Source organism: Schistocerca cancellata, chromosome 9, assembly GCF_023864275.1.
Source record: "Schistocerca cancellata isolate TAMUIC-IGC-003103 chromosome 9, iqSchCanc2.1, whole genome shotgun sequence".
Classification (NCBI taxonomy): domain Eukaryota; kingdom Metazoa; phylum Arthropoda; class Insecta; order Orthoptera; family Acrididae; genus Schistocerca; species Schistocerca cancellata.
The window spans coordinates 211,440,754-211,512,842 of NC_064634.1; positions in this window are offsets into that span (position 1 = coordinate 211,440,754).

Sequence of the window (72,089 nt, forward strand, 5' to 3'; positions counted from 1 at the left end):
AGAGCTGGAGATTTAATTACTTTCCTTCTCTTTTCAACGATTTGGCTACGCAATAAGTACGTTCAAAAGTTGTAGATATCCTCTATGGAACAAAGTTGTGACGTTTATGGACGATCGAGGCGGAGAAACGAGGTGTAAATTAGACCAGTTACCACTTTTAAAAATTGCACTGTAAATTTTTACGATTAGAAAACTTTTTTTGCTTACACACAATATGAAAAAATGTGAGCATGATACATACCAGGAAGTTCATTGTAGCCGAGGTTTAACACCTGCTAAGGTTCATTGCCTTTCGAGCGGAGAACCAGTCTTCTAGCAGTTCTGCCGGCTCTCAACAGATGGCACGACATGGCCTCCGAGAGTGCAGCAGGCTTCGTCAGCTCCCAACGATTCCGTGCCGTTCGCCTCACCTCTGGAAGAACTTGCTATAAGTGTTCAGCGTTACTGTACCGCTATGCACAGCTCGTACGTGTAATAATTAGAACACACTTTAAAGGACTCATTACACGCGTCTAAAATCACTTAAGACAAACTGGCACTACAATAACTGGATTGCATATTTATTATACTTTTTCACGACTATAAATATGAATATTTGAATGCAGAGTAATGGAGTTATATCACATCTTCATGAACTGTAATCAATTTCCTTTGTAGCACCACAATATCCTATCAACCAACCGCAGTCTCCCATTTGCCTTACCTACGAATTAGCAGGTATGTTCATTCTTCTGTTAGGCATCTCCTTCAACGTTACACTGAAGGATTCGTATGACTTGACCAATTCCAATTAAGGTAATACTTTTTTTTTGTTTTGTGAAGTGCAAAGTTCTACATGTTTATTTAAAACTTGTTTCCAAACACCACTTGCATATCTTATCGAGGTGTGACTATTTGTGCAATTTTCTTTCAGTAAGTATTTAAAAAAAGATAACTGCATGACTTGCGAATAGTCAGACTTAACTCAATGTACTGTCTGCAAGGACATTAATAAACAACTACCTGAACAACAATGATCGCAGCACACCTCCCTGGGGCACAAGTCAAGTTATTTCCTCTTCAATAGTATCACAAATTTCGCTTAATACTGCATAAGACAATAACTTTGTGAAGTGGCATACTATAGACACTTTTGTATCTGATTAATATATATATATAGAAGGAAGTTCGTTTGTTGATGTGAGCCGGCCGGTGTGGCCGTGCGGTTCTAGGCGCTTCAGTCTGGAACCGCGTGACCGCTACGGTCGCAGGTTCGAATCCTGCCTCGGGCATGGATGTATGTGATGTCCGTAGGTTAGTTAGGTTTAAGTAGTTCTAAGTTCTAGGGGACTGATGACCACAGATGTTAAGTCCCATAGTGCTCAGAGCCATTTGAACCATTTGTTGATGTGATATAGAGAGTAATAGTGGACGTCAGACGCCAGAGAATGTCAGCGTAGTGCTCACATTTCTGCTAGGTCATTTACATTCAGGCAATGCGCTCTCAAAAATGCATGTGTGTCGTCGTAATTTCTTGTTGTTTGATTTTGACGACAGGACTTCGCAGATTTTAGTCCTTGATTTACATCGTCTTCCGTTGATTGTTATCGAGTATGAAGTTCTCTTTAGTCTTGCAATGCTAACAGAAAAGTTACAATGAAACCAAAACATACCGTGAGGAAATATAGGGAGAGAGTAACCTTCTTCGAATGCATGAAAAATAGGTGATTTTCGTTACTTATTTTTCAGGTAAAATAAGAAGTCATGTTAAATGTTACACTTACACCTGTAATGTCTTTGCGAAGTTATTGTTGTGTCTACTTCGGACATTCCCTATAACCGCTGCACCAGGTGGAAGAACCGGTTGCAGAAGGGCATTTCCCAAGCCCTTCTATTGGACCTGTAACAAATTAATTTTGTATAAGTCATTTGTTGAAACAAATGTCTTTTCCGCATAAAGCATCGAGACAAATGCATCCCCCAAAATACGCTTTTGAGGGTACTGCAGATGAGTTACGGACATTGATAGAGAATCCATTTTAAAATGTCGCCATAAAATTCCGATCAAGTTATGCTTCCTGTCAATTTGACAAATAGTTTTCAAGGAAAACGCTTTTAAAGTCTTCAATTACATTTTCCATATTTAAGTTAAACATACCCCTAGTCAGCTGTCGTCACTGATCCAAAAGGAGGTCCTCCTCCATCTTCTTCGTGCCCGTGGTGTTACTGCGGGCCTCTTTGACAGTTTGCGTCATTCGCTGCCGTGCTTGCTGGATACGCTTTCCGTCCGCTTTTTGTGCAGAAGTTGTAACAGGCTAGTCCAATCTCAGGTTTTAGGACGTTCGTCATGTCCATAATGCCTGTTAGGACGGCGATGAAATTACGTGCTGCCCCGTGGCCGCGATATCGACTATTTTTTCCCCGCCGTGAATGGTTGTCGGAGACACTTTTCACAAATCGTCATGTAACTCTACAACGGAGATTCTGGTGAAATCTGGATGAATACTACAATAAATCAGACATCGCAGATTACCTTTTAAGCAAACAAGATCGATTGTCTGAAATTTTCAAAGACAACTATCCCGTATCTCGTAAAATTAAACTCAAATTATGGTCGATGTTGATGATAATCAGAACAGCAATAGCAATTTTATTGCAATATAGCAGGGAATAGTGGAAGGTTGATCTTTGTACAGGTCTTGATGCCAGAAAAATATGTCTAGATTCATCGATTATAAAAAAAATATTAATCGTTTGTTTCATAATCTATAACCCTCAAGCATAATCAAAATTGACAACAAGCATTGGATGATAGTTATTAATATGAAACTTTGAATATTCGGAGCTCAAGTTTGTAAAGAAAACGTGGACACTTGTAGAGCCTAGAGGATTCAGAGCTGTTATACCAGTATTAGATATACTGAACCGAGCGAAGAGATTCAGAGTAGTGCGTTCGCCAAAGCTGTAACCTCAATTAGACGGGAAAGATGACGACGAACTGCTGCAGTAATACATGCCACAGGGAACGTTTGCGCGCCTACAGCGTATGCAGCCTAATTTACGTGTCACATATACGGGTTGCCCACATTGAGGCGAAGACACAGTTTCATTATACTTTTTTATGTGTCACTGGCCAAAACAATACGTAGCTGTAGGTAAAAGTGATACCGTCCTGTGTCCGTAACGTACTAACACACAAGTACAACTTGCAAACGTGTCAATGAGTTGAGAACTCACACATATTCCATAATTTATGCAAATTACGCGGTGTCACTTTATGTGAAGAGAAAATAACTATGCTTCTCGAACTTTTGATGGTGTCAGGCACTAGTAATTTCATTCGTATGCTATATATTCTATACGTTTTGGTTGCTTCGTCATCTGAACGTTCGTGATTTACACTAATTAATTATCAGTTTTATTCTTTCAGTGGACACCACATCAGGCATAAAATGATATTTGTAAATGGCTTATGCTACAGGTCTGCGTATAGTGCAATACCATATAACACTCCCTAAACTGTAGGCCTAATCAATTATTAAGCTAAAACTGCTTTCGGTTTCCACTAAGTAAGAAAGCCTACAGTGCTTGGAATCACAAAATGCAGTATATTTACATTAATTTTGAAACTCACTTATCAATGACACAATTTTGAGCTATTTATACTTAATTTTTAGAGAAGAAGTCTCAAAAAGGGTCAGGTATATTTTCATAAATTATAATGACACGTACACTGCCATTAGGACAAAACTTTTGTGGTCTGGCGTCTTTAAAAGACCACAAATAATTCACAAGCACGAAAATAACGGCAATCTTTCAGAATCACTGGAACACGGAGAAATAGCCCTGGTGTCTTACTCATTCGGGTTAAATGCATAATTGATTTATTTGATAGGAAATTCATGCCTTCTTCAGAGTTAGTTTAATGCTAGCACGTAAATCTGTATAGAGAGCGTACGATTCTGTTGTCATAATTACTAAACTAATTACGTCGTCACTGATACTAAATTCTTTTACGTTTACTGAAAGAACATCGAACTGGAAACTACCGCCACTTTACAAAAATTCGCAAGAAAGGTACTAAAAATTACTTTTAGCCTCAGAACGATCTTCACATTCTGTAGTGGAGTGTGCATTGGTATAAACTTCCTGGCAGATTAAAAATGTGTGCCGGACCGAGGCTTGAACTCTAGACCTTTGCCTTTCCTGGAGAAATACTCTACCAGAGCACTTTCCCGCGAAAGGTAAAGGTCACGAGTTCGACTCTCAGTCCGGCACACAATTTCAGTCTATCAGGAAGTGTCATAATTTTAGCAATCTTTGTGTGAAACGTAATAAATCTGATAAATGCAAAAGGTTACCTAGTTGTTCCTTCATTACAGAGAATGTTTAGTGTACAGCTTTCGTCTTACTTCGGTAGCGCTACGCATGCCATAACGCGCGGAAAAACAGAAACACACACATAAGGAAAGCAAAAGTAGTAACGTTTAAAACTATAGTAATCATGAGAAACAACCAGCGGCTTTCACGTTCAAACTGAAGTTATCAAGTTGATGGTTAATGAAAGCCTCCGCTGCTGTTCTGTTATGCATTTTTCGTGTTATGACCGGTTTCATTTCGTTCAACATAATCAAGTTGTGAAGTTGTGTCTGAAGATGTTCAAAGAAACTAATCACAAACGTAACATAATACAGTGGTGATTTTCATTAATAATTAATGTCTGCTGTGCACTTGACCAGATGTTGTCAGGGATGAGATACCTGGAGTAGGTACTGACCAAGGCAATAGACGCACAGTATCCGTATCGCAGTAGATCAGAACAGCATAGCCAACACGAGTTCTTGCTTTATCTTGTTGAAAGACTCGCTTATATCTCGAAGATACGGCACAGACACCGCACTTAAAAGATCAGAAATGTAACGTCTGCTGTCGAAATTGACGGCTATGCGAACCAGAGGTTATCGCGTTTAGTGGACAATAGCATCCCATAACATCAAGCCAGATGCTGCGCCCCCGTGATGAAAGTAATCTCAATGTCGATGGAGAAGACGAGGATAATATTAGTCTCAGGCATCATGCATAATTGAATGTACTAGGGAGCCTTAATAGATAGAATTGCTTTTAGTCTTTGTCATTCCTTACGGAGGATCGTGCCTACTAGCTAGGTTGGTAGTTGAAGAAAGTGATATACTTTTCGTGTTCCCACAAGTGGTCACTTCAAGACAAAAAGCTTTATGGAGCAGACGTGTAGTATTACGGTCTTCGAATAATTTGAGCCTCTGCTTGCGACTTGGGGACCACGTGGCACTGATGTCTCTGTCGTGGCTGCAAAACAGTGTGACAATGCTCGGGATAACTCTCTGTGTGTATCAAATCCCTGGTTCAATTCCTCCTATGATTTCTCCAAAATCCAAACGAATTCTCTTACTTCTAATCATTACAGATTGTGAATTAATGTTCATTAAGAATATGTATCTTTTTTACGTGACTTCCTCCTTTCAAAATTTTTGCATTAGCGGCCCAAGCATCAGGCTTTAAATTCTAGTCCCCATACGTCATCAAGCTACGGAATCGTTCGACGGTCACAATATTCCTGTCCAACATCGCAAGCAAGAACCGACGCCTTTTGACCCAGAGCATTATTTTGACCACAGTTTCGATAGACGTGGGTGGTTACTAGTTCGGAAGATCGTTGAGTGTCCGTGTGTTACGCATTCATTTCAGCTTATCAATTAATAAGGCCTGGTTTATTAATAAATCTCAGGTAGAATCAACGGCGGAGTTGGGGGGGGGGGGGGGTTAGGGAGGGCGGACGCATTAATGGTTTCTACTTAGATGCACACGATGTATATGGAACAGAACCAAAGCAAGTAGTAGTAGGCCCTTTGCTTTCTTTGATCTCTGATAGGTTCGTATAATAGGGAAAGCATGTTTAAGCCCATGTTTAAGACCTTTAAGATGCAGAAAATCACACTTTCGTTGAAAAATTGATATTTTCTACACGTCTGCATTATATATTTTTGTTGATGTGGTAAGCTAGCTTTGACCCAGGGCATATTATAAAATCCTTAATAATGCCAAATCGTCTACGTTGTTGGACCGCATCATGTCTCTCCTACAAGACAGACATTTCGACTCACCTGCTGCGATATTCTTTAGCAATATCCTGAAGAATCTCGGCAGAATTGTCGAAACCTCGATCGTGTAGAGGAAACATGTCGCTGCCCAACAACATAGACGATTTTCATCAGGTTACCTTCCATTCATGAAAGCTGTTGCACTCAGCGACTGTTACATTAACTTTTAAAATATAGATTGCAGCGATCAATAATCCTTTTTAAATTTTACTGTGCAGATCTAGATTTCGGCTAGAAGCTAGCCATTCTTAATGCTAAGAATACAAGAAGTACATAGTTAGATGATGTCATGAAAAGTTACAAGTAATGGCTTAACTCATATGGTTTGTATATTACATACCACTATTATTTTCGCTCCATGCATGTAATGCCTGTTGGTCGGGCTTTGTCTACAGCTCACTGAATACTACAGTTTGCAGAAGGCAGGATCTACCTCTTAAAACCTATTTTCCTTGTAAATGCAAAACAACCAATATACTGAATTGCTGTTAATAAGATTGTTTATGCATCTGAACTAACATATCATGGAATAAGTTCTGCTGGTTCACAATTATGATCATCGTACTGATATAGGATGACGCAAATGGCTGCTACATATTGGCAAAGCAGTCCTCCAACTATCAACAACAGGCCCATCAGCCTTTTGCACACCATGGCGAAGGTCCTGGAGTCTCCAACATGTCGACGGCAGCGGTCTTCTTGGGTGTGCAGAATGCTTATCATAAGATTTGGCAGGACAACCTGGTGTATAAGACGCTGACGCAAACGCCAATCCCTGACATCTACGTTAAGATCGTGGATGATTTCCTTCACCAGAGGACCTTCCTCGTTGTTCAGTGGGGCAAGCGCTCCAGTGTACGCCACATGTCAATGGGTACCCCTCAGGGCTCTGTGCTGTGCCCTCTTCTTTTTAATATCTACGTCAATGACAAGCCTGGCCTCTGTCACTGCCATTTGGCTCAATACGCCAATGACACGGCACTTTATACAAACAGCCGCAATCCTGATCAACTCATTGCTCGACTCCAAAGGCAAGTGGACGCAAAGGTCATCTGGTGTCGCTCCAATAAAATGGCCCTCAATGCCGCCAAAACAGTGGCTGTGTGTATTTCACTAAACGGCGCCCTATACTCCACAACAACATCTCAATCGGTGGCGTCCGGGTCCCGTGGGCCCAAGCCACCAAGTATCTCGTGGTCTGGTTGGATAAGAAACGTTTCTTCCACCGCCACGCAAAATACGTCACCCATAAAGGGTTAAAGTTGACAAAGGCCTTGTACCCGCTCTTTTCCAGTCGAGAACTGTAGACACCAAGCTCCGGCTGCATCACTCCGTTGTCCTACCCTCACTAACGTATGGTTCCTCTGCGTGGGCCACGATTAGTAAGTCCCGGATGCTGAAGCTCCAGAGACTACAGAATAAAGTTCTCAGGTGGAGTTCTCACGCCCCTCTGCTCACCAGGATTGTCACACTGCATGAAGGAGAGAAATACAGGCCTTCTTAAGACGACCATCCGCCGTAAGGCTGGCCAACTGTGCAGGAAAGTGGACGCCCTCCGTGACACGGTCGCAGGACTCCAAACCACCGGCACCACAGTTCCACGGCGCTGGCACCAACACCCCGTTCCTCTCACCATCCTGGAGGACTCGGATTCGGGCTATGACTGACGATAGGCCCAATACGACCACGTCTTTCTGTCCGTTTTCGTACAGTCACTAGCAGTTGCCTGTTTTCGTCCAGCCACTTCTTTTTATTTTTTTATTTTTATTTATTTATTTATTTATTTTTGACCATAGAGTTGGCCCATTACTGCACCCCTCCTCTGTACTTCCACCGTCAGAGGGTGGCACGGAACTTAAAGTTCCACCGCCACACCTTCAACGTGCTATGCTCGGCTGTTATTGAGCTGTTGCTTTGAGTCCCCTGTCACTTGTACACCGAGAAAGTGGGACCGGATCTGAACAGGTGACGCTGTGTATTAGCAAACAGCCACAATAAAGAAAAAATACAACTATCACTTTTCCAGTGTAATGCAAAGCTTCCCCTGAGTAATACCGATGGTTTACACAAAAGCATTGTACAATTTTAAATCGGAAACTCTTGAACAGCCATCACTACAGCAAAACTGCAGCCACAAAATGACTCACTTCGCTATCAGATGACTCGAAACTGCTAAGAACACTTGACTCCCTGAAACTGCCTGTTACGCTCAGTGAAGATTCACAAAACTTTACCAAGCTGTAGCGAGCTACGAGCAACTCCAGAAATTTTGTTAAACATTGAATCCTTCTAGCCAGGCAGGCAAAGACTGCAGAAATATTGACTTCCTCCTCTTCCACCGATAATTAACTGTTCGATGCTGCTACTTACGCAGGAGTAGCACTCGTAGTAATTTCGCCCACTAACAACTAGAAAAGTTTCAGCGACATTGGAAGAAATCCTTTGAATAGTGTCCGAAGTGAGGTATTTAATTGTATAGGCGGAATTTGGAACAAGAAATTACGTATTACACAAGGAATATATTCGAAAGGAGTATTCCAGAACCTTCATGAATTTACTAAGAAACTTACTCAACTGTATTACAAAAATGCTCTCCTGAAGACCGGATAAGTACGAAGGGAGTCTGCACCTTGACTAATTAAAGACCTTAACAGCTCAGCGAAGTTGCACATCGAGGATAAAAACTGCTCCTTACACCTAAAAAGCATATTGATTGCAAGCAGAAGCGGAACAGAGGCAGTCAAGCTGTGAAAAACGTAAAACTCAGATACACTCACACATTAACCGACAAAAGACATAGACCAGCTAACCTATGGAGAAACCTTGGTCTTAGTGCTGGAAAAGTAAAAGCTGTAACGGATCCCATTGTCTCACTTCCTGTAACTATAACTGGACCACAAATGTAACAGACTTATTGATTACTTAAAGGGGTAAACAACTGAAGGCACCAACAATTCAGTCTAAGGCCTGTTACTTTACCATAAAAAAGCTATCTGACGGACACAGTGCCATCACAGTCAAAATAATGAGGCTTCGTATTGAACGATTACTCTCCACCAAACAGATGTCTTCAATCATTCCTTAACCGCAAATGTTTACCTGAGGCGTGGAAGCAGTGACTAGTTAAGGCACTACCGAGAAACGTCGTTGCCACAGCATCCGCTGTTTGTCGATCTATTTGCATTCTTCGTGAACTGTCCACGGCCCTAGAATATATAGTACACTACCTAACTACAAATAGCCTGTTAGACCAATACCAAACAAGTTTCCGTAAACATCGCAGCACAACATCTGCCTTAATAAATGTCACAGACGAAGCCTGTCGCAGACAGACAAGAGGTGACAGCCACGTCCATCTTAGACTTAATCAAAGCCTTTTCCATAGTGGACTTTGACATTTTAGTTGCCAAACTTAGTAGCCTAAATATCTTGCCAAGTGCAGTGCAATGGTTTCGCTCACACCAGACGTCCCGCGAGGAGCGCGTCATCCCCGGCACCAAGAGGTCAAAGTGGAGGGAGGGTATAAGGCCCTCTACTCCTTTCTTTGTGTGGCAATGGTGTGCCATCGGTTTTATCGTACCGGAAATACTATATGTTCGCTGAAGACCTCTAGTTGTACCTAAATGAAAAGCCAATAAATCTGAAGATAGCTATCGAGAATCTCAATACCGACCTATGTGCACTGTCAAAATGGGCAAAAGGTATACGGTTAAAGAACAACCAATCCTAACTCAAGCGGTACCAGTTGGTCATTCTAAGCTCATTAGAGTGAGATATCCGAAATCCACACCATTCTTAACCCTAAATGAGACAAATATCAATTTCTCTTCCTCGGAAATGAACTTGGGAGTAAAAACAGATGAAAATGTAGGTTGGACTAGGCACATAACTCTAGTGAGCAATAAGGCGTCATCATCTCTCCATACCGTACACAAAAATAAAAACCCTCCATTTTGACCAGAAAAAGTAACTTGCACAAATAATTACACTTCCAGTTATTGATTACAGCGATGTTATCCTGCAAGGTATTTCTCAGATAGCTCATAGCGCCTGAAACTGGTTACGAGTGCGTGTGTTGGCTATACCCGCTCCAGTAAATCTAATGCGACCGTCGCCCATGTTCGACGTCAATGTGCAATACCACTCACAGACGGCAGATGGCAGCACTAACAGTGAAGAGTAAATAAAGCATGCCAGGAGGTAGCAGTCGTTGTCGTAATCTGGTAACGGAGCTTTTTATGTAATGCCCAAAAGGGCAAGATCATTAGCTTTAGAACAAAGGCTGGAAGATTTTCCTAACGGCTAAGTTTGTGAACTATTCGTATGTTCGGGTGCCACCGAGGTTAAAGTACCCATCGCAAACTTACGCTAACGATAACTGACTCCGAGGCAACTGTGGTGTACCACGTATCATAGATGACGCGGGTGAAGGACGCCTGCGGGGATGCATACGGGACAATAAATGTACAACTGTTGAACAACTGATCGCCCAGATGAACGAAGGGGCTATCAGCAATGTCTCCTCAACGAGTGTTCATCTAGAGTTGCTGCGTACGGGCCTCTGCGACTCGTACCTGTCTCATGCACCCAAGCTGATAGCTGTTTATCGGTGAGGAGGGCTGGAATTTGCTCTCCTATACCGCAACTGGACGAGTGATGATAAGTGGTATTTTCAGAAGAATCACATTTCTGCTGCATTGAAAAGATTACCGTCGGTGTGTACGGCGTGAAACGTTTGAAAGCTAACACCCTGCAACCAATGTCCATCCCTACACGCAATTTACTTTTTCCCGGCACGATCGCATCTACCAGTAGGCCGCCGGCAGTGTGCGTATGTGGTTCGAGAAGCACCAAGTTGAGCTTACTGTATTCCTCTGGCTACCGAGCTCCTCGGATTTAAAATCAATAGAGAATCTGAAGGGCCACCTCGATCGCGCAGCTCGCGCAGTGGCTCCTCAACCGAAAAACCTAGCAGGCCACGGCACATCCCCCTCGTCACCTTCCAGGGCTCCAGTGACTCTCTCACTGCACTCCTCGCACTGTGGATGGTGGTTATCGAGACTTTTGACAGATGCTCACGTTAATGTGGTTGGAGAGCGTATCTGGGATGTTTGAATCTTTGATAGTGTTTTACCATCATATGCACAGGTATCCTGCCTGCGTGAAGTGAAGAGCTGACATTTGCGTATTGTCTCCTCTACTGCCTCATAAACGTACACTGTCCATCATATTTCTCCTCGATCTTAACACTCTGATTAAACAAACTCGCATCCATCAGAGCTTTTCCTTTTCTCGCACTCCATCGGACAAGTACTTTCTCGACGTCCTGCTCAGCAGCAGCTACACGACTCTGAAATAGTCTCTGTGTTGTATTAGAGAACCGGATACGTCTCCAGCACCAGGAGGCATCTAATGACTCATCTATTAAACCAACAATAATTACTACCATTGTCTCTGTACGCATTCGTTACCTTAGCTCATCCTTCTTTACAACCAGATCTTCCACATTTCCCAGTATTTTTAGCTGGTGTCGCCCAGAACTCGCTATATCAGAAAAGTCTATCTTGTACTTTGTAATGGTACTTGAATTACGTAACCATTACGGCACCTCACCTCAACCTCTCGATACCAGCAATATTCTACTGTGTTTCTGTAAAATAGCTAAAATATTTCTGTAACAACATTCAGGTTTGATTTCATTAATGTAGAGGTACTTCGATACATCGATATGTTTATATTGCAATGATATTATTCTTATGTGTATACTTTCTTTTGTCACTATGATCTTTGACGTACTTGTAACTCTGATTTTTGGGCGTATGTGGTTATTAGAGAGTCAAGTCTTGGTCGTCATGTTGAAAAGACGCAAATTGTAGTCAGTTTATGAAATGTGAACTTTAACAGTGAGGAAGATATTTTCAAGTATGTTTTATATTGTGAAGTGGTGGTGCAACAAAAGTAATAAAAAAGAAATGTAACTTAAATTAGGAGTGCTGATTACTTTTTTACATCACCATTGTCTTCACTTGCAAAAGTTTAATCTTCAAGAATGGTTTATGAATATCGCAGATTAACACCTAGGCCTCTTTGTATCCGAGCTTGGAATCATCACTACCTAGATTTTCGACGATTGAGCCATAAGTTCACAACGAGACACGCGTGGGAAACACGAAAAGATGAGTGCCTAGTTTATCCATTATTTCAAGAAATGACTTTAATAACTGTGCTCTAATGACACCTGCCACATAATATAATTTTGTTGTTGCCCGAAAATGCAATATTTAGCAGCGTGAGCAACACTACAATCGTAATTAATTTTTGACCTTTGTTGTGGTAGGGTTGTTAGAACCTCTATCAGTTCTTTTAAATCTGTGGCTATCATTATTATTATTATTATTTTCATTACTGTTGACATTATTATTACCATTGTTATTATTACTGTTGTCACTATTAGTGGCAGCGACAACAGTAGTAGAAATATTGTCAGTGTTCGCTTTATTAGTTCGTAGTCAGTATCATTTACTCACAGTGTCAGACACTCAGATTATTTTACACTACTTCTTATATTAAAATGCTATTTCCTGGGCAAGTATGACGTAAAAAAATTACTGTAAGTGTGACAACCTGGTCCAACGGCTGCTGTGGACGAGCGGTTTAGGCGCTTCAGTCCGGAACCGCGCTGCTGCTACGGTCGCAGGTTCGAATCCTGCCTCGGGAATGGATGTGTGTGTTGTCCTTAGGTTAGTTAGGTTCAAGTAGTTCTAATTCTAGGAGACTGATAACCTCAGATGTTAATTCCCATAGTGTTTAGAGCCATTTGAACCATTTTTTGAAAACCTGGTTCGAGAGGGCTTTTTTCGTACCCTTCAGTCTCAGGAACTTCAGCAGATGTACTGGCGCAAATTCACCGTTCTTGTAAAAGATATTTGCCAGTAGCACGCGATCCTCCATTCACATAGCCATGCCGAGCGTCTCAGACGTAAACTGAGGAACAGCCGTTTACCTCATGTCTTTTGTTCTACCTCTTACAGCACTATCTAGTGGTAACATTTGCATAAAGTTTCCTCAATATGGTTCAAATGCCTCTGAGCACTATGCAACTTAAATTCTGAGGTCATCAGTCCCCTAGAACTTATACCTACTTAAACCTAACTAACCTAAGGACATCACACACATCCATGCCCGAGGCAGGATTCGAACCTGCTACCGTAGCGGTCGCGCGGTTCCAGACTGTAGCGCCTAGAACCTATCGGCCACTCAGGCCGGCAAAGTTTCCTCCTTCTTACATAGTACATCATCTAAATCTGACGTCATTCTGAGAACTGCTTCTTCTTTTACAGCGTTTTCAACTGTAACTTTAAATAAAAATCACCAATTATGTCGAAATAACTACCAAATGATTTTATTAATAAACTCGGGCACGAATAGTTACCGTCAAATAATTTACCGTGTTGGTAACTGAAAGCGAAGATGAGGCAATGCGCTTCAAACGTACATTTGATTTATGGTGATGTCGGTGAGGTCGCGAGTGACAGTTGAAAGAGCAAAAACGTCACCCGACCTCGGTGGGGAAGCTTCACAATGGTTCGCAGCACTTGATGGACGACACGGCCGGAGCCCGAGTCTGGCTGTGGCCGCAGAACCAATAGCACGACCCAAGGCTGGCACCTCCCTAGATGGAGCGCTCATCTGAGAACGGAACGAGCGAACGTCCGTCACTCGTCTTTCACAAAGAAGTACAAAGACCGGTCACCTCCAGTCATCTTCAAAGGAGTGCAGTCGCTCTTAAGCTGGCGTAACGCTATACGACAGCTATGAATGAAGATATCTGACGGCTGTCTGCTTTTCGATAACTAAAGCCGGTACAATTTATTATGGCCGGCCGCTGTGGCCGATCGGTTCTAGATGCTTCAGTTTGGAACCGCGCTGCTGCTGCTGCGGTCGCACGTTTGAATCCCGCCTCGGGCATGGATGGGTGTGATGACCTTGGGTTAGTTAGGTTCAAGTAGTTCTAAGTATAGGGGACTGATGACATCAGATGTAAAGTCCCATAGTTCTTATATCCATTTGAACCATTTGTTATGTATTATTTTTAATAAACTGTATTCAATAGCGCCAGAAAACGTAACCCTAATGAAATAGAAATGCCATCATCACTTTTAGGTAAGCTACCTGATGCATCACAGTTTCTTGTTTCACTCTTAAGAATAGCCATTTCAGGACGTTTCTGTTGGAAACAAATTGACAGAAGTTGCACAAAAGATCGATATTTAGCGTAACAAGTTAATTGTCAGCAGACACGTTATGGCTCGTTAAAGTTAATCCATGTGCAGAATAACGAAAGCTAGTTTTTCTTCAACAATGGAGTAATGTCGTTCGACGGTTACCTCAAGAAGAGTTGTCAACGGATCATCCATAGGTCGTCGAAACCATGGAAAGATATACTGGCTATGTCCCTAACATTCAGTCCTCTGTCCATTAATTTTGTTGATGTATGTAACTAACATTTAATTCGTACCTCATTCTTGTAACTATTTTTATCGTTATATGCTTACAGCACGCTGTTGTGTTTGTGCACACGCTCCAAAAATATTGCTGCAGCTGTACCATGCGTGAATAACGACGTTTGTTCAGTATCACGGGAAACACAAAATTGGGTTTCGAGCTAACCAGTAAAAAGTCATCAGCCATCCTCACATCATACCGAAAAGCAATCAGCGAGTACTTTGATGACACAGTTCCTCTTATTGTCATTGATGATGTCCAATTATTTTATCAAATAATACTATTTGATAACGAAATAATCTCGGGTGAGCATGTAAATTGGTAGGAAAGATTTTTACATCAAGTAGGATATCGCTCTGTTGCTTACAAGTGAATCTAAAATTTTCAAAAATTAAAGAAGCAGTTACTCAGGATCTAGTCCTCCTAAATTACTTCTACTACTATAATGAAAACTTTAGACGACTGAAGCTAGCTATGAATGCTGTAAGTCTTCAACATGCTCTGTTGAGATGGATGCAACGGTATAGGCTACGATCAAATGATCTAATATTGTCATTGTGAAACGTCCCCCTAGAAAAATTATAGAAGACTGTGCTTAAACTGACACACAATATTTTTAGCGCAACGCAATCTGACTTTCAGAAATCCCTACAAAATAATGGCCCTGACTAACGTTAACCTTTACGTTTCCAAAATCACTTACCTCACAAAAATCTTGGTTACTCGATCTACTGCAATACAGCGAGCGCCACTACTGCCAGCTAAATAAAAGATTCAAACCACGGAAGGCACTAACTACTGATAGGCATAGTTAGCAAATGAAAGATTTTAATAGAGAACAAACAATGTATTTACCTTAGTAATCATAATATATACAGCAGTTCATGCCATCCAGTATTACAAATTTCAAAACTCCGCCATCTCTCTCCCCACATCCACCACTGCTGGCGGCTCACCTCCAACTGCGCAACGCTACGCGCTGTTAACATCCAGCTGCCCAACATTACAATGGCAGACAACAATGCAAACTAGCCACAGACTGCACACAGCACAGCCAGTGATTTTCATACAGAGCGTTACGTAACGTTGCCAATAAGAAAACATAAACAGCCTACTGACATAGCCCCCATGCTCCCCACAAAAAAATTTTACAAATTGTTTTGGACAGTGGCCAATACAGATTTGAAAAAATTTTTCATAATTGCAGTAAGAAAGATATGAAATGCACACACTTATTAATACAATGTTGGTCAAAAGCTAAAATTTTCTCACAGTCCATAAAGACAGTCCTGATCATTCATCACAGTAAAACTGCCGTTTCTTTTCTCAAAGTCTGAGCAGTAAAAGACAATGCACAAGGATGTAGTGGATTCCCATGCAGTCTTGAAGAAGTAGTGTTGTCCTTCCAACAGAAAGACAATGCTGACTCTTGACATGCAGATAGGTAATGGGTCACAACAGAGCAAACCCACAGCAGAGTCATTCGAAGTTTTGAACAATGGTAGATCATCACAGAGCAGACCCACTGTAGTCCTGGTAGAGAGTATGGTATTGGTGGGCCATCAAAGATGCAGACCCACTGTAGTCCTTGTACAAATAATGATATTGGTGAGTCATCAAAGATGCAGACCCACTGTAGTCCTTGTAGAGATGGCCAGCAGCCATCTGTTGGGACTGTGCAGTTGCACATTCACCATCGAAGAGTCTTGCGGAGAATATAGCAAGTCCATAAACCACCACTCGTCCACAAAAAAAAAAAAAATTGTTTGAAATGTCCTTAGAACCAGCAATGCTGTTATCCAGTCCCTTGCTGAATTATTAACACACGTGCAAACACTATGAGTCCCTACTTCTCACATATTGTCCATATACTATGACCAACAGAAACGTGTGCAGTGAAATGGAACTTACAAGTTAATAATATGATGAACTGGTGTCAATTACAATTTTATAACAAAAGAATACAATTACAAAGGTACAAAATACATCATTAAAGAACATAACAATACAGATAACATTTGTGGTTATACAGGCTTTACAAAAGAATAGAAAGAAACATATACATCAATGTTACAGGAATTATGACATGAGTACATACATAAAAGATCAGAATAACTTTCAAAACATCAACTTCACACATGAGCATTAAAGCAAAACAGAATAAATAATGTCTAAACATCTTCACAAAGAAAATAACATATTATCAGAAAAATTCTACTACATAGCTCACATCAGCTAAACACATAAAGACAGGAAAAAGACAAATAAACAAGGGTACATAAACACATAGTGGGATAACACAAGGAAAGGACAGGTTTTGTTTTATTGCAGTATTTTGCTAACAAAACTTTCTTTGCTTCTTGGAGATCTCCCTTCCTTCATCATTATTCCCAAAAAGTCCTATCTATACCTCCTTCCTGTACTTTTTTCGTATAACTTCTCAATGCATTTCTTCCAATTCATCGCAACTCATTCTCTTATATAGTCTACCCCCTGTTAAGCTAACTTAAATCTACCGAGCTCAGATGCTAAACTAAGGGACGAGGCAATGCAGCAGCACAAAACAATTTACGCAAACAGCAATGAAAAAAAAAATGCAGATTTGTGAAGCAAGCAGCATTATAGAAATTAGCAAAGCAATTTCAATATTACAACTAATATAAGCCAATGTGCAGCAACAAGAAAAATAAATCAGTAGTAAAACTAGCTTAACAGAGTAATACAAAGTGAAATTTAGTAGCACTATGCCTGGTAAAGAGCCGCAGCAAATGCAATAACTTATATCTAAACTGAGAAAGCACAAGCAGAAAAAAAACATTATACTAAAGACAATAATGCAGACAATGGAAATGTATATTCACATCTTAACGTCTATGTAATTAAAGTGGTGCACCACAAATTATTCTACAAAAAAATTACCAAGTAGTTGAAAAGAATATTCCGTATGCAATTCCTGTGAAGGGAAATGTCTTTGTGCTCCCCCATTTTTGGGAAATGTATTACAAAATTAGTATTTACTGGATCTGTAGACAGAAAATATTTATATTAGTACATCTATAAAATTCTATTTTAACCAATGCTGCAGTGCAGCTAGAAACTAGATATTTAAAAAAATGAAAATATGTACAAAGGAAGGCATGAAACATCATTCATTAGCCATATGGCATTTCATAAGGTAGTAAAAAATATCTCAACTATAAAGACAGTAGTCATAATCAGGTGTATAGACATAAAATATTTCTCATCATTTCATTAGGCATTTCAGTAAATCATAAATTAAGAGCTCCACAGTGTAATCACATGTTTTCAAGTTTGAGCGTGTCGTATTTGGGATGCTTTCTACAAAGGAATGTCAATAGCGAGGATAAGGACCTCCCTTTTTTTTCTACCTGTGCCTCTGAAAATGCACACACTAATGGCTTTTTCTCCAGGCGTCTGACGCAGCTGGGTGCCCACGATGCATTACGTGCAGGTGGTCATTTAACTTTCTTACGGAAATATTTACGACAGCAGTTTCCGCTACAGTGACAGTCTCATATACAAAATTTCACGGGTCGAGAATTTGCGTTGCAAATGTGTAGAAACAAAATCTTATGAATATAACAGTGTCCAAAAAATTTTCGCCGGCATTGTGATACATTCACGCATTTACACACATTTCATAAATCTTAAAGTACGATTCTTGGTTTCCAACATCCTTTTTCACAAGTCAGAGTCCCTAACCACTATTCATTACTCCTTACCTTATTACACATATATATATATTCGTCGACACGTCAGTCTTGCGACGACACTTCAATATTTCATCATAATAAATACATAGCATAATCAAATTCCTCATATAGCATCAGCTTATTGATCATAAACATACCATAACAGCATAATACACACAGCCATCGTAATAATAACATCATAACACCTCAGTCAACTCTCAAAATCGTCGTAGCTTCCTCCAATAATTTCAAAACCTAAAAAACTTCTCTGGTCATGTCAAAAGTGTCATCTGCCTCAAACGTACTTTAAAAATCGTGATCCCATACCAAATATATCATTCAAAGCTCTCATAATATCACAATGGGTCCAAAAAAATATGAACAGTTCACAAAGTACTGACAAAATACAATTTTGTAAGTGTGAAGTTATCCAATGGTGTAATTGCGTAAACATCTGTCACTGACATAGTAAAAAAATGTTTATCTCTCAGTTAAATGATCAGATAGCTGTGTAATTTGTGTGTTAGAGAAATATGGTACCGATGTGTAAAGTTGTATAAGCAAATACCATATTAGCTAGGGCTCCTTGTGCTTGCCAAACACATGGTACACAAAGTAAGCTTGCACCCCCCTGAGGATTAATGTAATTATACCCTCAGGTGTTACAGATTACAGCAATGGAATGAAATGTATCACGGAAAACTTTCTTTGTAATTCAAAAATCTTGAAAAATAAATGGTTTAAGTACAAAATTAAGCACTCAAATGCGTGTCCTGTAGCGGTAAATGTGCGTCTTGCTGTAAGATAATTCTGTGGAAGGGTCGTAGTTATTTTCCTCCAAAAGCTAAGTTCTGCAGAAGGCAACACACTTACCGCATGATAAACAAAAGCGAAATGCTTTGCGTATAGATATCTTAGTTATTATGCTTATTGGCGTGATGAAGAAAGTACTGTACTGTAACGTATTGTTGTGCTACGGAAAAGGCTGTCTCATTGTAGCTATACCACAAAAGTTACTACTAAAACATGTTTTACTTTCCAGAATAACACAGAAAACTGTGCAGATATAAAACAGAAACACCGCAAAAGCAACATTGTAAATTGTCACTCATTAGTAGTGTCGTGATAAAATCGTGTAGCTGTCACATAAACTAACCACTGTGTCATCTGGTATCTCACAGAAAGTACTTTAAATCCAGAATGTATTTTCAAGTAAACCAAAATGTTGCATTAAAATCTCATTAGCAGTAGTGGTAAATGTTCTAAGTATGTGAGCCTTATAGTCGTTACGTAATCGTGCAACTAACAAGCAAGAATGCACACACACAATAACACTGTGTCGTCTGTTCACAATAACAATACATTCGTAATTACTTGTCTAAGTTCCATAGGTTCTTGACTGGATAGTTATCTTCAAAACATAGTTGCATGTTAACAGTTTCTCAGTGTGACAAATTGTACTAGTAGCGTGAAGTGAAAAATTTTATAGCAAAGACTAAGTTAAAAAGCAGATTATCTCTCAATAAACGGCTTTGCATATGAAATGTGGTGCAGATTATCATCTACCTTCGTAGATAAATTATTTAGCTGATCCGAAAGTTCAACTACTTTCTCTGATAATGAACTAATTTCCTCCATGTGTCTTTCTGAACCAATTTTCAGAGTATCTACTGTGTCCTTTAAGTTTTCTTGAGTTTTTGCAAGTTGCATAACCGAATCGGTAGATGCAACTGAGTCAATTTTAGCTTGCAGGGTCTCATGATTTTGATGAAAAATAGTTTGCAGTTCTTTTATGGCTGCTTCGTGGTTCTGTAATGCATTTTCATGCCGCGAAAAAATAGGTTGAAAATGCTCACAAATTTGTGTTTTTACGTCATTACAGACTTTTTGACATTTCGATTCAATGTTATGTAACTCAGCAGTTAAATCTTCACGTGTTTGTTCGAGAGTTTGTTCCAATGAGTCTAACTTTTGAAGCTTTTGCTATGTTTGTCTCTGATCTTGTTCCATTGTGTGTAACTGTTGCTGTGTTTGTCTCTGGTGTTGTTCCATTGTGTGTAACTGTTGCTGTGTTTGTCTCTGGTGTTGTTCCATTGTGTCTAACTTTTGAAGATTTTGTTCCATTGTGTCTAACGTTTGAAGCTTTTGCTGTGTTTGTCTCTGATTTTGTTCCATTGTGTCTAACTTTTGAAGCTTTTGTCCCATTTGTTGCATTAATTGTAATAACAATGCACTGGTGTCAGAAACATGTTCCTCAGTGCTATTCGGCAATGCATTTGAACCGGCAATATTCGCAGTTTGAAAAGCAGAAAATGTGTCTTGACTTATTTGAGAAAAGGGTGAGGACGCAAAACCTGAATCTACAGTTTTTGCAAGATTGTGTCCTGTCATTTCGGATTCCTGAGGCAAGCTGTTGCCGACCGATCGATCGATAATGCTTCCCTGTTCACTAATTGTTTCACTGTCTACACCATTGTTTGCTGCCCACTCCATTTCCCTATGTACAATTACCAAATTACTACTTTGAATATTTGTTAATTCATTACAAAGTGGTGCTGATAAGCTACGCTCGTCGTCACTATTATTTCTCAGTTTACTTTGGAGCCTAGTGTTACGTTTTTCACACGCCATTATTGTCATAAAATTTCACACGATAACACAGAAAAGCGCAATTTGAAGTGCAAAAATAAGAGAACACATTAACATAGCACTGAAAATAATATCTAGTTAATTGCAAGCGTAGCTGCGAAATACTTGGTGCAAATCTACATGCATCCCACAACAACAATGAAAGACTGCAACTACAAAGGAGATTCTCTCTACAATTACGCGCTAGCAATAATCAAAATCTACACTAATTACACAAACTACAAGAAAAAATCAGAAGATTCCAGTGACGTATCCTCGGCTAAGGGTCGACATATGAAACGTCCCCTTAGAAAAATTATACAAGACTGTGCTTAAACTGACACACAATATTTTTAGCGCAACGCAATCTGACTTTCAGAAATCCCTACAAAATAATGGCCCTGACTAACATTAACCTATACGTTTCCAAAATCACTTACCTCACAAAAATCTTGGTTACTCGATCTACTGCAATACAGCGAGCGCCACTACTGCCAGCTAAATAAAAGATTCAAACCACGGAAGGCACTAACTACTGATAGGCATAGTTAGCAAATGAAAGATTTTAATAGAGAACAAACAATGTATTTACCTTAGTAATCATAATATATATAGCAGTTCATGCCATCTAGTATTACAAATTTCAAAACTCCGCCATCTCTCTTCCCACATCCACCACTGCTGGCGGCTCACCTCCAACTGCGCAACGCTACGCGCTGTTAACATCCAGCTGCCCAACACTACAATGGCAGACAACAATGCAAACTAGCCACAGACTGCACACAGCACAGCCAGTGATTTTCATACAGAGCGTTACGTAACGTTGCCAATAAGAAAACATAAACAGCCTACTGACAATTGGTTTCTTAGTGACTGATGTCCTCAGCTATTCTCACATTCCAGATATCTACAGTATAATTAAAACCAGAACTGCAACACCAGATGGGATACGTCTAATCTATTGATTGTAACTTTGCATAACGCTAAATCCTTCTCCATCTCCTCCTTCAATTGAGTCGTACGACTCTGGAACAAACTACCCTGATTTTTATCGGAAACCACCGTACATTCAAGAAAAAATCAAAGGTTTATCTTTCGTCATCTGCTCAATTTCTAGACTAAAGTGATGAGGTGTAGCAGAAATTAGATTAACGAGAAGCTTAACATCAAAAGGGGAAACCGCGAAGCAGTAGACGTACAGCAATTCCGCTGCGTTGGAAGAAACATAAGAGTTTACGGTCAAAGCAAGTAGGTCATAAAAAGTAGGCTACACAAATAGTCAAGGCCAACTTAAGTTTACTAGTATCAAATATCTGTCTTGATTTCGGGAAGGAATTCTTGGAATATACGTGTGTGACACAGCGCTGTACAGAAGCGAACGACAAATTCACGGGAAAATGGAAAATAAGAACAGCGGATTGTCTTAGATGTGATGCTATAGAATGATATTGCAAAAGGTGGACTAGTGAGCTAAGGGTTAAGCTGGAATGGTTGTAGAGGTTCTCCACAGAATCTCCGACAAAAGGAATACACGAAAAACAATGTCAAGTAAAAGGTTCAGGATTATTGGACATGTGTTACAACGAAAGGGAATAACTTCCTAGGTAGTAGAGGGAGCTGTAGAAGATAAAAATCGTAGGGCAAGAAAGAGATTGGAATGCATCCAACCAAACATAGAGATGGAATGAGATGAGCACAGGAGAGGAAAGCGTGGCGGGCATGAAACCATTCGCAAGACCGGTGCCTAATAAATAAGTAAATAAATAAATAAGAATAAAAAGGTCATATAAACTCTCGGCGCATCCCAGCTGTTGCCCTTCTGTCCAAATCGGGACCAGTCGCATTGTTTTTCTCATTACTTTCTATTTCTGTTTTCTTATCGTCACCTCATCTGCTGAAATTGCCCTATTAATTGTCGCTCTGCCTCTGACCAGCCAACTGCTTCTCTTAATTGATTCCTTCTGTGCTGTTGTCACACTTTTTTGAAGTATAAGTTGGGGAAAGATTCAACTTCGAGGATAATAATGTACCTACGAACGCACGAGGTCTGTTGGCCGGTAGTTCAGTCTTGTGACTCATTTTATAATCGCATGATGGAACGCGCACTAGAAACCGCCTTAAAGTAGGTTCCATTTTCTGCAGTTCTTGTTGTTGACAATTACGATGTTGTGTTTCACACACCATTTGTAAATATTTCGCGTTTATTCGTTTATGTGCTGTATAATACACCGGTGCGCAAAATTTAAATTTTAGATTGGAAAAGTACCATAAAATTTTATCTACTCGGTGAAACCGAATAAATGTGCGAGAGCGTGTTGCGAGAGGTCTTCAGTCGTGCACAGAATGGTGACGTCAAACGGCGTGAGGTCACCGTGACAACAGCAGCAAATACGGTGGCCTCCTAAAACGGGACAGTTGATGGAACGGGATAAAGTGTGTGCGTCAACCAGTAAACAGTTACTGTACATTGTGGTGATGTTCTTCATTAGGATATGGTCCAGGGATAGCATCTGGATGACTTTAGACGGGTTAGAATCATCGGGAAACAGGAACAAGCATGAAGTGTGGCGTGGGTAGTATCACACACAGAACTGTTTCAAGTGCGTGGAGAACGTTCCGAACCACCAGCATTGCTGCCCGCAGGAGAGGAGATGGTCGACCGTGGACAGTTACCGCAGCAGATGACAGCTGCATAGCGCAACAGGCAAGAAGGGAGAAACGTCAAACATCAGGTCTCATTGCAAACACAAGAAAAAGGGCAGTGAGGTACGTGACCTCACACTTCACAGTGGCTTGGCGAGTGCCTGAGAATGGTGTCCCTGCACCACCAACCAGTACGTTGTGTTCCGTTGATTCACTCGCATCGGCGAAATTTTTGGGGATGGTATCAAGAGTACGGGAACTGCACCAACGAAGAATAGGGTCGCGCACTCTTCTTGGATGAGAACAGATTCATATTTATGGACGTACCCTCACATGGCGATATGTGGGAACCCGTAATGCACCAAGGAACATTGTCGAATATTATATTTTTGGTGGTCCGTATGCTATTGCGTGGCGGGTCATAAGTTGCATGGTCGCACTGACTTTGAAATTCTTGAACAAGGTATACTTAACAGTGAAAGGTTTTGTGGAAGTGTACACCTTTCCCATGTGCGACTTTCCCAGGGTGTGTTCTTTCATGACTTCATATTTGTGGATGACTTTGTCCGACTACTTCGAAGTTCACTGGCGGTGGGGAGGAGCTCTTTGAACCAGAGGATACCCGCCAACTGGCCTGGCCTGTGTCCTTTCACGACTTAGACGTCACCGGGCAAGTGTGGGACTCGTTGAGCAGAAGCATTGAAGCACGTCCATATCTACCAATGAACATCCAACATCTGTGAAACGCATTGTTGGAGGAAAGGAAAGCCCTACCTCAAGAAAAACGGCGTATTGTAATATCCAGTGGACTATCATCGCAAATCGTGGTTACTTCATTGTGATTATTGTCTTCGAATAAAAGAGTCATATACATTTCTCACTGTGTATTTCTTTCATTTATCTTATGTACGATGGTGCAGTAGTTGTTTCTACGTGTCGTCTACCTATGTTACTTGGCAGTGGTACATAACGCGAATGTTACTTTCGTTCTTAAGTTTTGGATTAGAGCTATTTGCGATAAATTGTTAATGCTTAAGGCACAGAATTTTTTGATGAGTAAAATGTTATTATTTGTAGACCTATTACGTAACATGGGGAGAATTAAGCCACACTTCGTCTACCATGCACCATCTTGTACCCTGAAACACAAGAAAGTTTTTTACCGTCGAACTTGTGATCCTTGCACATAAATTTATTTAATACCTTAACAGTTTTACGTGCTTTGAAAATGGAAGTTGATTTAATTTCCTACAACTTCACTTCCAAAATTTATTTAACTTGCTACTGTTCTTTTGACAGTTCTTCTGCTTAAACTGATTTCACTTTCTGATCACTATTGTGGAGCTCAGTAATAATATAACAGACAGACCATTAAGAACAATAATGAGGCGGTTTTCTCGATTGCAACGCTTTTAAATTCCAATAGAATACTTGTTCCTGGGTACGTGATCATGTCTTACCTTGGAATATGTTTTCACGTTTGAAAAAACGTTAATTATCTCAGGTAATTTTTGTAATCAAAGAAGAATACAGCAACATACAAAAAAAAACGAATGCCATCATTTAAAAATGAAGGAAGAAAAGATACAATGAAGCGCAAAATAAACTGGTATAGGCATGGGTATTCAAATACAGAGATATGTAACAGGCGGAATACAGTGATGCGGTCTGCAATGCCTTTATAAGACAACTAGTGTCTGGAGTAATTGTTAGATCGATTAATGCTGATACAATGGCAGGTTATCAAGATTTAAGTGAGTTTGAAGTGTAGTCGGCGCACGAGCGATGGGGCACGGCATCTCCGAGGTAGTGATGAAATGGGGATTTTCCCGAATGATCATTTCAATAGTGTACCGTGAATATCAGGAATCGGGCAAAACAGCAAATCTCCGAAATCTCTGCGGCCAAGAAAAGATCCTCCAAGAACAGTACCGACGAAGACAAAAGAGAATCGTTCTCCGTGACAGACGGGCAACGCTTCCGCAAATTGCTGAGGATTTCAGTGTTAGCTTGCGAACCATTCAACGAAACATCATCAATATGGGCTTTCGGAGTCGATGGCCCACTCTTGTACCCTTGATGACCGCAGATACAAAGCTTTTACGCCTCACCTGGGCCCGTCAACACCGACATTGGACTGTTGATCACTGGAAACATGTTGCCTGGTCTGACGAATCTTGCTTCAAATTATATTGAGCGGATGGACGTGTACGGGTATAGAGACAGCTTCATGAATCCAAGGACCCTGCATGTCAGCAGGCCACTGTTTAAGCTGGTGGAGGCTCAGTAACGGTGTGGGGCGTGTGCAGTTGGAGTGGTATGGGACCCTTGATACGGCCTAGAGAAGACTCTGACGGACGACACATACGTAAGTATCCTGTCTGTCCATTGTGCATTCCGATGGTCTTGATGAATTCCAGCAGGACAACGCGACACAACTACGTCCACAATTGCTACAGAGTGGCTCCAGGACCACTCTCTCGAGTTTATACTCTTCCGCTGGCCACCAGACTCCCCAGAAATTAACATTATTGAGCATATCTGGGATGCCTTGCAACGTGCTACTCAGAAGAGATCTCCACGGTCTCGTACTCTTACGGATTTATGGACAGCCCTGCAGGATTTCTGGTGTCAGTTCCCACCAGCAATACTTCAGACATTAGTCGATTCCATGCCACGTCGTGTTGTGGCACTTCTGCGTGTTCTCGGAGGCCCTACACGATATTAGGCAGGTATACCAGTTTATTTCGCTCTTCAGTGTATGTTAATTTTCTATTACTGTGCTGGAGGTAGAAGCCTGAAACGTATACCAAGGTACAACGTAATGAGAAACTTGGTTACTGTTAATAAGACTGACGTTTCTTAAATTACACATTTTCATTACAATGTGTTGTAGTGGTCTTCAGTCTAGAAACTGGTTTGATGCTGCTCTTCATGCTACTGTGTCCTGAGCAGGCATCTTCGAGTAACTAATGCAAACCTACATCCTGTTGAATCTGCTTACTGTATTCATCTCTTGGTCTCCCTCTACGACTTTTACCCTCCACGCTTTCCGCCAATATTAAATTGGTGATCTCTTGATGCCTTTCTTCTTTAAGTCAAGTTGTGCTACAAATTCCTCTTACCCCCAATCCTATTCAGTACCTACCACCTTCAGTGATCTACCCATCGAATCTTCAGTATTCTACGGTTGCACCACATTTCGAAAGTTCTCTTCTTCTCTACACTGTTTATCGCCTATGTTTCACTTCCATACTTGGCTACACTCCATACAAATACTTTCAGTAAAGACTTCCTGATACTTAAATATATGCTCGATATCAACAAATTTCTCTTCTTCAGAACTGCTTTTCTTGTCACAGGTGGTTTACATTTTGTATCCTCTCTATTTCGATCAGCATCTGTTATGTTGTTCCCCAAATAGCAAAACTGATTTACTATGTAAGTGTCTCATTTCTTAAAGTAATTCCCTCATTCATGACTATGCATTATTAATATTATGCGACAACAGTCGCACAGTGCCGTGCTGACTCCATGACATTCCAGACCGCATCCACCTGGCACCGTGTGGCCATTGTTATCATTATATACTACTTGTGTTCTCTACACATGGTGTTTCAGGAGGCTGTACCGATAAGATTTATGCAAGCTGCGGAGCGTTGAAACGCCAAGTGCGAGATCTTCATATTCTCTCGCTCGCTACGCGCAAACTGTTAGTACAGCAGCAAAAATGAACAGGGCCTTTCTGCAGGAAATTTAGTGTAGTTAAGTTTTCTACTGGAATACGTTTTCGCTGGAGGCAACGGTTTTCGAATTACAAAAAAAAAAAAAAAAAAAAGCGTCAAGGTCACTTTCTGACTTTCTGTAGGTTTTTCTTCAATCCTCATCTACATCTACTTGATTACTCTGCTATTTACAATAAAGTGCCTGGCAGCGGGTACAATGAACCACCTTCAAGGTGTCTTTTTACCATTCCACTCTCGAACGGTGCGCGGGAAAAACGAGCACTTACATTTTTATGTGCTAGCTCTGACTTCTCCTATTTTATCGTGATGATCCTTTCTCCCTATGTAGGTGGATGTGAAGAGAATGTTTTCGCAATCGGAGGAGAAAACTGGTGAAGGAAATTTCGTGAAAAGATTCCGTCGCAACGATAAACGCTTTTGTTTTAATGATTGCCACTCCAATTCACGTATCATGTTTGTAGCACTATCTTCCCGGCTGGGTCTGGGATTTTCTCCGGTCAGGGACTGGGTGTGTTCTTCATCATCATTTCATCCCCATTCGGCGCGCAGGTCGTCCAGTGTGGCGTCGAATGTAATAAAACCTACACCAAGGCGGCCTGACCTGCCCCGTTAGGGGCTTCCCTGCCAATGACGCCAAATGCTCATTTCCATTTTTCCATACTAAACGATTCCCCCTTCTTTTCAACAATTCGAAAACTACGGTCTAACGAAAACGTATCCCTGTACAAAATTTATCTACATAAAATTTCTTCCCTAAAGGTCATGTTCATTTTTTTAGGGCTGATAATTTGCGCGTAGTGAGCAAGAGTTCACGAAAATCTTGCACGTGGTATTTGAAGGCATTGCTGGTTGCTTAAAACCCATGGGTAGGGACAGCTCGATCAGCCTTTGTACTGTCTCATGAGCGAACTGACGATGTCAATATTTGACGCCAAGACTAGGCAATCGCGATCCGCGTTGTTATAAGAAATGAACAGTCTCGATATTTCTTTTATTAATTCCCGACAGAACGTCTTCAGCAAGGTGTAGTCTGTCAACAGTTGACAGACACTATCTTGAATCGCTGACTGACGATGATCTGCTAGGCAGATCGAAACCTGTAGATATTTGCAAGGAAAATTGTAATTCAGACGGTGTTTATTCATGTATTATGATTATTTAGGTATAAGAGGTAGCTTGAAGGCCGTAATGTGTGAAAGAAATGCACAATTAAATAGATGACAAGGTCTCGTACCCTGACCCTCTACAGTAGGTGTTCGTTTTCCAGGGAGCCACATGGTGTCGACAGAACCTCGGTACAGTGGAAGAACTTTGAGCCCCACACGTGAGGAAGAACCCGTAACATATCGCGACGGCAAAGACGGTGCGAAGGAACACGTGTCGCCAGTCATTTGCAACGACGCGGTCAAAAGCAGGTGATTACGGGTTGGAGGGAGCGTCGTGTCGCAACGTGGATGGCTGCCGTCTTGCATCACAGCCCCACATGTGCCGGCTGGTACGCACATCCGTTACATCAAACTGCCCACGGCTGTTCTATCCCGGTGCGCGCGGGCAGTCAGGTGCGGCTCGGGTTCTCGGCTTCGCTCCCCGCCTGCAGAAGAGGCGCCGTCATCGTGACCTCGCTCACATTCTCGGATGCGGCCGCTCTTCACTTCTGTCGTGTTACAAACTCGTCCCGAGCGTGGGAAAGGCGACGATTGCAACATACGCTGCAGTACATCACGACTGCGAGCTGAACGGCCAGAAGAAAGAAGCCTTTCCTAGCGTAAATATGTCTCATCGATGCTGGCTGCCGACTTCCGCCACTAATTCACCCACAGAGTCACGGCAAAATGTCGGTTTCTACTTTACTGGAACGTGTATACGCTCTTCTACCGAAGTTCTCTTGAGACGTGGCAGTGCACTTCTTTCCGATGTCCGATGCCCACGCTCATGTGGGAACATAATATTATGCAATACCTTGAGGGAAGTTTAAAATTTGCAATTAATTATGCAGTTTGAGCATATATTAAACTTGGGAGGTTATCAGTCTCTTGACTGGTTTTATGCAGCCTGCCACGAATTTCTCTCATGTGCTAGGCTCTTCATCTCTGAGTACCACTTGCACGCTACGTTCTCAATTATCAGTTCGATGTACTCAAATAGCTGTCTTCCCCTAGAGATTTACTTTCAACAGCTCCCTCTCGAGCAGTGGAAATTATTACCTCATATTTTAACGCACGTCCTTTCATTCTATCCAATCTTCTCGTCATAGGTAGGTACATACTAGACTAACGAACGACATCGAACCGTTTCGCTGGTCGAAATTTGCTGTGTGCGTACGGGCGGCAAATCGGGCTCAACGAAGTGGTTGCACGTGGCTACAGTTCGGACTGCGGGCGTGTATTGGGATCCACTTCCGAGTGTGAACGCCGAGACGAATGTTCGTGGGCTGAGTAGCGATTTGCTGTGTCTGTTGAACAGTTTTACATTTATTGGTCTGACAATATTGACGTGTCGAGTGGAATATCGAGACAGCATTAAAGCTGATAGTTTTACCGTGAATATTCAAGGGGCCCTACGAACTGCGACTGTAAAGCTAATTGAAAAAATTAGGCACTTGGAGGGAAATAGGTGAACTGTTAGAAAATAATGTGCAAAGTGTGAAAAACAACATAGAACCTTTATGGATCTCTTTTTACTGCAAGTACAGCTTCCTTATAAGAGGTGTAACCTTTGGAAATTTTATGGCTTACACAATTCAATAACAGTTCTAAATCTGTAGCTTTCTTTCGTAAAAACTATGAAATAGCTCACTCCTTTAAATCAGCTATAAGGTCATACGTTTATTCTGTAGAGGTGGCTCCCGTTTTGTCATTGTTATAAAGTAGCGCTTTTAGTAACAGTTTCACCGGCCTATATTATGAGGGAAGAAGAGGATTGAGGCAGAAAGTAAACAGAAGAACCAACGACACTGCGGATGACCTATCATAAAAAGTAGGGATCAGTATTATCAGAGCTAAATGCGGCCCAACATGGCTTAATCCCTTGGTCTCAATCCCCTTGGTTTGGCGAGTAGAAACGGTCGAACGTCAATGCGTTTGCGTCGAACGTTCGGTCAGATCTGTTCGCTGTCACAGATAATTTTAAGTAGTATATCTACGTTTACGGTATATTGATAATTTTTACTTATGGACCGTCTGACAGCAACTGAATATAACACAATTTTAGTGCCATACGCGTTTCGCCTTTATTTTCTGCAAGGCATCATCAGTGGCCTGGAATATGTACATACGTTAGCTATTTAATTTACAAATTTGTCACTGTGCCTATAGGTTATAAACAGTTCTGGTGGTTGGTATTTCCTATTAAGTAGTAATGTTTTGAATTGTACTTACGAAACCTGTCAGTACAATTCAAAACATTACTACTTAATAGGAAATACCAACCACCAGAACTGTTTATAACCTATAGGCACAGTGACAAAAATGTAAATCAAATAGCTAACGTGTGTACATATTCCGGGCCACTGATGATGCCTTGCAGAAAATAAAGGCGAAACGCGTATGGCACAAAAATTGTGTTTTATTCAGTTGCTGTCAGACGGTCCATAAGTAAAAATTATCAATATACCGTAATATTACATGCAACTGAGGAAGACAGGACTACAAAAAGTTGAAGTATATCTACGTTGTTGAGGAGATCTGAAATGGAATGTTGGTTACCACGAAAAAGGAGATGTAAGCGCGGACTTCGAGCTGCTCACGTCGAGATGATCTTTAAAGTGAACTTCGAAGCTCCTACATGTTTGCCCAATGTACTTCAGTTTTATTTTCATAGTTTCAACACCTAAAAAAACTCTTCACTGTATGAAGTGTCAAGCAGTCATGATAACCACTGGCTGTCGTTCGATTGCCGTCGTTGGGCTACTGTGTACGCGACTATACGTTCCTTTTCTTGCCGATTCTGAGCATAGCCTTCTCATTCCTTAACAAAACCCTCATTTCCAACATCCTCCTATAGCGTCACGTGTCAAACATTTCGATTCTCTTGTTTTCCTGTTTTTCCACAATCTATGGTTCAGTACCATACAACGCTGTGCTCCAAACACGCGTTCTCAAAAATTTCTTTCTCAAATTAAGGCTGATTAGGACACTTCTTTTTGCCAGGAATGGCCTTCTTGCCAGTGCTAGTCTGCTTTTCATGCTGGCATTGCTCCGTCCGTCAGGTGTTGTTTTGATTCCTGCTTACTGACCCCCAGTTTTGATATTACGTTTGTCGCGGTTGCACTATGTACTACGGATGAGATGGTTCCAAGATGTGCCTCACACGTCAAGTAAATTTAAAATGTGCACCAGCTGGTAAACGGTGACAGTGACGTGAAAGTGAAAAGTCATTACACAGAACTTGACAATGAAGAAGAAGACAGAAAAAGAAACCTTGCGGATGACAAATTGTAAAGAAAAAAAGACAGTGTGAAAACGTAATATAGCAGGAAAACCACACCGTGTAGTAAGAAGCCATAATAATAAAAAACACACAGATGATGCTGCAACTGCAGTGAAACATGTCTGGGACGACAAACAAAATTTTGTTTTGCTAAAGGCGGACCCCACCCAAAAACATATGTTGTCATTGTTTATTAAGCTTCTTGGACTTTGCAATTTTAATTACCATCAGAGTATTTCCAGTGATGCTACACTGGAGATACGAAATGTAGGTCTTCCTCTGGAGCGCTACAACATGACAGCGGTAAACTAAATGCCCAGAGACCGATTTTCAGCGATTCTCAGCGTATGGACACAATTCAAATTCGACAATCTGTTTGAGATAAACAGGGGTAAGTTATAGGGAAAGACTGCGCCATACAACATATACGAGAACCAAGAGGGAACAACAATAGTGGAAGACCAAGAAAGAAGAGCTCGGTTTAAAAACGATGTAAGACAGGGGTATAGTCGTTCGCCCCTACTGTTCAGACTAAACATCGAGGAAGCAATGACGAAAATAAAAGTAACGTTCAAGAGTGGGATTAGAATTCAAAGTGAAAAGATATAAAATACACTGGCGAAACAGCTATCCTCAGCAAAATGTAATAATTACAGGTTTTATTAATAGGAATGAACAATGTAGTGAGTACAGAATATGGCCTGAGATTAAATCGAAGAAAGACGAAAGTAATGAGAAGTAGGAGAAATAAGAATAATGAGAAACTTAACATCAGAACTGGGGATCACGAAGCAACAAAGGGATTCTGGTACCTTGAAGGGCAAAATAACCTATCATGGAAGGAGAAAAGACGACATAAAAAGCACACTAGCACTGCAAAAAGGACATTACAGGCCAAGAGAAGTCTAGTAGAATCAAACGGCGGTCTTAATTTGAGAAAGAAGTTTCCATGAATGCACGTTTAGAGCACAGCATTTGATGGTAGTGAATCATGGATAGTGGGAAAAACGGAACAGAGTAGAATCGAAGCATCTGAGATGTCTTGCTACAGACGAAAATTAGGTGACATAATAAGGTAAGAAATGAGGAGGTTTCCCTCAAAATAAGTGAGGAAAGGAAAATGTGGGAACTATGAAAATAAAAAGGGACAGGATGCGAGGACACTTGTTCAGACATTAGGGAATATCTTCCATAGTACTAGAGACAGCTGAAGAAGGTAAAAACTGTAGAAGACAGAGACTCAAATACATGCAGCAAATAATTGAGGAGGTAGATTGAAAAGTGCTACTCTGAGAAGAAAAGAATGTCATAGGAGAAGAATTCGAGGTGGCCTGCATCAAACGAATCCGAAGACTGGTAACTCAAAGAAAAACTGTCATACACTAATAGGTAATTAGAAACAATTTCATACTCGTGCGAAGAGTCTCACTTTCTTGTGTAGAGCTAATACGTAAAATTCATGAAGAACTGTGTTACCTCCACGAATATCACAAAGTGCCTGCCTACACTACGCTTGCGCTTCATCATTTCGAGTATTGCTTACCACATAGGATTGACAGAGGACATCGAAGAAGTTGAAAGAAAGGCAGTTCCTTTTTTATTAGGGTCACGGATAAGATACACGAATCGGGGTGACCACCATTAAGACGACGGCGAGATCTTTTCACGAAATTGCAACCATCAGCTTTCTCCAACGAATGGAAAACATTTTGGTCAGTCTTACCTACATACAATCGTCGTAATAAAATAAATCGGAACTCGCAGGGTCTGTTAAACACTTGAGAGTGAACTGCAGAATAAATATGTAGATGCGGGGTCCAGTAGGGTGAGTTTTCATAGCGTTTCTAGAAACAGTCACAGATTTCACAACAACCATGCGTGCTGAAGTGAGCTATCTCTTTTCTCAAATGAGATAGATATATGGAGTTCATGTGAAGGTCATAGTCCGCCACATCTGAAAATCATTGAATTAAGTTCTGAAATTAATTACATTGGTGGATAAGTTGGTAGTGTTTTTTTTTCTAGTTGCTATTCTGGCTGCCATGGGTTTCTTTATCGAATATCATTTTTTATTTATAGTTAAATGTTGCTATTTGAGTTTATACCTTGTCATTTTGTCATTTGGAGATAGTGAATATAGCTCTGGACGCTAGAAAATAGAGTGCCAAGTGGATAAATCGGAACATTTTCAATATATTTTTCTCTTCGAGTTCGATAAAGGGGTGAGAGCAGCGGATGCAGACAGATACATTTGCACCTTGTACGAGGACAATGCCATTATACACAGCACGGCAAGAAAACGGTTTTCTCGTTTTAAGGGAGATCATTTCGACATTAGCAACTCTCCACTTTCGGGAAGATATGCGGGATCTAACGAAGGTCTTTTAAATGCATGAATACACAGTGATCAATGTCAGTGTACTCGACAACTGACAAATGTGATGAACTGTGCTAAAAATGGTTCAAATGGCTCTGAGCACTATGGGACCTAACATCTGTGGTCATCAGTTCCCTGGAACTTAGATCTACTTAAACCTAACTAACCTATGGACACCACACACATCTACGCCCGAGGCAGGATTCGAACCTGCGACCGTAGCGGTCACGTGGTTCCAGACTGAAGCGCCTAGAGCCTCACGGCGACACCGGCCGGCACTGAACTGTGCTCATTCCACCATCGTTCGAAATTTACATGCACTGGGGAGGGTTCAAAAATCTGCTGTATGGGTGCAGCACGCTCTAAGCCGAAGTTACATAAATCAGCGGTTGGCCATATGTGCACTCTGCTTGCTCGTCATCAACTGGCTTGTGAAGGACAGCGATCATTCCTGTCGTTTATCGTTACTGGTGACGGGAAGTGACGCTGAGCACCAACTCCCCCTACAAAGACTTGCACGCATCCACAAAAGACAGTATTATGCATCTGGTGGAACAGCGACGGTGTGTTGTTCTACGAATTGCTACCCCGAGGTGTAACCATTACTGCTCGCGTATGTTTTCAACAACTGCGACTTTGCAGACACAGTCGGCTGCGTCGGCTGATGATACTCCGCGAAAACGTCCGCCCGATTTCTGCTAGAGCGACAAAAAATTGGGGACATATTGCGCACCCACTTGTATCCACATGATCTTGCATCCTCAGATTTTCACTTTTTCCGATCTCTATCGAACAACTTTCAAGAAACTTTCTTTCCGGATGAAAATGCACTCCGAACATGGTTCGACGAGTTCTTCACCTCATAACCACGTGATTTCTACAGTCGCGGAATCGAAAAGTTATCCCAGCGCTGGCACACTGTTTCAATAAGTGAAGGAGGATACATCATTAATGACTTATATCTAGCTTATATGTATCTGTTGTGTTTATGAAACTTATGGGAAAATGCTATGAACTTAAGGACCACCAAACGATTTGGTAAGGAGAGAATAGGTTTATGACATATACGATCATATTTAGTGTGGTATCGCGGAGGTTCCTCTTTTGACCTGCAGGTGTTGCGGTAACTTACCGTGGGAGGAAATTGTACAATTGGAGCAGAGACCCGTGGGGAATAATTGTAGTGACGATATGACCCGCAAATCTGGAACTCCACCGAATAATGAACACTCCTTTTGTCACTACTTTATTCGGTCGCTATTAACAACGGTTCTACTTCTTGTCAAAATTATTTATATCCTTTCTTGTTTCATTTGTAGTCGATAATCAGAAGATCAAATAAAACTGATAAATGAGCAACAAAACTGAAACTGAACTCATTTGGCAGAATGCTTGTACACGGTCCAGTCACACTAATGTGACGACCGCCTTAGTTCGACTTTCATGTGCAATAACCACTGACAGATTGCAGATGGCAGCACTAGTTTTGGAGGGTACCTGAATGGTATCGGGAGGGAGGGGGGAGGATGTGGATAACAATTCATTCGTTGTCTTAATGTGGAAACAGAACAATTTACCGGACTTTCAAAACGGCATGATCATTGGAATTCGGGGCAAGGGTGGGGAAACGTGTATGGGCGAATAGACGTGGTACTGTTGAGCAGCTGACCGCCCAAATGAACCAAGTGGCTAGCAACAGTGTCTCCTCAGCGACCGTTGAGCAAACGTTGCAGTTTATGGGCGTTCGGAGCAGGCGACTGTTGACGCACCCGTGCTCACTGTTGTCCGTCGGCGACGAAGACTGGAATTTGCACACCAGTAAAGCATTTGGACGTCCACTGACTGGCGATAGGTGCCCTTTCAGATGTATCACGTTTAAAACTCCCTCGGACAGATGGCCGTTGGCGTGCACGGCCCTGCAACAATCGTCACAAGGGTCCAAACCAGAGAATAGAACATTATAGTGTGTGGGGTATGTCTCTGTGAGATTCTCTGGGTGGTCTCGTCTTCTGGGAGGCACAGCGAGTCAACACATTGAAGCATCTGTCCTTGGGGACTGTGTCAATTCCTACATGAAGTTTGATAAGAATGAGATTTACACTCCGCAGCGGTGCGTGCGCTGATATGAAACTTCCTGGCAGATTAAAACTGTGTGCCGGACCGAGACTCGAACTCGGGACCTTTGCCTTTCGCGGGCAAGTGCTCTAGCATCTGATCTACACAAGCACGACTCACGACCATTCCTCACAGCTTCAGTTCTGCCATTACCTCGTCTCCAACGTTGCCCGCGAAAGGCAAAGGTCCCGAGTTCAAGTGTCGGTCCGGCACACAGTTATAATCTGCCAGGAAGTTTCATATCAGCGCACACTCCACTGCAGAGTGAAAATCACATTCTGGAAACATCCCCCAGACTGTGGTTAAGCCATGTCTCTGCAATATTCTTTCTTCCACGAGTGGTAGTTCTGCAAAATTCGCAGAAGAGTTTCTGTGAAGTTTGGAAGGTAGGAGACGAGGTACTGGAACTGAAGCTGTGGGGACGGGTCGTGAATCGTGCTTGGGTGGCTCAGATGGTAGAGCACTTGCCAGTGAAAGGTAAAGGTCTCGAGTTCGGATCTCGGTCTGCGACACAGTTTCAATCTGCCAGGAAGTTTCATGAAGTTTGATTTTCCTCAGCCTGATGCCATCTACCAGTAGCACCATGGAACGAGTCACACAGCTCACACTGAGTAGACCGTACTCCCCTGGCCACCATAACTCCCCGGATTTAAGCCCAATCGAGAATCTGCGGGATCACCTCGATCGAGCCGTTCGCTCCGTGTATTCTCAGCTGAGAAACCAGGCGCACCTCGCCACGCCATTGGACCAGGCGCGGCTTCACATCCCCGTCTGTACCTTCCAGAGCCGCACTGTCTCTTCCCGTACGTATCGCAGCGATCCGCACTGGAAGATCTGTTTACTCAGCCTTTTCACAGATGGTCGCATTTATGTAACTGGGCAGTGTATTGTGGTCTTTCACACACTATTCTAATGGTATTTAGCAGTTTCCTTCCTGACCCGAGCTCTCTTGTTTAGAACCCTGTTTAAGTTGGCTTTTACTGATGAATTTTATCTGTCTTGTATTGATTCTTCTTTTTGAACTTCCATTTTTTTTATTTTAGGCAAAATGCATAAATATGTCACGTCAATTAATTTTGAAGCATTACATATAGTGATAGTTAATCACTGTTACTGTTATTATAGCCGCGCGGGATTAACCGAGCGTTCTAAGGCGCTACAGTCATAGACTGTACGGCTGGTCCCAGCGGAGGTTCGAGTCCCCCCTCGGGCATGGGTGTTTGTGTTTGTCCTTAGGATAAAATAGGTTAAGTAGTGTGTAAGCTTAGGGACTGATGAGCCTAGCAGTTAAGTCCCATAAGATTTCACACACATTTCCACATTTTTGAACTGTTATTATAACTTTTATTAAAACACAAATATTTAATTAATTACTACAATGATAAAACGTTGAGAAGAAATGTATTAATCATGGGCTATTGCGTAAATAAAAATAGATCGGAAGGTAGCAGCAAATAAAAATACTTCCTCCGACGGACAAATATCGTGAATAACGTTTTTTGTCCACCACAAGGTTTACTTAACTGTAACATAGTGGTGTTGTCAACCCTAGCAACGGTTGCGTGCGCTAACAGAAATAATGTTTCCAGAATGAGATTTTCACTCTGCAGCGGAGTGTGCGCTGATATGAAACTTCCTGGCAGGTTAAAACTGTGTGCCCGACCGAGACTCGAACTCGGGACCTTTGCAAACTGTGTGCCCGACCGAGACTCGACCTCGGGACCTTTGCAAAGGTCCCGAGTTCGAGTCTCGGTCCGGCACACAGTTTTAATCTGCCAGGAAGTTTCATATCAGCGCACACTCCGCTGCAGAGTGAAAATCTCATTCTGGAAACATCCCCTAGGCTGTGGCTAAGCCACGTCTCCGCAATATCCTTTCTTTCAGGAGTGCTAGTTCTGCAAGTTTCGCAGGAGAGCTTCTGTAAAGTTTGGAAGGTAGGAGACGAGGTACTGGCAGAAGTAAAGCTGTGAGTACCGGGCGTGAGTCGTGCTTCGGTAGCTCGGTTGGTAGAGCACTTGCCCGCGAAAGGCAAAGGTCCCGAGTTCGAGTCTCGGTCGGGCACACAGTTTTAATCTGCCAGGAAGTTTCAGAAATAATGTTGCATTAATGCACCTGTAACGCTCGCCTTCTAAACTGAGCGGTCTAACGGGGCGTAGTGAAGGACGTTCCTCCTAGTTAAGAGATGAGTTTTTCTGGAGCTGGAATTTTCCACGCGTATGCGCCGAACCCTCAGAGGCCGTCATTAGCGCCTTCTTCTCAAGGCTGCTGACCCCACAACGGGGCAGCTTCCAGAGACAGTCGAGCGCGTCACTCGCTCGATCGCCCGCAAGACTCGTTTAGCAGCCAATGGCGCGATCTCGCGTGTCGCCGCCGCAGTTCGCCCGCCTCTTGTGGTCTCTGGGGCAGCGGCGAAGGCCGCCGTGGCAAGGTCTAGGGAAAGCGGCCGGCCTTGTCACAGCGAAGCGCAGTGCGATGCCGCCTCCGTGCTCCTCTTCGATAACGTGACGGGCACTGTAAATTACGTGGTCAGCTGAAAGGGAGGAAGGCGCAGTTACAACGAAAGGACTGTTGCAATTTTGATAAATACACTACTGGCCATTAAAATTGCTGCACCACGAAGAAGACGTGCTACAGACGCGAAATTTAAACGAAAGGAAGAAGATGCTGTGATATGCTAATGATTAGCTTTTAAGAGCATTCACACAAGGTTGGCGCCGGTGGCGACACCGGCAACGTGCTGAAACGAGGAAAGATTCCAACCGATTTCTCATACACAAACAGCAGTTGGCCGGCGTTGCCTGGTGAAACGTTGTTGTGATGCCTCGTATAAGGAGGAGAAATGCGTATTATGACGTTTCCGACTTTCAGAAAGGTCGGATTGTAGCCTATCGCGATTGCGGTTTATCGTATCGCGACATTGTTGCTCGCGTTGGTCGAGATCCAATGACTGTTAGCAGAATATGGAATCGGTGGGTTCAGGAGGGTAATCGGAACGCCGTGCTGGATCCCACCGGCCTCGTATCACTAGCACTCGAGATGACAGGCATCTTATCCGCATGGCTGTAACGGATCGTGCAGCCACGTCTCGATCATTGAGTCAACAGATGGGGACGTTTGCAAGACAACCATCTGCACGAATAGTTTGACGACGTTTGCAGCAGCATGGACCATCAGCTCGGAAACCATGGCTGCGGTTACCCTTGACGTTGCATCACAGACAGGAGCGCCTGCGATGGTGTACTCAACGACGAACCTGGGCGCACGAAAGGAAAAACGTCATTTTTTCGGATGAATCCAGGTTCTGTTTACAGCATCGTGATGGTCGCATCAATGTTTGTTGTATTCGTCACCGCCATACTGGCGTATCACCCGGCGTGGTCGTATGGGGTGCCATTTACACGTCTCGGTCATCTCTTGTTCGCAATGATGACACTTTGAACAGTGGACGTTACATTTCAGATGTGTTACGACCCGTGGCTCTACCCTTCATTCAATCCCTGCGAAGCCCTACATTTCAGCAGGATAATGCACGACCGAATGTTGCAGGTCCTGTACGGGCCTTTCTGGATACAGAAAATGTTCGACTACTGCCCTGGCCAGCATATTCTCCAGATCTCTCACCAACTGAAAATGTCTGGTCAATGGTGGCCGATCAACTGGCTCGTCACAGTACGCCAGTCACTACTCTTGATGTACTGTGGTATCGTGTTGAAGCTGCATGGACAGCCGTACCTGTACACGCCATCCAAGCTCTGTTTGACTCAATGCCCAGGCGCATCAAGGCCGTTATTACGGACAGAGGTGGTTGTTCTGGGTACTGATTTCTCAGGATCTATGCACCCAAGTTGCGTGAAAATGTAATCACATGTCAGTTCTAGTATAATATATTTGTCCAATGAACACCCGTTTATCATCTACATTCCTTCTTACTGTAGCAACTTCAATGGCCAGTAATGTACTTCATGCCCACGAAAACCAGAAAGAGATGACGGGGCATTATCAATTAGAGGAACGTGTGCTGGTTTTAGATATACCGGATAAAAGCTGTGTGCCTGACCGGGTCATGAACTCGGAACCTTTCCTTTCGCAGACAAATAGGCTAAAGACTGAGCTGTCGACGGAGAGCTGAAACTCCGCTGCAGAACGAAAATTCTGCGTGGAAATAGTCCTATATTAGGTTGTTGTGTCTACGCAAATTCCTGCAACACTCGCCAAGTCAGCAAGGCATGCGGGAGAACAACTATGAAGATAGGAATGCAGCGGAAAGGGATTGGAGGAAGTAAAGCTGTAAGAGCACATCGTGACTCACGCCTGGATGGCTCCGTAGGGAGAGCATTTGTTCACAAGTGGCAACATTTCAAGGGTCAAACGCCTGTCTAGTTGACAAATATCATGGTAATATTCCATGACACAATTAAAACGTAATTCAGAGTATTTTTTCAGTTTGCTATTGAACTTAATACAACTAGAAGAAAAAAATTAGTGATAAAATGGCTTGCTATGTAACAATAACGATTTCGACAATCATAATACTAATAATGATAGTAATAAAAATAGTAACAACTATAAGTATTATTACTGTAACAGTAAACACAGCAAATAATTTCACTACGCTGAATTTCGTATTTTAACATTAGCCAGACACAGGCCAAGTGCCTAGGAGGACGATGTATCGCCTGATAACCCGAGGAGATCTCAGTAAAGCGGCTTTTTGTAGCTGGAAGATGATTTCTAGATGCCCACTGAGGCCATTAGGCACTGCCCCCAGTTTGCAGAGAAGCACTGGGACCGCTTCCATGGATTTACGTCAGCGTTACAGTAGTTCGAGTTCCAAATGCTCGTATGGGCCACGATTTTCTAGGTGTTTCCAGTCGATTCCTCTTCTACTTGGGATGGCCATGTAAGTGATCCCCACTTTCTGTTTTGTGATGTCTAGTTCATTGTTTTACATCATTCGGAAATGCATATCAGTTTTCGACAACGCCTTCTTTTTCTTCGTCTTGTTCTTCTTCTTCTTATTATTATTATTTTTACTAGAAACTAAGGCCCCCAATCTAATCTATCCTGTGAGAATGGATTACCTGCGTAGTTTGTAAACTGTGTAAATACATTTCTGGTTACACATACAGCTACCCTGAAAACTTTCGATTTTGTCATAAGTCATCTGACTGGTTTGATGCGGCCCATCACAATTCCTTTCCTGTGCCAACCTCTTCATCGCAGAGTAGCAGCTGCAACCTATGGCCTCAATCATTTGCTGCATATATTGCGAAACCTATCTTTCTCTACAGTATTTAGCCTCTATACCTGAAGCTAGTATCATAGAAGTTATTTCCTTATATATTAACGATGTCCTACCACACTGTCGCTTCTTCTTGTTAGTTTTCTGTGTGTTTCCTTCATCGTCGACTCTGCGGAGAACCTTCTCATTCCTTAAGCCGCCGGCACACGGACCGTGCTGTCGAACGTTAACGTTGAGCGTGCCAAGTACAACGTGCTGCTGAGCGCTCAGGAACGGTGCGACTTGTGCACACGGTACGTGGGTCTCATCGTGATATACGCAAACGCAACGCACTCCAGCGGCAGTTGAGGGATGTTTCTATTTCGTAAATCACACTGTTTACTCAACGGGCGCGCGCAAAATTCCCTCGTTAGCTCTATTAAAACGCACATTTCCTCCGTCGTCCACGAAAAGGAAACTACCATGTCCAATCAATAAGGACACAGGCTTATAAAAGTTCCAAAACAAACAGTGCGGTACAAATTTGGAATACTTCTCCGCATAAACATTATTTCATCATTTCCACATTTTAGTAAAATCCGAAGGCCAGTCTTACTTGATCACTGTTCCTACCCAGTAGCAGAATCTTTGCAACATGTGAATTACGAACCGTAAAAGAAAAAGGAGCAAAATATTTTTATACAAGTAGCGAAAGCTGTTCTGTAGATTAAGCCAAACGAACAAAGTCACACCTCAAAAAAAGGGTAACTTATATTTACACAACATCAAATATTATAGTATATGCTTATATTAAACTAATAATAAAGTATCAGAACCTAATAAAAACGCGAATGTTAGGAAAAAATATTTGGGGATGTCAAGACGCGAACCACCGCCCCAATAAACGATTTTACAGTGCCACTACTCATTACGCTAAACTAACGAGACGCTCCTTCTAACTAATCTGATTATGTTAGCCCCTGCTGAAAACCTTAATCGTAGATATGTCACTAATTGAAATTTAATTAAAACTAATTGTACCAAGAACATTGCGTTTTGGGTGGATCTTCAGTATGTCGCTGCCTTCAAATAGCCTACTCTCATAATATGCAAGTTACAATAATTCTTTTGCCACAAATATGATGTTTCTCATTATTTTATTGGAACGAATCACACAGTTAACAACGGGTTTTCCAGTGATTCTCAGTTTGCTGGTTCTCAGAAACGGCATATAAACATATAGGCTTGAAATGAATGCCAATATGGCGCCTCACAACACTGTACTGAAGGGAGACGGCGTGCGTGTGACGTAGGTGGCATTATGCCATGTCATTGGTCAACGCTCAGACGCACGCTCAGAATATCTGACATGTCAGATATTGCTCTGCACGTTCGGAAAGACTCACGAACGTGCTATTCCATGCTATGATGTCAGAAACTAGGCACGCTCAACGCTCAACGTTCGCATGCACGGTCCGTGTGCCGACGGCTTTACTGTGTCAGTCCACCTATATTTCCACATCTTCTGTAGCACTACATCTCCAATGCTTCGATTGTCTTCTGTTCCGGCTTCCCCACACTCCTTGATTCACTGCCATGCAAGGCTGTGCTCCAAATGTACATTCTCAGAAGCACTTACCTCAGATTAAGGCCTATGTTTGGTGCTAATAATACTTGTCTTTGCCAAAAATGCCCTTTTTTCCAATGCTAGTCGGCTTTTTATATCCCCATTGCTCCGTTCATGATGAGTTATTTTGCTGTCTATCTAGCAAAATTCCTTTATCTACTTTCTTGATCACCAGTCCTGATCACTTTCTCCTTGTTTTCATTTATCCTACTTCTCACTGCTTTCGTCTTTCTTCTCTTTACTCCCAATCCATTCTCTGTACTCATTAGTCTGTTCATTCCATTCAGCAGATACTGTAATCTTCTTCACTTTCACTGAGGATAGCAACGTCACCAGCGAACCTTACCATTCATATCCTTTCACGAGGAATTTTAAATCTACTCTTGAAACAAATTTCCGTCACTGGCTCTTCAACGTACAGATTGAACAATAGGGACAAGAGAGTACATATCTTTCTTACACAGGTTTTTACCCGAACACTTCGTTCTTGATTGTCCACTGTTATTATTCCCTCTTGGCTCTTGTACATATTGTACATTACCCGTCTATCCCTAAGGCTTACCCCTATTTTTATGAGAACTTCGAATATTTTGCTCCATTTGACAATGTCGAACTGTTCGTCAGGTCGACAAATCCTATAAACGTGTCTTCTTTTTTATTTAATATTGCTACCATTATCAATCGGAACGTCAGAATTGCCTGTCTCGTGCCTTCACCTTTCCTAAAGCCAAACTGATCGCCACCTAACACATCCTGAATTTTCTTTTCCATTCTTCTTGGATTCATGAGCTGTTAAGCTGATTGTGCGATAATTCTCGCACTTGTCAGCTCTTTGGAATTGTGTGGATGATATTTTTGCGAATGTCAGATGGTATGTCGCCACCCTCCTAAATTGTACACACAAGCGTGAATAATTGTTTTGTTGCCACTTCCCTCACTTATTTTACAAATTCCGATGCAATGTTTTCTATCGCTACAGCCTTATTCGACTTTAAATCTTCCAATACTCCTTAAATTTCTGATTTTAGTACTAGATCTCGTACCTTTTAGGTATAGACTTTTGTTTACTCTTCCATCACTTCATCATAAAGTCTGCCCCATAATTTTTTTTTGTCATCAGTCTACTGACTGGTTTGATGCGGCCCGCCACGAATTCCTTTCCTGTGCTAACCTCTTCATCTTGAGTAGCACTTGCAACCTACGTCCTCAATTATTTGCTTGACGTATACCAATCTCTCTCTTCTTCTACAATTTTTGCCCTCTACCGCTCCCTCTAGTACCATGGAAGTCATTCCCTATTGTCTTACCAGATGTCCTATCATCTTGTCCCTTATCGTTATGTGTTTTCCACATATTCCTTTCCTCTCCGATTCTGCGTAGAACCTCCTCATTCCTTACCTTATCAGTCCACCTAATTTTCAACATTCGTCTATAGCACCACATCTCAAATGCTTCGATTCTCTTCTGTTCCGGGTTTCCCACAGTCCATGTTTCACTACCATACAATGATGTACTCCAGACGTACATCCTCAGAAATTTCTTCCTCAAATTAAGGCCGGTATTTGATATTAGTAGACTTCTCTTGGCCAGAAATGCCTTTTTTGCCATATCGAGTCTGCTTTTGATGTCCTCCTTGCTCCGTCCGTCATTGGTTATTTTACTGCCTACGTAGCAGAATTTCTTAACTTCATTGACTTCGTGACCATCAATCCTGATGTTAAGTTTCTCGCTGTTCTCATTTCTACTACTTCTCATTACCTTCGTCTTTCTCCGATTTACTCTCAAACCATACTGTGTACTCATTAGACTATTCATTCCGTTCAGCAGATCATTTAATTCTTCTTGACTTTCACTCAGGATAGCAATGTCATCAGCCAATCGTACCATTGATATCCTTTCACCTTGTATTTTAATTCCACTCCTGAACCTTTCTTTTATTTCCATCATTGCTTCCTCGATGTACAGATTGAAGAGTAGGGGCGAAAGGCTACAGCCTTGTCCTACACCCTTCTTAAAACGAGCACTTGGTTCTTGATCGTCCACTCTTATTATTCCCTCTTGGTTGCTGTACATATTGTATCTGACCCGTCTCTCCCTATAGCTTACCCCTACTTTTTTCAGAATCTCGAACAGCTTGCACCATTTTATATTGTCGAACGCTTTTTCCAGGTCGACAATTCCTATGAAAGTGTCTTGATTTTTCTTTAGCCTTGCTTCCATTATTAGCCATAACGTCAGAATTGCCTCTCTTGTCCCTTTACTTTCCCTAAAGCCAAACTGCTCGTCACGTAGCGCATTCTCAATTTTCTTTTCCATTCTTCTGTATATTATTCTTGTAAGCAGCTTCGATGCATGAGCTGTTAAGCTGATTGTGCGTTAATTCTCGCACTTGTCAGCTCTTGCCGTCTTCGGAATTGTGTGGATAATGCTTTTCCGAAAGTCAGATGGTATATCGCCAGACTCATATATTCTACACACCAACGTGAATAGTCGTTTTGTTGCCACTTCCCACAATGATTTTAGAAATTCTGGTGGAATGTTATCCATCCCTTCTGCCTTATTTGACCGTAAGTCCCCCAAAGCTCTTTTAAATTCCGATTCTAATACTGGATCCCCTATCTCTTCTAAATCGACTCCTGTTTCTTCTTCTATCACATTAGACAAATCTTCACCCTCATAGAGGCTTTCAATGTATTCTTTCCACCTATCTGCTCTCTCCTCTGCATTTAACAGTGGAATTCCCATTGCACTCTTAATGTTACCACCGTTGCTTTTAACGTCACCAAAGGTTGTTTTGACTTTCCTGTCCTTCCGACAATCATATCTTTTTCGATGTCTTCACATTTTTCCTGCAGCCACTTTGTCTTAGCTTCCCTGCACTTCCTATTTATTTCATTCCTCAGCGACTTGTATTTCAGTATTCCTGATTTTCCCGGAACATGTTTGTGCTTCCTCCTTTCATGAATCAACTGAAGTATTTCTTCTGTTACCCATGGTTTCTTCGCAGCTACCTTCTTTGTACCTATGTTTTCCTTCCCAACTTCTGTGATGGCCCTTTTTAAGGATATTTATTCCTCTTCAACTGTACTGCCTACTGCGCTATTCCTTATTGCTGTATCTATAGCGTTAGAGAACTTCGAACGTATCTCGTCATTCCTTAGTACTTCCGTATCCCACTTCTTTGCGTATTGATTCTTCCTCACTACTGTCTTGAACTTCAGCCTACTCTTCATCACTACTGTATTGTGATCTGAGTCTATACCTGCTCCTGGGTACGCCTTACAATCCAGTATCTGATTTCGGAATCTCTGTCTGACCATGATGTAATCTGATTGAAATCTTCCCGTATCTCCCGGCCTTTTCCAAGTATACCTCCTCCTCTTGTGATTCTTGAACAGGGTATTCGCTATTACTAGCTGAAACTTGTTACAGAACTCAAATAGACTTTCTCCTCTTTCATTCCTTGTCCCAAGCCCATATTCTCCTGTAACCTTTTCTTTTACTCCTTCCCCTACAACTGCATTCCAGTCGCCCATGAATATTAGATTTTCGTCCCCCTTTACATACTGCATTACCCTTTCAATATCCTCATACACTTTCTCTATCTGTTCATCTTCAGCTTGCGACGTCGGCATGTATACTTGAACTATCGTTGTCGGTGTTGGTCTGCTGTCGATTCTGATTAGAACCACCCGGTCACTGAACTGTTCACATTAACACACCCTCTGCCCTACCTTGCTATTCATAACGAATCCTACACCTGTTATACCATTTTCTGCTGCTGTTGATACTATCCGATACTCATCTGACCAGAAATCCTTATCTTCCTTCAACTTCACTTCACTGACCCCTACTATATCTAGATTGAGCCTTTGAATTTCCCTTTTCAGATTTTCTAGTTTCCCTACCACGTTCAAGCTTCTGACATTACATGCCCCGACTCGTAGAACGTTATCCTTTCGTAGATTATTCAATCTTTTTCTCATGGTAACCTCCCCCTTGGCAGTCCCTTCACGGAGATCCGAATGGGGGACTATTCCGGTATGTTTTGCCAATGGAGAGATCATAATGACACTTCTTCAATTACAGGCCACATGTCCTGTGGATACACGTTACGTGTCTTTAATGCAGTGGTTTCCATTGCCTTCTGCATCCGCATGTCGTTGATCATTGCTGATTCTTCCGCCTTTAGGGGCAAGTTCCCACCCCTAGGACAAGAGAGTCCCCTGAACCTCTATCCGCTCCTCTGCCCTCTTTGACAAGGCCGTTGGCAGAATGAGGCTGACTTCTTATGCCGGAAGTCTTCGGCCGCCAATGCTGATTATTTATAAAAATATAGGGAATGGCGGGGATCGAGCCCGGGACCGAAAACGTTTTGATTATGAATCAAAGACGCAACCCCTGTCATAGGGGCTTTCAATGTACTCTTTTCATCTATCAGTTCTCTTCTCTGCATTTAACAGTGGAATACCCAGTTCATTTTCAATCTTCCCAACCTTTCTTATTATTTCACCGTAGGTCGTTTTGACTCTTCTGTATGCTGAGTCAGCCTTTCCGTCAATTATTTCCTTTTCGCTTTCTTCACATTTTTCATGCAGCCATTTCGTCTTAGCTTTCGTGCGCTTCCCATTATTTTAATCCTAATGGGCTTGTATTTTTGTATTCCCGAATTCCCCTGAACATTTTTGTAGTTCCTTCCTCGATCAACTGAAGTATTTCTTCTGTTACCAATGGTTTCTTAACAGTTACTTAACAGTACGCTTGTTTTTCTTTCCAACTTCTGTGATTACCATATTTGTAGATGCCCATTTCTAATCAACTGAGGTAGTTACTGAGCTGTTACTTATCGCAGCATCTACAGCCCTCATCCTGAGTACTGCCGTATCCCACTTCTCAGCGCTTTGATTTTTCCTGATTAGTCTCTTAAACTACAGCTTACGTTGATGTCTGAGTCTTTTTCTGCTCCTTGTTACACCACACAGTCCAGTATCTGGTTTCGGAATTTCTGTCTGACGATGATGTAATCTATCTGAAATCTTGCCGTATCAACCGGCCTTCTCCAAGCGTATCTCCTCCTCTTGTGATTCTTCAACAAAGTATTCGCTATTACTAGGTGAAATTTATTGCAGAGCTCCTCAGTTAGAATTTCTCCTCTCTCATTCGTTGTCCCAAACCCATTTTCTCCTGTAACCATTTCTTACTTATTCCCCTGCAATCGTGTTCAAATCTCCCACGGTATTTAGAGTTTCATCTTTCTATACTTACTGCATTACCCGTTTAATATCCTTATATACTACCTCTGACTCTTCATCTTCTGCTTCTCACGTCGGCATGCATACCTGAATTGCCGTTGTCAGTGTTGGTTTACTGTCGATTCTGATAAGAATAATCCCGTCACTAAGCTGTTCACAGAAACTCAGTCTTTGCCCTACCTTCCTATCCATAACGAATACTACTCCCGTTATATCATTTTCTGCTGCTGTTGATGTTGCCCTATACTCATATGACCAGAAATTCTTTGCCTTCTTTCCATTTCACTTCACTGATCTCCACTGCTCCTCTGAGTCCTAGCATTCTCCCATTTAGATTTTGTAGCTTCCCTACCACGTTCAGACTTTTTACATTCTACGCCCGACTCGAAGAACGTTATCCTTTCGCAGGTTGCTCAGTGTTTTTCTCATGGTCATCTCGCTGTTGGCAGTCCCCTCACGAAGATCCGAATGGGGGACTAGTTCGGAATCTTAGCCAGTGGAGACATCATCATGACAATTTTTCAAGTTGCATGCCATATATAATGTGGATATATATTACGTGCTTGTAATGCAGTGGTTTTCACTGCCTTCTGCTTCCTCATGCAGTTCATCATTGCTGATTCCTCCACCTCATATGGGCAGTTTCTCACCCCATCACGAAATTATATGTCAGAAAACTACTTCGTAAAATAATGGGACTTCCTCCGATACTGACGTGGAACTAGTGTTGGGGCGACGCGTGACTTATTTGATACCGTAGGTCCTGCCTGGTGTTCCGCTGTTATCTTGGTTTCACAAGCGTATTTTCCAAAACAACGCTCGAATTAATATCTACCACAACGGTAGATACGCTTCCTAGTAGGTCGTAGTTCTCATTCGCGCCTCTGTGATAATGGTGTGATGGATGAGAGAGATTTTGTGACTGTCATACCCTTGTGCAAGTCGTTTTCTTAGGGGGTGGTGGAGGGAGAATGATATTAGTAACGTCTATTGTTATTTGCTCTTCAAGAGACAGATGAAGTTTAACAAGTCATCCGGAATCTTGACCATTCGGTTGCTGCAACAACCTCACGGGGATAGGTTAGAGCTCGATGGAGTCTTAGCAGCACTGAGTCCAAATGAGCTTTCGGAATACATATTTATCCATAAGTAACTTCTTGAAGCTATAGGAGCCATGGTCTTAGTGCAGCTTCAAAGATCTGTCTTTTGTTTTTCCCACATCATCGTTAATAGGAGAAGTCGACAGACGAGACGGAGGACCATTGTATGTGCAGACTAGCATATCTCCACCACCAGAATGAGTGGTGTCCGTTGGAAATTGGAATTCATTTGTGGTTTTCGACTTACGCGTCCCTCTGCCTTTAGAGTCTGTCAACGTGTGACGTCCAGTGTCGCCACGACGGCGTTCCTCCGTACATGATGACCTGTGTGCCTGGAGATGTGCCTTGGGTCACATGTTTTTTTCAATGGCTTGTGTTCCACATAGCACTGAGTTAATTTTCTCTACACTGCAGCTCACAGGTTGTTTTTGTTGTCCAGCATTCCAAGAGTACATCTGTATATGTACTCTATGAGTATCTGTGTGGAACGTGGCAAAAGATCCTTCCCAAGAATATTAAGTATTTTGTATTCCCTTATCAAATAAGCTATTAAATGATGTCTCCGTAATAAATACATATACAAAGTACTTAAAATTTTACACATATTTCTGAAAACTGGACAAATGCTTGTAGGGCTCGCGCTCTGAGGGTTCTGTACAACCTCTATTATGTTTAAAGACGATTCATCTACAGGTTTTGCCGAGTCCTGCTGAGTTGGTTTGCTAGTATCAAAATGTATGAAATACACGCCAATATCTGTTGGTTGCATTATTTAATTTTTTTACATTGCCCATTGTAGTATTTGATATAAGGGTCAATTTGATACCTGCAACCGTTGTTGAGAAAAAGGGGTCTTAACAGTCGGGGAGGTTGACAGTTGGATAACAAATGGCAAAAAAATACGTTTTATGAGATGTAAATACAAAGTAATAATTTTCAGATATTTCCCAGTTGCATTTAATGTGAAACCTATCTTCTTACCAAATGTCATGATTGTAGGTCAACTGAAAGTACCCCACAGGTTTCGATGAGCGAGTTTGCGAGTGTCAAAATACTTGACCCAAGTGGTCGCACCTTCTGACTGTGTTGAATTTAAATATTTTACACTGCCAAGAGACTGTAGACTTAAATGTTTCACATGAATTTCGACTTGGTACCTCCACATATCCCTGAAAGAAAGGGCGTTATCAGAAGGATTCACACATGTGATCCAATAAGGGCTCCAATTTTCCGACTGAGGAACGGGGCCCAAAGAACTGAAAAACCAAACTGGAGATGCTTCGGCAACCCCTTACACTAACCCACTGGAAAGCCTCTCAGTTACTGAGATAAAAGGGATAGTTGTTGAACTGTAGGGTTCACGTCTAAAACTGGCCAAAAGCGCATCGGAAAGACGGGAGTCGTCAAACAAGGTAACTTGCTTACCTGCTAAGAACCTGCCAGCTCAAGATAACAGAAACTGGCCCCCTGCCACAGATATGTGCATGTAGAGATCCCAGTCAAGAGTTTATGAAGCAATAAACGTCAACGGGAAGGGAATGCAAAATTACTGTCAGGTAGTAAATAGCAATTTGGGAAACTGGATGATCGGAACTCATGGAATGTGAGTTGTAATAGCATCGACGGAATTTACCGTGCTGTAATGGAAACGACAACTTAGCAAATACTTTTGAGATCCTTGAGGAGATCCTTGACATGTCACAGGATTTGAAAACGGACTCAGAAAATTCATACCCGTATGCGTTGTACTGCATATGCTGAAAATTCAGATCTGAAGGCACCCAAGAAAATCTCCTACAGGAAATGATTTATTATCGAGACAAGTAGGACAGCTTTACACTAGTCAAAATATAACGACGATTAATTTCGAAACTTTCAAGAAATATAATTCTTCGTAATTTGTATTAAGACGGTACAAGAAATAGCGCTCGGGAGGAAAGGTATCGTGGGGCATAATGGGATTGTGCTGTTTCCTAGACTGGAGTCAGTCATATTGTAGTGACATGTAGTAATATCTCTGAGAGAAAGAGAAGATGCGACAGCCGTTCTCACGTCATTTAGAGTGCAAGATGGCGAACGGTTGTCTTTCAGGTTGTGTTCTTGTAACTTTCTGTGAATATAAAAGTAAAACCAGTTATTAATTGTACGCCCTTAAATGACATACAATCTTAAAGTGCATGACATTCGGTAAACGGAGTATAACAATGCGTTTCAATGCATTAATTACTATGCTCCAGCCGGCCGAAGTGGCCGTGCGGTTAAAGGCGCTGCAGTCTGGAGCCGCAAGACCGCTACGGTCGCAGGTTCGAATCCTGCCTCGGGCATGGATGTTTGTGATGTCCTTAGGTTAGTTAGGTTTAACTAGTTCTAAGTTCTAGGGGACTAATGACCTCAGCAGTTGAGTCCCATAGTGCTCAGAGCCATTTTTTGAACTATGCTCCATAAAAATTTTTGACCTGAAATGTGGTCTTGCGGTGGAACGGGACGGGGCAATTTTTTATGCCAGTGGATATTTTATGCATCTAGGTTTCAGTCTGTATGTTTCTTTTTCTCTCCTTGCTTACCCAGATGGTGGGAAATTACATTAGAATGTCTGGTAAATAGCAGTTGAATATTAATTTAATGAAAACAGCAGTTTCAGTCGTTTTACCTCGTAAAGTGTAAGTTTTAAATGCATGTAAGGAGTTGGACGTACAAAAAATCAACGTTGGAATGATAGGTTCTTGAAGCTAAGAACAATTGCAGCTGCTGAGATGACGAAACAGATCGGAAATTTAAAAAATGTGTTCACTGCAGAACAGAATGACTAACTGGTAGCGTACCTGAAGTCAATGAAGAGCAGACTTTTTAACCCAGCAGTGAAACATGTCACTGTCAGATCATTATACTATAAGCTAGAAAAAAGAAACGGCTTACGACACAGGTTTGGCAAAGAAACTCGTCCAGATAGGCCAGACTCGATTCTACAATTTAGTACAACGGATCCACTCGCAAGCTAGAAAAAACACCTACTGCACGACCGATGGTACTCAATAAGGTAACAATAACCGTAACATTTACTTGATATTAAGCAGTAAAAACAATTGTACATTTTCAAAAATCATATTTAAATATTTTTTTTTGTTAACTGTTATTGCTAAGATTCCATATTCTTTAGTTTAAACTATTCATTAAACAAATATTTCCAATAATTTCAACGTTTATGCAATAATTTCACAAAAACTGTCTGGGGGGGGGGGCGGCATAAGTGGAAATATGCAAGTATTTCTTTGAAAAATCTATAAAAAATACGCAACATACTGGTTTGGGTGATTTTCAGTTAAGGTACGTTAGTACGTTAGGTCATACTACAAAGTTAACCTTTTTTATATGTTCAAAGTGTGTTCGCCTGTGCTTCTTTTTTTAAAAAAAATGTTTAGCAATAGGATGCCGTTCATCCTCTAGCTCCCCCCATACAACAACCTACGTATACGCGACATTTGTGTTTAGTTTTGAGTTAACAGTGTGCTATAGCAAATATACGTTCTACATTCCACAAAACAGTTTAGCACCGTGTGAAGTTGCATTTTTTCTCAAAATATGCGAAAATTTCCTTATTTTTAATTTTCTGAGAACTCTTTGGAGCCCTCTAATTTTAGTTTTACCGAAATTCTGTCAATCTCTGATAGACTTTTTTTGGCACTCAAACTTTGAGGGCAGCACAAATTCGCTCCTGGAGATTAGTGTTGAAAAAATATTGCATATCCAGGCATTGTGTCCGTTAACTGTGGATTGCATTCACGTATTGTGCAGCATATAACCTACTGCACTTCAAAGTTTATTTGGAGAAATGCACGCCGTACTGGCCAAATCAGTTACTACTTCCGCAGCCAGTTAAGCGATCATTATGTTTCAGTTCCTCCGTCTCAAGGATGCGCTCCTGTTCCATAGATAGCAAACCATCTTCCCTTTTTTGACCGACCAGTGTGTTGCCAATTAGCAGTAACGTTTCTTGCTGACGTGTGAAGGTTGAACTCGGATAACGGGATCCTTTCATGTCGTTTAAATAGCAAACAGGTTTGTGAGTTCATCATAGTTCCGCATAACCCTTGCGAAACGCTCTAATATTTCCAACTCATGTCCCTGAAATTTGTTCACTAGTTTAGCTCCAGGATATTAGAATACTGCTTTACAGCATGTGATTGATCTTAACACTGATACCGTAGTTTTTAAGCTTTCAAACTTTCTGCGTTTGCCTTTATACGTCTCGGATAAATTTTATGGCTTTTTTTTCGTTTCCATGGGGTAAAACTACTTTCTTATAATTATTGACCAGGAGTTTACAATAGATTTGTAGCACTGCACCTCAGAAATGTACCTACTTTTTGTATTGCAAATCTATATGTCTTCAATACATCTCATTCCTGACGTGCTAGTATATACCGTTGCATTTACATCACTGTTACATTCATTATTGATATCTATTTGCTTTTCTCCTGTGCTTGAATGACGAGCAAATTTATTTCTCACTTGTAGTATGTAGCATCATTTTAGAGACGAATAGTTTCTCTGTTCTGCGTATGAAGTAATTGAATTTTCAGTTAACCACACTATTTTCCAATTCCGCTCCTATTTATATGGATGCCGTTAATTCCTGCTTCTTTAGTACCCACCACTTCGGCTACGTCATTGTCGCTCATTTCATATAGTCCGTTGATTTTACTTATTTGTCAGTGTCTCACGTGGTAGACGTTTTCCGTATTCCTCTATATTTAATTTTACTCTTTCTCCAATCCTCTATGGTTAATTGTACTCTTTCTCTAGTCTTCCGTACTATATTACGAATTCAATCGTTATATGCGTCAACTCGTTGTTTAGTGCGCCCACTGATCGCAAAAATTTCGTGGGGTTACGCTGTAATTCAAGTTATACCTTTCCTTTCTTCCACATGTGTATTTCACATTAGCGGTTTCCTATGTCTGTGGTTACATTCATTAGTTTAAAATATGATGGAATTGCAGAAGCTATTCTCCACTCTCAGTTCATTCTAGTTTAACGTTTTATCTGATAAATGTGTTTCTGATTTGTCCTTGACTATAGGTGGCTTATTCAACACAGTAGCAAACTACGTTACATGATCACAGACTATACCAAGAAAAATGCAAATCGGCGTTGAGAACCACAGACAAACTGAATTGCTCAGATGAAAAATCTTCTATGATTGGCACTCTGCCATACTAACACCGATTTTCGACGCCCATATCTGCCAAAACTGAGGCACTGTATTTGACAGAACTCCATGTTTTACAAACAAAAATAAATTAACCACTGCAATAAAATGTTTCAAAAAAATGGTTCAAATGGCTCTGAGCACTATGGGACCTAACATCTATGGTCATCAGTCCCCTAGAACTTAGAACTACTTAAACCTAACCAACCTAAGGACATCACACAACACCCAGTCATCACGAGGCAGAGAAAATACCTGGCCCCGCCGGGAATCGAACAATAAAATGTTTCAACACTCTCTGTATTAAACAAAAAAACATATGCAACTGTCTCAAAAAGTGTGTAAAATGAAACAAATGCTTGCTCTACTACAACGAAAATTCTATTGAACTATTATAAATACGTGTCGCAACTGCTGTTCGATTTGACGCTACGCATGCTTTGTCGGAATTGACATACGAACATCATAATTATGAATATCTTCAACAAAAAGCTTTTACAATGTTAACATTTGTTTGTTAAAAGCAATATGTGACCGACAAAATTAAACACTTCTCTTGTTTACATTATTTGGTATCCTGCTACGGTACTACATAACCTTAAGGGGGCATTTTTACCGAATATCAAATTAGTTTTTGCTTTTCTATAATTAATTCCTCTTCGTTGATAAAAATTATTGCCTTCATTCTGTTTTAACAGACTGATCAGCGCTATTTACTTATATTGAGTGTCTCTTTACTATTAAATTAACAGTTGTATGCAGGATGGTGAAGACACACGATACCAGCCTCATTGCTCTCTGCAAGATCGTAAATACCCGACTATGGTAACTACATATCTGAGACTGAGCAGTCACTTCGCTTTCACGTGATATAGTGCCAAAACAGTACACCGATACAGAGACATACCAAAGGGTGCAATTGCTCTGACAGGCGTCGCCGTTAAGGCACCCATTGGATGTTCGAGGCGAGTAGCTTATAGCCTGGACAGACGGAACAAACAGAACAAGTTGTGCTCAGAAGTGTTCCAACGATTGGCCTGATAAGGTAGCTCAAACGTAAGGTGAGGTGAGACAGGCAGCCAAGAGCTGAAGTAAGTAATCGCATGGCAACCCAAACTAGGGACAGCCCAAGGACCGACCAACAATTGAAGAATTGAACCAATTCCCTTCCGTCCGACCAACGGCACAACGATGGAAAATAGCGGCCGAGGTGGAGGATAAAACAGCACTATATTTTCAGAAATTGGCGTCTAAAAACAGCCAAGGGAAGAATAACCACTCTAAGCAAAAGATTAAGCAAACATCTTAAAAGACTATCGAACTACACACTGTGCTGGACAGCATCAACATGACGAGGAAAGGCACACTGCCGGAAAACTACGCTAATGACCAGGGCAGGTAACTTGGGCGTTAACGGCCACAGGGCAGAAAATACCGCTGGTGCACTTCACTGGCAAGTAACAGTCAATTTAATAATTATTCACAATAGGAAGAAGACGGCTGCAAAATTTCGCTGACTCCAACACATAATACGTTGCTGCTAGCCCGAATGACCCAGGGGGGAACAACCCGCAAATGAACAAAGAGATGTCACAATGGTTGAGGTTTCATAATAGGTTAACAGATCACTCATTTTCGGCGTCCAGGGTCGGTGGGCAAAGAACTTTGTCGCTCTCGCAGCTAGCATCTCAAAATCGGACAGTGCATGCACACCACCAGTGGTCCCGGCCTGGCCTCACGCCACAGAGACTTCCTCGCTGCTCCATGTACATCTAGATTTATACTCCGCAAACCACCCAACGGAGTGTGGCGGAGGGCACTTTACGTGCCACTGTCATTACCTTCCTTTCCTGTTCCAGTCGGGTATGGTTCGCGGGAAGAACGACTGCCGGAAAGCCTCCGTGCGCGCTCGAATCTCTCTAGTTTTACATTCGTGATCTCCTCGGGAGTTATAAGTAGGGGGAAGCAATATATTCGATCCCTCATCCAGACACGCACCCTCTCAAAACTTGGACAGCAAGCTACACCGCGGTGCAGAGCGCCTTTCTTGCAGAGTCTCCCACTTCAGTTTGCTAAACATCTCCGTAACGCTATCACGCTTACCTGATAACCCTGTGACGAAACGCACCGCTCTTCTTTGGATCTTCTCTATCTCCTCCGTCAATCCGACCTGGTACGGATCCCCCACTAATAAGCAATACTCAAGCATAGGTCGAACGAGTGTTTTGTAAGCCACCTCCTTTATTGATGGACTACATTTTCTAAGGACTCTCCCAATCAATTTCAACATGGCACCCGCCTTACTAACAATTAATTTTATATGATCATTCCACTTCAAATCGTTCCGCACGCATTCTCCCAGATATTTTACAGAAGTAACTGATACCAGTGTTTGTTCCGCTATCATATAATCATACAATAAAGAATCCTTCTTTCTATGTATTCGCAATACATTACATTTGTCTATGTTAAGGGTCCGTTGCCACTCCCTGCACCATGTGCCTATCCGCTGCAGATCTTCCTGCATTTCGCTGCAATTTTCTAATGCTGCAACTTCTCTGTATACTACAGCATCATCCGCGATAAGCCGCATAGAACTTCCGACACTATCTACTAGGTCATTTATATATATTGTGAAAAGCTATGGTCCCATAACACTCCCCTGTGGCACGCCAGAGGTTACTTTAACGCCTGTAGACGTCTCTCCATTGATTGTGTTCTGTTTGCTAAAAACTCTTCAATCCAGCCACATAGCTGGTCTGACATTCCGTAGGCTCTTACTTTGTATATCAGGCGACAGTGCGGAACTGTATCGAACGCCTTCTGGAAGCCAAGGAAAATGGCATCTACCTGGGAGCCTGTATCTAATATTTTCTGGGTCTCATGAACAAATAAAGCGAGTTGGGTCTCACATGATCGCTGTTTCCGGAATCCATGTTGATTTCTACAGAGTAGATTTTGGGTTAACAGAAATGACATGAGACGCGAGCAAAAAAGATGTTCTAAAATTCTACAACAGATCGATGTCAGAGATATAGGTCTATAGTTTTGCGCATCTGCCCGACGTCCCTTCTTGAAGAGTGGGACTACCTGTGCTCTTTCCAATCATTGGGAACCTTCCGTTCCTCTAAAGACTTGCGGTACACGGCTGTTAGAAGGGGGCAATTTCTTTCGCGTACTCTGTGTAGAATCGAATTGGTATCCCGTCAGGTCCAGTGGACTTTTCTCTGTTGAGCAATTTCAGTTGCTTTTCTATTCCTTGGACACTTATTTCGATGTCAGCCATTTTTTCGTTTGTGCGAGGATTTAGAGAAAAGGAACTGCAGTGCGGTCTTCCTCTGTGAAACAGCTTTGGAAAATTGTGTTTAGTATTTCAGCTTTACACGTGTCATCCTCTGTTTCAACGCCATCATCATTCCAGAGTGTCTGGATATACTGTTTCGAGCCAGTTACTGATTTAACGTAAGACCAGAACTTCCTAGGATTTTCTGTCAAGTCGGTACATAGAATTTTACTTTCGAATTCACTGAACGCTTCACGCATAGCCCTCCTTACGCTAACTTTGACATCGTTTAGCTTCTGTTTGTCTGGCAGGTTTTGGCTGCGTTTAAACTTGCAGTGAAGCTCTCTTTGCTTTCGCAGTAGTTTCCTAACTTTGTTATTGAACCACTGTGGGCTTTTCCCGTCCCTCACAGTTTTACTCGGCGCGTACCTGTCTAAAATGCATTTTACGATTTCCTTGAACTTTTTCCATAAACACTCAACATTGTCAGTGTCGGAACAGAAATTTTTCGTTTTGATCTGTTAGATAGTCTGAAATCTGCCTTGTATTACTCTTGCTAAACAGATAAACCTTCCTCCCTTTTTTTATATTCCTATTTACAGGGATGCTGCAACGGCCTTATGATCATTGGTTTCCTGTTCTGCGCTTACAGAGTCGAAACGTTCGGATCTGTTTGTTATCAGTAGGTCCAAGATGTTATCTCCACGAGTCGGTTCTCTGTTTAATTGCTCGAGGTAATTTTCGGATAGTGCACTGAGTATAATGTCACTCGATGCTCTGTCCCTACCACCCGTCCTAAACATCTGAGTGTCCCAGTCTATATCTGGTAAATTGAAATCTCCACCAAAGACTATAACATGGTGAGAAAATTTGTGTGAAATGTATTCCAGATTTTCTCTCAGTTGTTCTGCCACTAATGCTGCTGAGTCGGGAGGTCGGTAAAAGGAGCCAATTATTAACCTAGCTCGGTTGTTGAGTGTAACCTCCACCCATAATAATTCACAGGAACTATCCACTTCTAATTCACCACAGGATAAACTACTACTAACAGCGACAAACACGCCACCACCGGTTGCATGCGATCTATCCTTTCTAAACACCGTCTGTACCTTTGTAAAAGTTTCGGCAGAATTTATCTCTGGCTTCAGCCAGCTTTCCGTACCTATAACGATTTCAGCTTCGGTGCTTTCTATCAGCGCTTGAAGTTCCGCTACTTTACCAACGCAGCTTCGACAATTTTCAATTACAATACCGATTGCTGCTTGGTCCCTGCATGTCCTGACTTTGTCCCGCACCCTTTGAGGCTGTTGCTCTTTCTGTACTTGCCCGAGGCCATCTAACCTAAAAACCCGCCCAGTCCACGCCACACAACCCCTGCTACCCGTGTAGCCGCCTGATGACCTATCCAGCGGAACGAGAAACCCCTACCACCCTATGGTGCAAGTCGAGGAATCTGCAGCCCACGCGGTCGCAGAACCATCTCAGCCTCTGATTCAGACCCTCCACTCAGCTCTGTACCAAAGATCCGCAGTCAGTCCTGTCGACGATGCTGCAGATGGTGCGCTCTGCTTTCATCCCACTAGCGAGACTGGCAGTCTTCACCAAATCCGATAACCGCCGGAAGCCAGAGAGGATTTCCTCCGATCCATAGCGACACACATCATTGGTGCCGACATGAACGGCCACCTGCAGATGGGTCCATCCCAACCGACTGACCACTACACACATCACCACCACCCGGAAATATTAGCAGTCGCACCAAAGATAGTACGACAGTACTAGTATCGATAAGCGCTGCTGGTGCCACTCAGCGAGGCAAGCCAGCTACTTGTTACGCCAGTAAGTAAGGAAGAAACAAGACACTACGCAATGTGATAAAATGCCAATGAACTAACGGCATGAACGCGAGCCGCACACCGCTCAAAACCTTTCCAATTCACCCATACAAATTCATAAACCGGCGTTCGAGTAGTCAACATAATCCCTAATGTTCCTCGAAATCGGTCTCTTTCGGCGATGTTCGAGTCTCGAAATCGTGGTCCACATTTTCTTCAGATGCAAATCCGTCGCGAATCACTCTTGAAGCCTAATCGGGACTTACCTGTGATGAGAACATTGTTCTACTCTTCGAATATCCAGGTGGCGTGTTGACGACTCCACACTGGACGTTCCCTTCTTTGAAGACGCGACAGAGGCACGCATACAGCAGGTCTCCGACGACAAACGTCCCTCTGTAAAAGCCTTCTCTACACCCTTTGTCTCAGTACAACTCGTCCAGTGGATGCTGCGAGGTCCGATGCCAATTGCTGCGCAATACTAAGGCAGTACCGTCAAGCTCTTACAACCAAATAATGGTCCTCTCTTTCTGATGCCAAAGTTGATCGACCCTGCCCCGGTCTTCGGGGTGCAGTTTGCGTTTCTATAAACTGTCGTCACATCCGAGAAACAACAGAACGATTCACGTTAAGCCATCGGGCTACATGTACACTCCTGGAAATGGAAAAAGAACACATTGACACCGGTGTGTCAGACCCACCATACTTGCTCCGGACACTGCGAGAGGGCTATACAAGCAATGATCACACGCACGGCACAGCGGACACACCAGGAACCGCGGTGTTGGCCGTCGAATGGCGCTAGCTGCGCAGCATTTGTGCACCGCCGCCGTCAGTGTCAGCCAGTTTGCCGTGGCATACGGAGCTCCATCGCAGTCTTTAACACTGGTAGCATGCCGCGACAGCGTGGACGTGAACCGTATGTGCAGTTGACGGACTTTGAGCGAGGGCGTATAGTGGGCATGCGGGAGGCCGGGTGGACGTACCGCCGAATTGCTCAACACGTGGGGCGTGAGGTCTCCACAGTACATCGATGTTGTCGCCAGTGGTCGGCGGAAGGTGCACGTGCCCGTCGACCTGGGACCGGACCGCAGCGACGCACGGATGCACGCCAAGACCGTAGGATCCTACGCAGTGCCGTAGGGGACCGCACCGCCACTTCCCAGCAAATTAGGGACACTGTTGCTCCTGGGGTATCGGCGAGGACCATTCGCAACCGTCTCCATGAAGCTGGGCTACGGTCCCGCACACCGTTAGGCCGTCTTCCGCTCACGCCCCAACATCGTGCAGCCCGCCTCCAGTGGTGTCGCGACAGGCGTGAATGGAGGGACGAATGGAGACGTGTCGTCTTCAGCGATGAGAGTCGCTTCTGCCTTGGTGCCAATGATGGTCGTATGCGTGTTTGGCGCCGTGCAGGTGAGCGCCACAATCAGGACTGCATACGACCGAGGCACACAGGGCCAACACCCGGCATCATGGTGTGGGGAGCGATCTCCTACACTGGCCGTACACCACTGGTGATCGTCGAGGGGACACTGAATAGTGCACGGTACATCCAAACCGTCAGCGAACCCATCGTTCTACCATTTCTAGACCGGCAAGGGAACTTGCTGTTCCAACAGGACAATGCACGTCCGCATGTATCCCGTGCCACCCAACGTGCTCTAGAAGGTGTAAGTCAACTACCCTGGCCAGCAAGATCTCCGGATCTGTCCCCCATTGAGCATGTTTGGGACTGGATGAAGCGTCGTCTCACGCGGTCTGCACGTCCAGCACGAACGCTGGTCCAACTGAGGCGCCAGGTGGAAATGGCATGGCAAGCCGTTCCACAGGACTACATCCAGCATCTCTACGATCGTCTCCATGGGAGAATAGCAGCCTGCATTGCTGCGAAAGGTGAATATACACTGTACTAGTGCCGACATTGTGCATGCTCTGTTGCCTGTGTCTATGTGCCTGTGGTTCTGTCAGTGTGATCATGTGATGTATCTGACCCCAGGAATGTGTCAATAAAGTTTCCCCTTCCTGGGACAATGAATTCACGGTGTTCTTATTTCAATTTCCAGGAGTGTATTTGCGACTATCCTGCTTCCATTCTTCCTACGGCCCTTCACAGCAGAGAGTCTGGTAGGTGTGTTCTCTGAGCCAAACTACACTGTCTGTGACTGTGAACACAGCGGTTGTGGATGTAGAACTTCCCGACAGAATCTGCTCCGTTTGATCGGTCCCCTGACGTCATCGTGCCGGCCGGGGTGGCCGAGCGGTTCTAGGCGCTACAGTCTGGAACCGCGCGACCGCTCTGGTCGCAGGTTTGAATTCTGCCTCGGGCATGGATGTGTGTGATGTCCTTAGGTTTAAGTAGTTCTAAGTTATAGGGGACTGATGACCTTAGAAGTGAAGTCCCATAGTCCTCAGAGCCATTTTTTGACGTCATCGTCTTTTCTTCTCCACTTCTGTTGCAGATTGCCTTCTAATGCGTGGCGGTGCTATACCCATAATTTGGTACAGCTTATTGACAGGCTGCTTACGACCCACCCGTGTCAATAAGCTGTGTCAATTGATGGATATATCACCGCCACGCATTCGAATTCAAGCTGCAACCGAAGTGGAGAAGAAAAAAAAAAAAAAAAGAAATCGACCCTAGACATCCTTTGTTCAAGGTCAAGGTCAAGAAAAAGCTTCCTACAGAAAACTATGGCAATTCGTTCATCTCCCAGTACTCGCAGAGAGGAACTTTGGCGAGACTCCCTAGCTGAAGACAATCACATAACAGTCAAGAAGGAAATAGCCGAAGGTTCACACTTTTCATACGTTACCTGGGAGACTTTGAAGAGACAGCGAGTTGGGGTGTCAAGGTGCAAAGCCAACCTCAGGAAGTGGGCTTCAGTAATGAGGAGGAAACTTGTCAGTGTGGTGACGTACTGGACGAGCAACATCTGCAAGTCTGCAGGAACTAACCGGCTGCATGCACTATCACTGATCTTGCAGCAGCTAGCGAAACTGCTATGATAACCGGAGAATACTGAGCCCGTCAAAAAATATAATGATCTTGCTGATTGTTTATCTGCTGCTTGTCTGTAGATATTATTGAATCTGTATCATAAATACTACTGTACGTATTTAATTTTGCAAATTTGTTATGTGAATCTATACTTACATGCTTTTGTAATTATTTTATGTCCTGGACTCGAAAAATAAATAAATAAATTGTTTGTGTGGTTTTCCATTGACCAAAATTCCATCTTACGTGCAGAACGCGATTGTACGGTGGTCTATTGATCTGTTGACAGTTTGCATGATTATATCTCGAATTAGACCCAAGAAAGAGAAATAGTGCTTTGTTGCTGTAATTTTGGGCACCAGTGTATATTCCTCCCTGTTTTATACCATTCGCTAATGAAGTGCAGCCAAACTGTTGATTTCCTGTGTTTGCGTGGTATCCTTTCTTTTATTACTCATTTAGTTCTTCCGAGAGCTATTACGGATGCTACTATCTTGAATAATGATTGTTTAAGGGTAAGAGTGGCACTTTAAATTTGTCGATTAAAATTATTGATTCTCATCTAACATTCACAAATTCATTCGTTCATCCAACCTTATAATCCGTCATAACACTGTCCAAAAACCTTCTCAAATGTTTAATAAAGTCCATATGCAGTCCACTACATCTACATCTACATCTACATGCAAAAACCTACGCGTAACCATGGTCTTGCGGTCATCACCATCTAATCTAACGTTCCGTTCATTACACGACAAGAACATCTTGTCTAATAGATTCAGAACTTTCCTTGCAGTTGCTCGAGAAAAGGCCATCAACGAACAAAATGTAATTAAACGAGAAGCTGTCTCAACAGATTCGATAATATCGGCATGCAGCACAAAAGATTCTGCAAGAAGCACCGTTCGTCCTTGTACACATGAAAGTAAGATCCACCATGTAGCTCTCGATGCTAAAGTGATGGTCTTGCTGAACTTGTTACGCTTTCTAGGGGCGAATAGGTCGGACGTGGTAAATGATTGCTTGGCCTTGACTGCCTGCAAGCTTCCTTCTACGACTGGCAGACGCTCCAGCTTTTAAAGAGACCTGCTAATTCGCATTCCGACGGCAACTGGTTCGCAATCTGTCAGTCTTTATCGTTTGTGTCTTCTATGAATACGAATCAGAACGCAAAACGTGCTTTTACGATTTAACCTTTCCAGGACACTACAGAAGATCCAGTTTCTTATTCGTAATAGTTGCCCCTTAGATTCTAATAAAACTGTCATGGCGTGTGACTAAGATTTCTAGGAGAAATCTATTTGTAATAGTAAATTTACTGACTGGTTTTCATTCCTGTCTATCGAATAATGTTTCAAGGGATAGATGCAGACAGAAAAGAAACACAGCTTAATGAAACAGTATGATTAATGACAACGCCGTCAGCGGCATCGTAAGCTGGAGAGAAGATACAAACGCTTTAACTGGACTAGGACCTAGACCGGAATCTACATTAGTTTCATTTCGGAAATAATCGTGGCATTCGTGTCAAGCGAACTAGGGACATCACTTACATTCTAAATCTGGGTGTCTTGTGGGGATATGAAAAGTGCTCCACGCCAAAAAATGGGAGCTCAATCCCTCAACCATTGTACCTCCTCGTTTTAAAAGGCAAATCACTGCAGAGAACCTCTAACTCGTGACAACTGCACCTACTTGTAGGAAGTAGAAACAGCAGTATTAAGTGAATACATGTTCTTTTGTGTAGAAGCCGCTTCTTCGATATGTAATGCCAAGGAATTTCGGTCACCGTCGGTAATTTCATCGCCAAGAACATAGATTTACTGCTGCTATCAGCCACACTGTAGTCATTATGTAGACTCTCATACATCGTCTATCAGACGTTTCATGTAAATATTCCTAGAATAAAAAAGGACATATATCTATTTGACCTTATAGGATCTGTAGCGAAGTTACAGTGGTATTGTAGGAATTACACAACAAATTTAATGTTCGATTGCACAGAAACGTCTGTGCTGCATTTTTCGAAATGATTCGCAGGTGTAGTTAAATTATAGATAGAATCCATAATTTCATGGCTCCAATTTCGGAAAACTTGTGATACTTTTCTGGGTAAGGTAAATACAAAGTTAATACAGAATTTGTAGCTGTTATCAAGCCACACTGCAATGAAAGCTGACGACAGCTTTTCAGATTCTAAACAGATCATTCAGTACACCAGCTCTCTCATTGTGTACCTGCTAGTACTCCGTTCTTGTCACAAAATCTATATCGATCGTTATGGTCTTAAGATGATAGAAATTATAGTTCACCGATTAATACCAATTAAATCCCAATTCTCCACTATCTTTTCATCAGTTATTAGCTTCTGAAATTAAGCCATCTGTACTAAAAGGGATAGCGTAATCATGAAAGTTCCGAGTTGTGTTTCTCGCCTTAATTCTGTTATTTTGAATTAAACCTAATTAACAGAAAAAAGAAGTTCTTAGAATAGGTAATAAAAATTCGCAACGACATATGTCAGTCATTACTATTTGATACAGTACTATTTAGTGCGAAAAGCACCTTGTAAGAAGCACACAATGTCTCTTGTGTGCAATGAAAATGAGAAAATGAAAAAAAGTACCAGTGACATTTTCCTGAAGCGAGTAGAATAAGTACCTATAAAAAGCAAAATAAAGAAATGTAACAACTTAATGTGTGCCGCAAATATGTTTATTGGTCAATGCCGAGAATTATGGTGGTTTGGTCTCCAACATTTCCTCGATTTCGAAGTAATTAGAACCGGGGGATTAACTCAACACGAGATGTGAACTTATTTCACGTAACCACATTTACTTGAACTGTTTAGGATAATCATTAGGGTTATCAGTCTGGTCGCGTAGAATGAAAAGGGTGTCCATCCTTCCCGAAATGCTACATTAAAAAGTAAAAAATTGTAGAAGCGAAGTTCAGAAGACACACAATGAAGAAGTCAGCCGCATTAATGTACTAACTGTGGTTTAGTATGACGTAGTCGAAGGTCGTGAAACAACATGCGGTTATCATCAGTCGAGAGATTTATCGTACCATCTAGACAGGGAGTCTGATTACACGTGTACATTGCTTGCGGCTTTGTCATTGCGCGATAGTGTTCCTCTGTGGCTCAGTTTACGTGAAGACAAAATCGAAATACAAACTGTCATGAAATATCATTCATTGTAATATAGAGACGTTCCATTTCTTTAACATTTTGTAGGTGATTTAAGTCCCCCGCGAACCAGATGTTGTCCAATGTGTCTGCAGTTTTCATATATTATTTAGAATAGTTGTTTCTTATTAATCTTCTAATCATGGGCCTGTTGCTCTTCTTATCGAGTAGGCTCCTCATCACGAAAATATCTTGGCATTGGATAAATATGGGCCATATGACGTGTAAATCCAGTGGCATGCAGGAAATAAATATGCTCTACGATTAGCGCTAAAATATCCACTTATCGTACATGACAGTATGCATAAGTGATCATGTAATATATGAGTACTATGAAGAGCATACTAGGTTTGATATTTTTTAACTTTGGCTCGAAAACTATTCCGACAGGAGAGAAGTACTGGCACCTATAGGGAGACAATGGTCGTCAAACACAATAAGAAGCCTTTATAAATCAAAACGCAGTCTGAAATTGTTTGCTACAAGAGAAATTCCTTCATCGGCTAAACATATAATTCACGATTAAGTCTGTCTCCATATAAGCCATCTTCCTCTCATCCTACGAGGATATTTAAGGGTCTCTTGTGTTGTTATGTTCTAATCCGTCAGCTGACCGCAAAGTAGGTAGTGTCTTTGAAGCGTTCTACGAGAACGAACACAGAAAAAGTTCAAAAAGGAATTTTTTCAAAAGGAATAAAATAAAATAATAGCGACTTTATTATCACGGACCCTCGAAACAACTTTCTGTGAATCTGAAATCATTACTCGATTTCAGTGACCAAGTTAAATGTTAATAAAGCATGATGATGACGCGGTTATAATAAAATTTTAGAAATTATTTGGCTTTATCATAGAACACATATTCTTTGCAGTAATTTGATTTTTCGCAAGACTCCTTACATAACTTTAGCCTTTTTATGACATTTATCGACAATATCACCTCCTTAACTTCTTAGAAGAAGTCTAGTGACCAGCCCAGACTTCCCACTGGGAACACGATATTCGCCAGGATCACTTGTATGGCGTAGCGATGCTAAATTGTACAGGTCGGTTAGTAACAGTCGAAAAAGCTTGTAAGAGTTTAGCAAGGTAGGTTGTGCTGAGAAATAATTGTTAAGAAAAAAGTCGATACGTTACGCCGTGTCCGAGTGTATTAGGACTGACGTTGCGCACGCAAATTCAAGCGGACCGCCAGATACAGTTAGTGTCAGTTGTTCTCATAGTGTAGATTGTAACGCTCGAGACTGCTCAGCTTTTGCTGCTCAGCTTTTGGCTTGGGTTCCATCTTTACTACCGTCCCATGCGCATTCCTTGCATCGCTCTGTTGTTCGGTTTCAGGTAACCAAACGAAGAGCACTTTTGGCGACACCGTCTGTGGCGGGCCTCCTGAATGAGCGCACTCGACGTCACGATTGGTTAACTTCAGTGCTAATTGATCAGAACGTCACAACGTATCGAATTTTTTTTCTTAACAATTCTTTCTCAGTACAATCTACCCAGCAACACTCAAACAAGATTTTCAGTTTGATTCTGGCACCCTCAACACACAAACAGTCCTCGTGAATCAGTCTTTAGTGAAATCCGTATCAAAATCAATTCAGTAATTTCTGAGAATATCCTTCACACACAGACAGGAAAACTCGGCAGGAGACTTTAATTCGACATAGAGCAGCCAATTTGCTCGAAGAATTTATACATTACACAGCGATCAGTCTTTTGTTACGAAAGCTGTTTGAAATCAATCCATAAAACATTTTCGTTGTTGTATATTCCTGCCTAATAAATATGCCTTATTGGATCCCTTGTTAAACTGAATCAGTGTACGGAGTATGCACAGCACTTCACACTATCCAGTGATTGGAGAGAGACAGATAAATGCAGACCTGGAACCAGTGTGAAAATCTGGCAGTGCGCGAGGTATGTGGTACTGACTTTATTTCCTCATACGTATACTGCGAACTAATAACATGTCCAGACGGTGAGGTTCTCTGTAGGTAGTATGATAGACAGAAAGACAACCTAGTAAACTCATACTTGACTCAATGCTTTGCATTCACAGATTAGTTCAGTAAACTGATTTCGCATATTATTATTTTACAGAGTATAACAAGAGATCATGATCATTTATAATGGGAAATGAGTAAATTACCGATGGTTAGGAATGCAAACGAAACAAAACACGCTTCATGTGAAACGCCTGATCTACCACAGCTTTTTTCACTGCCGAAACGAACGAAGGAATGAAAAATGCATTAATCCGTTGTGCTCGACGGTGTGTCTTTTAAGATACCATCTCTGTAACATGACGCATGAAATAAGAGATCACAAGCGCACGATGTTTTTTTTTTCAGAATAAAGATACTTTTCACGCGCGAACTGTCTGGGGTTAAATCGACCATTTCTGCTAATCTTCCCAATGAGAAGAAGGTAATACAAACAGTGTGGAACATTCAATTTTCATCGATTTTATGCAAATATCAATATATCTTCAAACTTCTTTCAGTATCACATGGTTCGACATGGGTTGTATGGAAGAACGAACCAAGTCCCCCAGAAATAAGAAAGCTTTGTGAATAGCAAACTCGAAAGTGAAAGTGAGGGGCAGAGGCCCGAATTTAAGTACAAATTTGAAATACGTTGGCACAAGTCATCACATTCAGCGATGAATAGAATGAAGCTAAACATTTTTAGCTACGACAAGTAGCTCGTAATTCTAGTAAGCACACTAAGTATTAGGGGGCAGATTTGTTATTCGATCGACCTCATTTGTGAAAAGCAAGTTGTTGCTGTGAAGACAGACTATTAAATTTATCTTCTAGGAACTGGATAATCTATTATCTAGCAATGTTCTAGGTAACAGAAAGAGTAGACAGTCTCGGGAATAAGCAATTTGCGCTACACATTACTGGCGCAACAAATATGTTAGTCGTCGAGAGCGGTGGTATTACGCTGATGGTACAGAAGGCGTTATGTTCTTGATATAAATATTAAAGAATAAAATTTTGAAATGACGGTAGAAATTAATTACAATAAATAAAATTCCACTTTTGCCTATCCTCAGCCGTAGAGATGAGGTGTCAAATACTTTTCAAACGTTATCGCAATTGGCCACTTCGGTTACTGACTTCTGCCATTGACATCGCTTCACAGTGCAAATTACTACACGTCTTTTACAACATCGGAACCCAGGTACCATTGTCTGACATCCTCCAATTTGTGATAAAAATTCTTAGCCTTTTCCATAATAGTAGTATCCGCTCATACGGAATTCATTTTTATAAATTGAGGTCCTTGCTGACAACGAACAATAGACCTATACATGGTGGCAATAAAGATTAGTAAATAAGTTAATCCCTGAATCATTCAATCACTCAACCAATCAAATAAGTTAATAATTTCAATAGGTAGCAGGAGAGTGTGAAATTAGGCGATTTCTCGTTTCCAGTCCTTTTAGAGATGTGCGTCGGTCTTTCATCGTGGAATGATAGCAAGAACTAACAAACGCGAGCAGCATTCTGGTTTTGAAAACGACGTCACACCTCTGTAACGGAGCACAAGGAAATGAAATTATACTTAACCCGATAGCAAGCCAGGGAGTGAGTCAGACCTTCATAGAAGATAGGAAACCTGCACCCATGAAGATGTACTCCGCAGATGTATACATAACCTTAAAGATTTGTTTAGATTGTTTTCATACGTCGTGAAGTACAGTTAGAGTTAAGTGCTGTGGGTACCAAAACCACAAGGAAATATCGATAAAATGGTGGCGGGGAAGGGGGGGAGGAGGGGGGACCGCCAGCAACTAATGTAAACAATAAAAGATGGAATATATCGGTAAGCAACTGCCGGAAGATAAACCAGGCGGTTCGAAACAGATAATGACGCTGCTTGTGTAAATAGATAGCATTATTGACAATGGCTGGTTGCCGGTCCCTCTTTTCAAGAATCATTTTCCACTTTGCACACTGTCAAAGTCTCAGAATATTGTTTTTTCTTTGTTTTTTACAAAATAGCATAGAATCAATTATTCTATTATTTTTGTTGATAATGGTGTGGTCTTCATTTCGAATAGTGATCTGATACAGATATCCGCGCTAATCCATCCTGCGCAAGCGGATTTATCTCTAAGTTTTTTATCAATTTTTTTTTAGTCGTCAGTCATGTGACTAGTTTGATTCAACCCGCCACGAATTAATTTCCTGTGCCTACAACTACATCTGAGAGTAGCACTTTCATCCTATGTACTGAATTATTTGTAGGATATATTCCAATCTGAGACTTGCTCTGTAGTTTTTACCCTGTACTATTCCCTGTAGTATCTGGAGGTTTTCGCTGATGGCTTAACATACGTCTTATCATCTTCTTACCTGAGTTCTTCGTATGTTCTTTTCTTCGTCAATTTTGCTGAGAACCTTCTCATTCTATATTTTATTAGTCCACATTCGTCTGTAAACCACATCTAAGATACATCGAGTCTCATCTGTTCCGTTTTTCCCACAGTCGATAATTCGCTACCATACAATGCTGTGCTCCAGAAGTACATTATCAGAAACTTTTTCTTAAAATTAAGGCCTACACTTGATACTAGCAGACTTCTGTTGTCCACCAGAAATGCCATTTTTGCCTGTGCTGCTACGCTTTTCGTGGCGTCCAAGTATCGCCAGTCATGCGTTATTTTCCTTCCATGTTAGCAGAATTCCTTAAATTCGTCAACACCTCGATAATCAGTTTTGATCTTAAGGCTCTCATCATTCTTATATCTGCTGCATCTCATTATTTTCATCATTCTTCAGTTTTCTCTCAGTCCGTGTTCTATACTGTTTAGAAAGCTCTTCCCATTCAATCAGTCGTGCAATTCTTCTTCACCCACACTGTGTATTTGAGTAAGTACACCAATACCCAAGAAGGGAAGTAGGAGCTATCCGCTGAATTACTGGCCTACATCACTAACGTCGATTTGCAGTAGAGTTTTGGAACATATACTGTATTCGAACATTATGAAGTACCTCGAAGAAAATGATTTATTGACACGTAGTCAGCACGGTTTCAGAAAATATCGTGATTGTGAATCACAATTAGCTCTTTATAGTCATGAAGTAATAAGAGCTATCGACAGGGGATGTCAAATTGATTCCATATTTTTAGGTTTCCAGAAGGCTTTCGACACCGTTCCTCACAAGCGTCTTCTTACCAAACTCCGTGCCTAAGGAGTATCACCTCAGTTGTGCGACTGGATTCGTGATTTCCTGTCAGAGAGGTCACAGTTCGTAGTAATACACAGAAGTAATATCCGGCGTTCCCCGGGGAAGTGTAATAGGCCCTCTATTATTCCTGATCTATATTAACGACATAGGAGACCATCTGAGTAGTCGTCTTAGATTGTTTGCAGATGATACTGTCATTTACCGTCTTATAAAGTCATCAGATGATCAAAACGAATTGCCAAATGATTTAGATGAGATATATGCATGGTGCGAAAAGCATTAATTGACATGAATAAGGAAAAGTGTGAAGTTGTTCAGATGATTACTAAAGTAAATCAGCTAAATTTCGATTACGCGATAAGTCAGACAAATTTGAAGGCTGTAAATTCAACTAAATACTTAGGGATTACAATTACAAATAAACGAAATTGGAACGATCACATAGATAATGTGATGGGTAGAGCAAACCAAAGAATGCGATTCATTGGCAGAACGCTTAGAAGGTGCAACAGGTCTACTAAAGAGACTCCTTGTACCAACGCTTGTCCGCCCTATTCAGGAGTGCTGCTGTGCAGTGTGGGATCCGCATCAGGTGGGACTGACGGATAACATCGAAAAAGTACAAAGAAGGGCAGCTCGTTTTGTATTATTCCCAAATAGGGGAGATAGTGTCACAGACATGATACGTGAATTGGAGTGGCAATCATTAAAACAAAGGCGTTTTTCGTCGCGACGGGATCTTCTCATGAAATTTAAATCACCAGTTTTCTCCTCCTATTGCGAAAACATTCTGTTGACACCCACCTCCATAGGGAGAAATGATCATCACGGTAAAATAAGAGAAATCAGGGCTCGCACAGAAAAATTTAAGTGCTCGTTTTTCCCGCGTGCCATTC